This window comes from Aedes aegypti, chromosome 2 (assembly GCF_002204515.2).
Source record: "Aedes aegypti strain LVP_AGWG chromosome 2, AaegL5.0 Primary Assembly, whole genome shotgun sequence".
Classification (NCBI taxonomy): Eukaryota; Metazoa; Arthropoda; class Insecta; order Diptera; family Culicidae; genus Aedes; species Aedes aegypti.
The window spans coordinates 447810105-447878487 of record NC_035108.1 but is presented as its reverse complement, the minus strand read 5'-3'; the positions used below and the strand labels follow the sequence as shown (position 1 = coordinate 447878487).

Below are 68383 nucleotides of genomic sequence, written 5' to 3'. Positions count from 1 at the left end.
CTTAGGTCCTTCTCAAAAGTAAGGCTAGAGTCAAAATGGCGAACCGATGATGCAAAAAGGCATTTTTGGGCATAAAGAAAACATGTGCAAAATTTCATCCAAATCAAAAAATATAAAAATGAAATTTGGGAAAAAAAGTCGTCATTTTCTGTGGAACCGCTCAACTGGAATCTTGATTGACGTATAATGTTTGATTTCATGAACTGAATTCATGATTTCATGACCCAACTTAGCACTTTTCAGCAGAAAAATCAGAATCATAAATGACATCATATATCATGAATTTTTTTAATGGTTCCTACACACATGCTTCATGATTTCATGATTAAAATTGACACTTTTTTTCGCTACAAATCAAAATATAACGTACTGCAGGCGTAACGGTAAAATGATTCATGATTTCATGACTTCAAGTCATGGTGTATTTTCATAACATAAAAATATACGTTCCTCTCGAAATCATGACTCTTTTCCCTTGTTTGGAGTGCCCCATTTTCCCCCATGCAGTGTTAAGCATTCAGTATAAGACTATTTAAAAATTTTAAAATAAAGTCCCAATGTCGGTAAACCTAAATAATACCTTCAATACCACGCCAATCCCTCCTTCTAATAGTCAGGATCCAGAAATATCTCCAAAACAAAAGTAAAAGTTCCATGTCCACTAGTACCGTCAGATAGCGCTCCACCTCCAGAACAGCTTTACTGAAGACCCCAAGTATGGAAATTTTGTGAATTTTGGGATATACCTATTTCAAAGGTATCGACCGTGATAATTATATTTTGAATTTGTTTATCGGCATTACGGTACCTATCCATCTAGTATTCATTGCTTTCTTCTCCATGCTCCCTCTTACTTCGAGCATAATAGACCGATATGGCGATAAACAAATTCAAAATATACCGAAAATTGACTCGAAATCCGGACACCTAAGCACAAAGGTAACTTGAAAGTGAGATTTTACTTACAAATTTATGGATGAAGGTAAAATAATTTCATGAAGTTTTAAGTTCGATGTGTCTCATTGACGATTTTTCACATAAAACGGCAATTTAAGCCATGAAAAACGTATAAATAAGTAAAAATAGTCCATATCTCTTGCTTCGAAATCCGGACACTAATTTAAGATTGCTTCAAATTCCGGACACATTTGCTTCGAATTTCCGGACACTTCAGTATTCATGAATTAAACTTTATTTTATACATAAACATGCCCAAAACTAACTAAATTTCAAAAACTATGATATTCTTTCCATTAAGAACAATACAAATGATTCAAATTGACAATGCTGAAGAAACTAGCGACAACATTTTTATTCACCCGCTTATCAAGCTCTTCTTCAGATTACAGGTGGGTAGTCGGATAAGTCCACCACGCAACAGCGCAATACATTATTTAAATCATTCTCGCTCCCAATTGTTCTATTCAAGGCTGGAAATGATAAAATAGTTTGACGCAAAGATTATAAACCGGGGAATTGTAAATATCAGAACTACCGGGAGAGGTTAACGTCGGAACAATAATCACTTTTGCAAAGGTCCGGCTTTTGAGTCAATCAATTTGTATGCCCCAAAATCTGGACACAGAGATTTATTCAATTATAATGGTAGTTTTGCACACATTTCAGTCACTTCAACTCTTCTTGAACACAAACCAGCACCAAACTGTATATTGACAACATAAAAAATAGCACAGACACACTTTACTTATTGAAAACACAAATAATGCCTCAGTTGTTGTTCTTAAGATAGGTCTTTGTTGCGAAGGAAATTTGCACTGCAGGTGACACGAAGTTTAATTTTAGTTATTAGATTTTTAATTTCCAGGCTACTTTGATGCTGTTAACTTCTAAATGAACCGAATAGCCTAAATTTTAATCTACGTAGCAAAGTTATAATAAAACGCACATTAAATCTACCAAAATACAATAATTCCTCAAAAGTGTCCGGCTTTCGAAGCGTCCGGCCATTTGAAGCAAAACGATAGTGATCTACTTGAACAGTGTGATTTTATCGCATTCTAAAGCATAGCAAAGTGTTCTTTAAACGCTTGTTAATCTGGCTGTCGTTTATAGGGGACCTTCATTCATTTAAAAGTCAATTCATAGCAAATAAACACACATTTGAGAATTACCATTTATAGCAACAAAATAATTACAAACTTATTTCTTTGAATCTTCAAAGAAGATGAGGAATTTTTCGAAATAAATTGTTTATAGAATCTGAGAATATTTAACTCATTAACATTAAATGTAAACAATAAATAAAAAATATTTTAAAATAAAATGATCAAAATCTTTGGAAACGACAAGATACGTGAAAACCATGATCATTGTGGTGGATATTACATCAGTGATACCGTAAATTCGGGTGAAATTGATCAGTAGGGTGAAATTGATCACTGTGTCACACGATTTTATTTCCCTCTTATAGAGCACAGAAATCAATGCAACCTATTTAAATGAACGTTGTTTGTCCAAACTATTGTCAAATTGCATGTTGTGAAGTTTTTTTGTGTTTAGGAATGTTTATTCCTATGAAAATAATAGAAAATTCCATAATCTTGTTCTGTGTGGTATTGGCAGACACCAATAAACTTATAGTTTTAAACAAGGATTTAGACATGGTGTCAACCTGAAAATATGTAAGGATGCTTGAAATATATCCCCAAAACGAATTCTATCATCAAAATTCGTACCAATTTGTCATTTTGTTGTAATAATTGATTTTTTCATAGATATCAGAAGATTCCTTCGGAAATAGCCTACATTTAGGCGTTTTCTACGGTATCGTTGAAAATTGTTTATTATTTCCATATATGTTGCATTGTTAAGAATTTGATAACCAAATTTGGATTCAGGAAGCCCAAATTAAATAAGTAAAGTTGTTTTCAAAACTAACAATAATTGTTTTGACAGGTGATCAATTTCACCCCGAAACGGAGTTCCTTGATTTTTTATTTTAGAGGCGATTTTTAGCACTAAAATCACAACTGTATGAAAATTTGAGTATATAAACCAATAAGGCTCACCGTCGTACTTGTTTTCCTGCATTAAGTTGTATGGAATTCGCAACATCATGAAAAACAAACATGGAAAACGGTGAAAAGTGATCAATTTCACCCGAAATTACGGTACCAGAACACGCTGGCATCAGCTAGAAAAAAAAAAATCTAGACGGATTTCACGCCAACTCGACAAAGGGATTGGCAGCACCCCTTCAGAATTCAATGAAACTTTCTGGGTGTGAAGACTATGTGAAACTAAGATACTTTACATACTTTGTTTTTTCAAAATCGATCTAGACTAACATTTGGAAAGGGTCAAAGTTTTTTTTTTTACTTTTTTTATAAACCCGTATAATTTGAAAACGGTAAGACCTACAAAAAAGTGTTGTATGGAGGACTGTCGTGAAATTTCCTGACGTTTTAGAAAAAAAATATAAAAAAAAATAAAAACACATTTTCTACACTGAAAAAAAAAAAATTAAAAACTTTAAAGTCGATTTAAAGAAAAAACGGCCACTTAAGATTTTGATCATCCTTAAGCAAAAAGTTTTGTAATTAAATTTACTAAAAGTCGTGAGCAAATTTTAGAGAAAAAAGTTTTTCTAACATCAATTTTTTTAAGTCCAAAATGAATTTTTTATTTAATTTTCATTTCGTTTTAAATAGTCTAGTCTGATCATATTTTCAAGTGATAAATGAGTTTCCCAAGTAACACCAAATACTTCTTTCTAAGCAGCGGGGAGAATATCTTGTTATATAAGAGCTTTATTGATGAAATCAGGATAGCTTGTGTGTCATAAAAGCATTAAAAATGTTATCAAAATACATATTACGTTTAAATACTAGACCAAAAAGTGACAAATTGTTGAGGTCGTAATACCGCTATATAAACGTTATTATAACCTCATTCAGATTTATGCCTCACAAGTAAACATAAACAAAATATAAGCTGTAAAAGTGTATTCTAAAATATTTTTCAACTAAGTTTAAACATCTGCAAATAGATGGATCACCATCGAAAAATTGTTCAATTGGCCCGGACTGTTCCCCAATCATTTTTGAAAGGCTTTACGTAGTACCAGTAGCCACCAATCTGATGTTTTTGTATGGACTCTACAGAGGACAAGCTATCATGCATCTTTTTAAGGCACTCGAATCTCTGCTGAAGCTTTATGATCAGGTCGGGTCTGCTAGAGACTCACAGCGTTTCTTGCATGGTGATCAACAAATCCCTTTTCCCGCTTTCTTTAGACCCTTCGACAATTGTGTGACGATAATCAATGGACAGGCGTTTTGCGTTTGCTAGTAGCTCTTCGATTCAGCTTTTGACACTTTGGTTTGTGCACTAGTTCCATGATAGTACTTGCGTCTGTTGCCTTATCACCGTGTTCCATTATTTTTTGCACTCGTGTACCATAATCACGTTAGGTTTGATTAGGCCTTTGCATTTTCCGGTGAATGAATCTATCTCTTTTTTTTATTTGCTCGGTTCGATTTTTTAAACTTATACGCTTTGATAGCATTTTTTATCAACAAAAATCAAAATACTGTACTTGTTACAAATAAAATTTTGACGTTTTGATAGGTTTTGATCAGTTGGAGAAGATGTTATAATTAAGTTATTTTGGTGTTATTTGGATCATCACAAAACGAAATAAAAACTTATTTTAAAACATGTTGTGGACATGCTGTAAAAGTGTATTAGTAACGTCCTATTATAAGTTTTTCAGAACTTTTTATAAAGTTGCTCTAAAAACATTATTTAAACTTTATTTCAACCTATTTTTAAAACACTTAGGATTTGTTAAGTTGGCAAATGCGTAGATAACAGTGTCGGCTAAAAATATGACATCATGTCACGAAAAAGAAACATTTAGGTTATCTGCACTCGATTTGGAGATGCGATAAAGAAATGAAATATTTTAAATTCAGTAACAGTATTTGCCAAAATCAATGTATTCAAATTGTTATTAATTTTTGGAACGTATCAGTTTTTTTTTCGTATATAAAATAAGTATTCAATTATTTACAGATTTTAATACCAGCTTTTGTGGGAAATGTTAGCCTTTCCAAAGATATATGAATGGTACTGTAAGCTTCGTAGATAAGCCGCCATATTATTTCTCAAATGCGGATCAAAACAAATCTCATAAAAGAAAAGAGACTCAATAATCCTATTGTCCATTTTTGCATTTACATTGCTGGCGCGTGATTTTTTAAAGGGTCCAAATAGTAGTTTCACCATAAATTTTTAACCGCATTGAAAATATTACTACACATTGCCAATAAAATGCATTTTAACATCTAGTCTTATTATTTGAATTACCATTTAGGTCATCTTCTTCATCACTTTTCGGATTAAAGTAGCCATATACTTCGAAACACATTTTCAATTCTTTGTTTTCGTGCTTCAAATAAAGTTGGCTTCACAAATGATTCGCTTGTCATACAAAAGAATTCTGCAAGGTAAATCATTTGCAAATAGCCATTTGTCAATTAATATATCTGGCTGTAATAGAAAATAATCAGTTTGTTGTATAGATGAGTTTTAATAGTAATAGCACTTGCAAATTGCTTGATTTCAACAAGTGAATGTGGATGATGCATAAAAGTTTTTTGCAAGTATTTATTGCTGCCCAATAGCTTTATTATATCTTGTTATTACTTTTGATCCAATGTTTATTTATATTATGTTGAAAATACGTTCGTGAATCGTCCGTTGGATTGATTTCGTATATTTTTTTGAGATGTTATATAAGCCGCCATTTTTGCGCTTTTTCAGCTGTACAAGTGTAAAATATTAAATCATAAATACTAGAAAAATACAACTGAATATGTATGTACCGTTAACTTTTAACTCTTATAAAACAAGCTATGTTACTTGGGTTTAATCACAAAATAGATTATATTTGTTTTATTGGGAGTAGTTAAAAGAAATAAAACGAAATTATACAGTTTTTTTTATTAAATTCAATTGATCTCGCACCATACCGCTTATGAGAAAATCAACTCCTTCTGAAAATCCGATGGGTTTTTTATGGTTGGAAAGATATCACAATAATATTTAATTTCTTATTTGGTCAAAGCCAATCTTAACAGGTGTCTGGAAATATTATGCTTATGAAAAAAGTTGTGGTTTGTTTTTATTTTTATTATTGCTATATATCCTAAAACGTAGTATCTGCACATGAATATTTACATTATTTTTGGGCTTTACTGAATAAATTGAATATTTTTGGTTCATCCTCTGAATTGGTATACCGTTTGGCTGCAATTTGTGTATCACTAATAGGCATAAAACAATGATATTTTTGGGTACCAGGGACAGTTTTAACCTTATCAAACAATTCCACCAATTCCTCTGACATTTTAACATATTGTTCATTAGATTTATAACAGAAATTTAATTTGTTGATACATGTATCAGTTTGTTTCACTGCCCAGTCGAATAGTTCTCGCGGAGTTGCGATTGTGTTTCCATAGTATTTTGCAAGACTTGCTGTTTTTGCCATTCGCTTGAAAGTGCCACCAATAGCGTCACAGGGGCCTTTGCCGTGGGATGTGGCAAAAAAGTGCCACTCTGCTTCCAATCCATGTATTTTCTTGAAATTACATAAGCTGGCATTTTTTTATATTTATAATGAGCTGCAGCTCCATCTGACTTAAAAATAACTTTTGATTTGTTTAACAAAATTTATCAATTTTGAAATAAATCGCTGAACTGCTACTGTGTCATGGGTCTGATATTATAATAAAACTAACATTTTCCAATTTACTATCTTTTTATGGTAAATCTAGAATTGGTGTATCCCTGCTTGGGATGTATTCCAGTGATATCCTTGAGCAGCGTTATAATTTTCAGAAAAGTGAAAACCTTCGTCCTTGACGCTTTTTTCTTTTTTGTTTCGTAGAAAAGAAGACTGTTATTTGCAAATAAAATCATGAGTTGTGAGCTTATCAACTTTTTTTAGGTAGATAACAATACAAACATATTCATTATTTCTTATTCATCTGGCAGGTACGTTTAGTAAGTTTTTTTCACAACACTTTTTTCTAGAAGAGAATTTAATGGGATATGGATAAGGTTGTTACTTTTTAATGTTTGCAATACTGTTGTGATACCTTTCGAACCATAAAAATCCGTCGGATTGTTAGACGGAGTTGATTTCCTCATAGGCAGAGGCGAAGTCCATTGATTGCCTTCATTTATAAAACATAATCACTGTATAAATCCGTTTTTTAACTATTCTCAATAAAAAATACAATTTATTTTCTGATTCAAACTCATTTATCACTTGAAAACACGATCATATTTGACAGTTTAAAACAAAATCTTTGAAAAAAAAATCAGTTTTGGACTTAAAAAATTCGAAGTTAGAAAAACGTTATTCTCTAAATTATGTCCAGTTTGCAATGTATGGACGACTTTTAGTAAATTTAATTACGAAACTTTTTGCTTAAGGACGATCAAAATCTGAAATGGCCGTTTTTTTTTTAAATCGACTTTAAAGTTTTGAATATTTTTTTTTTTTCAGTGTAGAAAATGTGTTTTTATTTTTTTCAATATTTTTTTCTCCAACTTCAGGAAATTTCACGACATTCCCCCATACAACACTTTTTTGTAGGTCTTGCCGTTTTCGAGTTATACGGATTTATAAAAATAAGTGAAAAAAAAACTTTGGGACTTAAAAAATTCGATGTTAGAAAAACTTTTTTTTTTTAAATATGCCCAATTTGCAATGTATGGACGACTTTTAGTAAATTTAATTGCGAAACTTTTTGCTTAAGGATGATCAAAATCTGAAGTGGCCGTTTTTTTTTAAATCGACTTTAAAGTTTTGAATGTTTTTTTTTTCAGTGTAGAAAATGTGTTTTTATTTTTTCAATATTTTTCTCTAAAACGTCAGGAAATTTCACGACAGTCCCCCATACAACACTTTTTTGTAGGTCTTACCGTTTTTGAGTTATACGGGTTTATAAAAAAAAGTAAAAAAAACTTCGACCCTTTCCAAATGTTAGTCTTGATCGATTTTGAAAAAAACAAAGTACGCAAAGTATCTTAGTTTCACCTACTTTTGACATCCAGAAAGTTTCATTGAATTTTGAAGGGGAACTGCCAATCGCGTGTCGAGTTGGCGTGAAATCCGTCTCTAGCAACGCGGACCTTGCTACGCACATGAGCAGTTTGGCTGGAAGTAGATCAGCAATGGTACGTCGAAGCAAATCGTAAAGCACCGTGGATAATGATCGATCGCCAATGCAAAAATGCAACCTTTTATCACGTTGCTGATACGCGGTGCTCATTGTCACCTCGTCTACCTCTGTGCGAGCAATCAACAGCACCGTCCCGACTCAAGTATCTACACGCAATTAATAATTCATCAATCGATCGGTTAACAGAAAGAAAGTGATTCGATTCCATCGATCGAGCGTGCGATCTATGCTTCGCTTTTAAGTGCGGGAGTTCGGACAAAGGGCCCTTCGGACCGATGAGCTGGCTGCGTTCTTTGTTCCAGCACAGAACTTCCTGCCGACTCATCCATCCATCCGTGGTTGTTCGATTTCCCATCAGTCTCCGTCTCAGTCTCAGTCTCAGTTATCACCTTCGAGGAGGGCTTCATACATGTCGTTGTTGGCCATTCACGGAGTCAGTGAGTGAAAGAAACAGAGGCCCTGCTGATAAGAGAAGTCTTCACCACTTCGGGGGACTCTTCGTATGGGCTGCGCAATCGATAAGAACGGAAAGCATAATTTCTTCGTTTGAGCTTATAGTTAGCTTAGCTGGCCAGCACCGCACCACCACTAAGCTAGCACAGCGTGGCGTCGAGTTTGGAACTGATAAAATATAGACAGTTAGTGTGCGTTGCTTGAAGAAGCGTCCGGGCTGTGTATTCCTTTATTTTTTATTAATACACATGTTATTCTAAGTGAAAAAATATATTTTCTGTCTTGTTTGAGTTCAGATGCGATAGGGACTTCTGAGTGTCATCGGTTTGTAAGTGATTAGCGGTAAAGCCTCGCTCATCAGTTGCTAATCGAACGTTCCTCCGAACGGATCTCCACTGAGAACATAAGCAGGCAGAAATTAATAAGGTTTAGTCGAATCGAACCGAGTTCAGATTTGAAGTTTTGAAAGTTGTCCTGCAACAATCCAGAAGTGAGTTAGTTGTGCTTTAGGGTAGTTACGGTAAAACACCTAACAGAAATCCATCAACAGAAATGACTCGTAACTTCGACATTGATACGGATCCGCCAACTCCTGAGCTGCTGGAGGTAGCTCGGAAGGAACTTCGAGAGACTCCGGAACTTCGAGAAGCATCGATCAAGGAACTGCGCAGCCTGCTGAAGGAAGCAACCGATTTGCACTACAAAGATGACGATGACTTCCTCTTGATTTTCCTACGCCCATGCCATTTCTATCCGGAGAGTGCCCTCAAAATGGTAAGTCCTTATCTAATGTATTGCTTCCATCCAAATTCCTCGACTTCTTCCAAGTCTTCCTAATCTTCAACCACGCTGATTGGCTAGCGTTATTTCCTAATTATCTACCGAAACTTATCAAAGCCTACGGTGATCCACGATCCCTTACGGAACGAAAAAATCCAGATTACAGCGTGCAAATTTCTCTTCCATTGCGGAGCCTTGAATTGTTATCGGAGTAAGCGTCGAAGAACCTCGGTCCGTTTAAAGCAACGCCTGCTAGGACAAAGGAAAAATCCATTGACCACCTGTGTGTTTTTTGCGGCCGAAATGCGCGCTCGTCTCAGCTGATAATGCTGTATCGATTCACCCCGCAAAGCAGCTTCGAAGCGCGCACGAAGTGAAATGCATTTCGTTTCGTTGTCTCTAAGCGAATTGGCGAATTATTGATGCTATTTTTTGTTTTGATTGCTTCGCGCGCGCGGACTTTGTGTCGCTGCCGATCAAGCGGGGAGTGTGTCACCAACCATTGTGACGTCGCGCCGTCGTTCTGATGCGACAATAACCCTTCTCGTGAGTTTCTTGCTTTGCCGCTGCAGACGGCGTCATTCAGTTCGGGTGCAATTGCTGTTTGCAAGATCTTTCGTTTTACGTGCCCCTGTGTTGTCATGGGGAGACACGCTGCTTTTGTTGATGATTCTTACTGATGTAACGTATCTCCGTTCGAAAGAAATGAAGAGTGTTATATAATTTCACAGTAACTGAGTGCAGTTCTGTTGCAATTCCACGTGTCGGTTACGCTGGTCTATCAAAAGAAGGAACACAATACCGCATGACTGTTTAAACTGTTACGCAGATACTCGTGCTCCGAAACTGCGTATTCAATGTAATAAATACATTCGTTCGGTTACAATTGCAAAACATGGCACGGATTATCAAAAGGCGTACCAGGTCTTATCAATTTCCGCGCAAATTACGGCGTGCTCATTAGAACAACAGTTTTCGGCATGGGAAACAGTGCTGTTCTTAGGATTGGGCAAAATAACAATGTTAAGATTCTTCAATAACTATTTGGACGGCGTGAAATCAGTATCAATTTTTCTATTTTGAGAAAAAAATCTTTTGTGTTGTGTTCAACAAGCACGCCGAAGGCAAATTGATCACTATTTTGCAACACGAGTACAAATACATACTGTCATACTTGTTTTCACAAAAGCAGACAGTTTCCGGTGTGTTTTTTTTTACGAAACTACATTAAACAACAAACAATTAAATGATTGATATAATAACCAATGATTGAATAAGAAAAATGACACTTCAGTCAAAAATACACTTAAATTCCATTTTTTTCTTTGTTATTTATTTAATTTAACTGAAAAATAAAAAAAAACTCGTTTGAATGAATTTAATTTGAACAAAAATTTTGAATGCTGCTGAATATTTCCTAAGTATTTCTTTCCGCCAACATTCGACCAGCTCACTGAAGTTTGCTAAATTTCATACGCTCAGTAGTATTCGCTCCATTACATTCAAAGTTTGTTGTTTCATTTCGGTCTATCTCTTTCAACATCCAAGATCTATGCGGTTACAAGTCAGTGGAAAAATCAGCGTTTAAGACGGGGTGAGTTTACATTCTGCTTGTAAGATGTTCTTCTTCTTCTTCTTTCTGGCGTTACGTCCCAACTGGGACAAAGCCTGCTTCTCAGAATAGTGTTCTTATGAGCATTTCCACAGTTATTAAGGTTCAAATTTCCGTCATTCTATGACTTCCATGTGTTTGTGAAGCATTATTATAGTGTTAGTTTTATCTTTATTTTATGCCTTCGTGGTGGTACGATCTTATGTAAACATATTATGCAAAACCACAAATACACTTGGCTCACGATTATGCCAATGGTGGGAAGTATTGTAATCAACTTTTTAGTAAAATTAAATATAAAACAATTCATATCTGTTTTATTCTATTTCATTTATTAATAGAAGTGGGGGGGTACCGTTATTTGCATTTGCAATCTTCCAAAAAATACGCTTTAAAAATTCAACTTTTAACAAATACTTCATTTTCAATGATTTTTTGGATGAGAATGTTTTCGAAGAAATCTTTAATATGCTCTTCCACCTTTTCTTCGAAAAATGTTGCATCCAGGGCGCACTCCTTCACCAAGTAATCATCAATATTGTTGCTATTGACGAAGCACACTACAGCTTTCGCTGCCTCACACACGTGCAGCGAAACTTGTACTTCACAATATGTTTTACGATCAAGTTTGATGTCATTTTCGATTAATTTGCATCCTAGTTTAGCAGCGTTTTCTTTTAGAGGTCCCTTGATCGCCTTTTTCTTCACAATCATTATTGTTTCTCCATCATCCGAAACTCCTGAAAAATAGATCTTTCATTTGGTATACAATATATCCAATATCAAATTGTTGTTGAATACCGTCTGGAATACAGCAAATATAATTATGGCAGTTATCAACGAACATTTTACTGCCACTGATTTTGTACCCGAATTTTCCATTGATAGCTTCAGTGATTGGACCGATAATAGATCTGTTTTGTTTGATGAAATTCCATGTATTGGTTGTTAACAATATATTGTCACATTTTTGTTGCAATGTTTTTTTCGTCGATCCAACTACCTCAGCAACAAATTTCGGTAAAATTCTGCCTTTCGCATATTCTTCCATTTCTGGCAAACTCACATTGTTCCGAAGCTTTTCGTTAGATTGCGCGGTCATCTAAAATGTAGGATATATATCAATCAATATCAATAAATATTAGGCGGCATCCACAAATTACGTAACGCTCTAGGGGGAGGGGGGGAGCTGAGACGAGACTCGCGAAGACGGTCTTCTTTTTCTGTGATTGCTGAGTTTTTTTCTTATTCCACTTTGTGTTTATACTAATTATGCGCATGCTGTTCAAAACCTCACATGAACCTCTCAGCAAAAAATGATTGAGTTTGCATCACATCGAATCATAAATAGCCGTTTGAGTGAAATTTCACGCCAGCAAACGTAGCAGACATTAGAAATAATTAATCTTCTGCTTAGATTTATCTGCAACTTTGGAAAAAACTGCTCCGCCGACTGAGGTTTTTAATAACAGTTTACTTTGAACACAATACTTTTCACTTTTTCAGCCATAAAAACGGTTGGCTGCATTTGACGTTTCGTGAGAGGGGAATCTGGGCTGCATATGACGTTGATATTTTTCCTCTTCGCGAGTCTCTCTCAGGGGGGGAGTAGGCTCAAGCGTTACGGTTCATACTAAAAATTGAAATTTTATCATACAAAAAGCGTTACGAAGGGGGGGGAGGGGGTCCAAAATTTCAAATTTTAGCGTTACGTTATAAATGGACGCTGCCTTATTTAAAAAGTTAGAAAAAGTTAAACTTGGATAAAATATAAACCAGAAATACGTGCTATATATTTTTGTTTAGCTGCTGGAATTTCTTCTTCAACGTCAATTTCACGAGAAGCCACAGCGACAGCGGTTTCGCCATAGTCTCGCTCAATCTCGCTGATGTTGATAGGCTTCCTGTTAAAATCAGGTCGCTTTTTCGATACCAATGTGGCTGCTTTCAGACGTTCTTGCTCTTCGGCAAATTTGAAAATAAGCTTCGGAGGGTCAGATCCAATAAACTTTTTCATCGATGTTGAGTGCCACGTGTATCCTTCGTTATGTTGTAGAGTTGTTATTATAACTCTCCGTTGATAAGAACCACGACTAGTGAAGTTCAATCTTTTCCCAGCATTGTATTTACACAAACGGCAGAAGACGTTCTCAGAGCTGTAAAAAAACAACAGTCAAAATCAGTTTGCAATGAATAATACGTTTGCTCACGTGTTACTCGTCTTGTTGTGATTCAGAAACTCTGCCTTAGCCGCAACCGTTTCTATCACCCCTTGAATTTTGGACAACACTCCATATTTTTGGAGCAAGTCGATGTGCCATTCATTTTCATTTGTCAACTGCGAACAGAAATAATCACGACATTTTCGATGATCATTGAAGACATGTGCTGGTACATTTCTTATATCATGCCGGAGCCCTTCTACGTCAGAACCTCCAGTTGCTTCTGCGCAATGAACTATAGCAGCTCGAACTCCACGCGTAATGCGTGCCATGTTTGCAGACACCAAAGCAGCTACATCTTTGGGGCATTTGATCTAATAGAAAAATTGTAATTTTTCTTTTATATGAAATGATATTAAACAAAACTTACATCCCGTAGTTTCTTTCCCATATTTTTACAAATATGGTTGCAGCATAATTGATGTTCTATAGATGGACCGTATTTAATAGAGTTTTTGATCCGCGCTACAGTTGTAGAGTCTCCATCGGTTATAAGTGTGGTTATCCATACTCCTTTTCTTTCCAATTCTTCAAATCCTTTAATCATTATATCCGGCTCCATGCCCCCAGATGAGCCGACATAATTGCGATAACACTTATGAGGACCTTTGACGTTACCTAGCCTGGAATTTCTGGTGCATACAGAACATCTCTTGTTGCGACATCCCACGTAAATTATTTTTCCTGTTTTCTCTCCTACGATAACCCCACAACCGGATGCAGAACTATATCTGGCTCCATAGCTTCGAGTGGCCCAGCTGCCATCCAACGAAGCTTTGATTTTTGCAATTTGATCGGGTGACGAATTCTGGTCGTTGAATTTATGTTCTTCAAAATAGGTAGCTTTTTCAACTTCGATGGCTTTATCGGTTGATTCATCGACTGCTTCTTGGAGTGTGGTATCCATTTCCATTTCATCCAGCGAAAATGTTTTCACTGGCATAAATGGTACATCGCAAAAGCTTAGTAATTGCTTGGTTTGCGTATACGTACCTCCTGAACATAACGTTCCCCATACAATACTTTTCCGCAATTTCGGTCGCTGCGAGGGCTCCTCGGTTCTTATCTTAAACATTGTCTCACAGCTGTCACACTTGAACCACATAGTTGAAATCATGGATTGATAGTACTCCTGATCAAGGCAAAGAACTCCATTACATATTTTGGAATGATGGGCTTGAGCTCGCACAATACATTTCATAACATAGTTGAACTCAACAATTCTACGTCCTTCAATATCATTCCAATTGTCATTCTTTTCTTCGCAGTATTGATGAGTATCAACTGCCATTACTTTTGTTTTCAAGATTTCGTCATTCGTTGGTAAGCTTGATAACGATGAATTCACATCAAACGCTTTATCGGTCTTACGTTTTTTAGCTAGATGCATTAATTGAATATTACTTTCTTGTGGGACTACCTTAAAAATTGAATAAAAAACGCCTATGAATCTTTGAACAGATAAATACTGTATACACATACTGTGCGTTCATCAGCGATACAATCTTCAGTAAAATGAGACATGTTTGCTGCTTCTGCTTGTGTAAACACACGTTCTAGAAAAGTAAATCTTATAGAAAATACATAACATTCATCAATATAAATAATACCAGATCTATGCTCGACAACAGACGGAATGAGTTGTATTGGGTACTTTTCCAGTTCTCGATGTTGTAATTCAAGTATTGATTCCGTGAAGTATGCTTTGTTTTCGGTTTCACATGTTTTTGGTTCATTCGATTGAGCTTCTATCTGAGAGTGTGACTTACTCTCAGGTGTATCTTGAATGAAAGAAAAATAAAATAATATTATACATTGAAGTTTTGTTCGAAAACCTGCACATTGCGCACCAGATACACAAAAATTAGCTAAAGTTTAAATGCTACTGAACTAACATTTAGTGCAAATGTTGCAAACATTCTCGAAGCATTCTTTACACAGCTTTATGCTGAGTAAATGCGCTGTACATACGAACAAAAGCTTCTATGCGAACTTTTTACCATCAATCTGGCGAATCTACTCAGCTATTTCAAAAGCAGTGTTGGTAGCTCTTATGTATACTGATAATTGCTTTGTTTCGACCGTTATAGGACAAGTAGTTGCATAGCATCTGCGGAAGGCACTTTTTCAATCATTTCGCAACTGCACGTTTATAAGCTTGCCTGTATAATCGATTTAATATGATTTTCAAGTTGTTCACAGCTTCCGAAGTTCAATTCATAAGTATCCGAATTTAATATTCCCAAAGCTACATACAATTAAGTACCTGCCACCACTTGGGATCGAACTCACGATCTCTGCATCCACAAGTCTTGACGCGGTCCTTGCTGAAAAACATCGTTTTCTTCTACATCGAAAACGAGTCATGTAATATTTCAAAATTATGTTATTAGTGTTATAATCATGCTTATACCACTACATCAGGCTGTAGAAGTGCGCGAAACGTCAAACGCAGTTTTTACATCAAAAAGACTGTGTAGTGGCGTATTGTTATTATATAGCTTTCTACTGTAAGTGCGCTGTATAACAAACAACAAAGCGCTTCTTCTTTATATATTGAGCAGCATAACCAAACATATTGCATAGTAGCAGCCGGATTGATGATAGCGACTTTTATTCCACAACATTAGATACAGCTTACTCGTCACCTCATTGACTATTTTGTTTTGACTCTGCGTCCAGTTTCACTTCACTGTGTTCCACGATCTAAATGACGTATGAACCAACCATTTTTAATTTGAAAGATGTACACATTAGCGTGGCTTAATATACAGTTTTCAGATTAAAAGCAGTCAAAGCAACGGGGTTACACGGGATAGGAACGTGTAATTTAATATTATATTTCATTTAAGTTTAAACGAAACAATTTCTTGCATAAAGCATTGTTACATGCAATTCGGTATAACATATGGTCGGCGTTAAGTCAGAGGGGACCAAGTACAAAATTTGGGAAAATTGTATTATTCTCTCATTAGATGCGAAATTACCTTACCTCCGTTTCACTTTGACCAGATTTGATGAATGCTGAAAACTGCGAGAGATATGTGGCAAATTTACTTTGGATGATCAATAAAAATCGATAAAGTGTGCAGTCAGAGTGGACCAAGTGCTTATTACCATAACAGCTAAAATGATCAACGCGCTGAGGAATGCGAGGAAATGAAAAACATTTCAAGAGATTTGTCAGATTTTTCGACATCGAATGATTATTTTACTTATCCATCAATAGAAATTTATAAATATTACTTAATTTGATGAATTTGATTTTGATTTTTGACCATTTACCATATTTGGATGGGTGGTCAGAAATTGCAACAATTTCTGTGCAGACAGAGCGGACCAAGTGTTGAAAAGCAATAAACTGATTGATTATTACATTTTTTGAGTCAATTCCAGAGTCCGATAGAAGCATATGGTAGTTCTGTGGTGTATGTATGGAGTGTGCTAGAACACGCTTGTTGGACCAGTATATTTTGGTCGGTACTCAAGATTTGCACTTGGTCCACTCTGATTGAACTCATATTTGAATATTTCTGGTCTTCAATGCCCTGATCCTGCAAAACCTTAATTTTCAAGCTATCCTAATGCCACTGATCTTGGTATTGACCAATGGAGTATAGAAGAATTTACAATACTGGTGTCGAAGGGTCTTGATAATCTGCTTTTCTTAGAGATATGTACCCAGTTTGACCATGCAACCATTGAATGATTGTTATTTTCCTAGAAATTATTCAGTCAGAGTGAACCAACTCACCGAACGGTGGTCTTTAGTTCAGTCAGAGTGGACCAAGTACACATATTCCATCAAAAAATCGTTCTATCAGAGTTTTGAATTATGATTTTTCATGATTATCACTTCACATTATATTGTTTGGAAGTAATACAAAGAGGTGTAGAAATATTGAACCTAACTTCAAACGAGTTCAAAAATTACAAAGCGTTAAACTTTAAACCCATTTTTCTCAAAATATGAAAAATGTGACTTGGTCCACTCTGACTTAACACCGACCATATTTTAACAGTGTATATCTATTGGCTTACCTGTACCATTGCTCAAGTTCGGTGTACGAGATATTGTATTTGGAACAGAGCCGGTTTCTCCTAGGCTGTCGGCTTGTCTACTATCGTGCAATTCTGCAGACGGAGAACAAGGAGCAAACGCATCATCATACGACCAATTTACACTATCGTCAAACGCTGTACTCGGAATAGATAAATCACGAAGAAAAGATGCCGTATCTTCATTAAATGATGGCCATACATCTTCACAGTGAGACAGCTCACATGGTTTACGCATAGAATTAATTTCTGCAATATCACTATCTTCATCAGATGCATAAGCACTGAGTTCCGATCCGGAATCTGATACGGTGGAGCATACTGAACAGTACTCCCAGAAATCACTCACAAATTCACTTTCTGTTGCCGGCAACAACTCAACACGATGTCCACATCCATCACTCGTGTCTTCTGAATCCCAGTCTTCACGCTGATAATCTTCTTCTGTAACTTCCTCACTATTACAATCATCATAAGCACTACAGTTTGCTTGCTTTTTCTGCGCTTCACGTTTGATGGCAGCTATTTGAGCCTTAGTTTTACGCGGCATCTTTAGGTACAACCGATCGGTTTCAGTCACGAAAACACTCTATCAACAAGTCATGCGAGATGTAGAACCAGCGATGCTTCAAAACGTAAATAAATAACATATGATCGAACATATGGTGTTTTCGTTGTCAGTGCTGCCATACATACTGGTTCAAATAATCTTGCAAAACGAAAGTTACAGAAACTTTGTACCGAAATCGATTTAGTATTGAATATTCGTCGAAATCTTTATCTATCTGCAAATGGTTCTTAAAAATGAATGCTTTACATACGATTGACTTAAATAATACAACATTCAATAAATTTTATATCGAATTTATAAAGATTAGATTTGGCAATACTGGTCAATGATTGCTATGCGCATACTAGCACGCATGGATATAATTACACAACAAAGCAATGTGTTGGTCTAGCAGCAGTTATGTTTTGATTACAGCTGGTAGAATCGTTGAGTGCATATAAAAAAGTTCAGTTTATTTCAAAATTAATCAAAAATTAGTGATAACCGTGCTATTTTTGAATTCTGTGAAAGTGTTGTTGTCTTAAGAGGAAACACACCTCCATCCTCCTAAACAGTCATCATCATCAATCAATGACGGGTATCAAAATGGTAGAAACGCAGTAATCGCCAAGATTGAAAGCATTTTACGACAGGAAAATCAAAAAATATTTCATTTCGAATTATATCAAGCAATAATTACAACACTATTTTATCACCACTTACCTTTTAAAGACAGAAATATCATAAAACATAAGAAAATACTGGATTTTAAAATGAAACAACCTTCTCACCATTCATCACTACTACTGATGTACCTTTCTCGGCTTGCGAAAACTCCCCCAAGCAAGTCAAACTTTGGATAGCTCAATTCCTCACTCGCGCACAAAAAATCATCGTGTGGCACATTTCACTGTCAAGGTATACTTTCACAGAATTCAAAAATAGCACGGTTATCACTAATTTTTGATTAATTTTGAAATAAACTGAACTTTTTTATATGCACTCAACGATTCTACCAGCTGTAATCAAAACATAACTGCTGCTAGACCAACACATTGCTTTGTTGTGTAATTATATCCATGCGTGCTAGTATGCGCATAGCAATCATTGACCAGTATTGCCAAATCTAATCTTTATAAATTCGATATAAAATTTATTGAATGTTGTATTATTTAAGTCAATCGTATGTAAAGCATTCATTTTTAAGAACCATTTGCAGATAGATAAAGATTTCGACGAATATTCAATACTAAATCGATTTCGGTACAAAGTTTCTGTAACTTTCGTTTTGCAAGATTATTTGAACCAGTATGTATGGCAGCACTGACAACGAAAACACCATATGTTCGATCATATGTTATTTATTTACGTTTTGAAGCATCGCTGGTTCTACATCTCGCATGACTTGTTGATAGAGTGTTTTCGTGACTGAAACCGATCGGTTGTACCTAAAGATGCCGCGTAAAACTAAGGCTCAAATAGCTGCCATCAAACGTGAAGCGCAGAAAAAGCAAGCAAACTGTAGTGCTTATGATGATTGTAATAGTGAGGAAGTTACAGAAGAAGATTATCAGCGTGAAGACTGGGATTCAGAAGACACGAGTGATGGATGTGGACATCGTGTTGAGTTGTTGCCGGCAACAGAAAGTGAATTTGTGAGTGATTTCTGGGAGTACTGTTCAGTATGCTCCACCGTATCAGATTCCGGATCGGAACTCAGTGCTTATGCATCTGATGAAGATAGTGATATTGCAGAAATTAATTCTATGCGTAAACCATGTGAGCTGTCTCACTGTGAAGATGTATGGCCATCATTTAATGAAGATACGGCATCTTTTCTTCGTGATTTATCTATTCCGAGTACAGCGTTTGACGATAGTGTAAATTGGTCGTATGATGATGCGTTTGCTCCTTGTTCTCCGTCTGCAGAATTGCACGATAGTAGACAAGCCGACAGCCTAGGAGAAACCGGCTCTGTTCCAAATACAATATCTCGTACACCGAACTTGAGCAATGGTACAGGTAAGCCAATAGATATACACTGTTAAAATATGGTCGGTGTTAAGTCAGAGTGGACCAAGTCACATTTTTCATATTTTGAGAAAAATGGGTTTAAAGTTTAACGCTTTGTAATTTTTGAACTCGTTTGAAGTTAGGTTCAATATTTCTACACCTCTTTGTATTACTTCCAAACAATATAATGTGAAGTGATAATCATGAAAAATCATAATTCAAAACTCTGATAGAACGATTTTTTGATGGAATATGTGTACTTGGTCCACTCTGACTGAACTAAAGACCACCGTTCGGTGAGTTGGTTCACTCTGACTGAATAATTTCTAGGAAAATAACAATCATTCAATGGTTGCATGGTCAAACTGGGTACATATCTCTAAGAAAAGCAGATTATCAAGACCCTTCGACACCAGTATTGTAAATTCTTCTATACTCCATTGGTCAATACCAAGATCAGTGGCATTAGGATAGCTTGAAAATTAAGGTTTTGCAGGATCAGGGCATTGAAGACCAGAAATATTCAAATATGAGTTCAATCAGAGTGGACCAAGTGCAAATCTTGAGTACCGACCAAAATATACTGGTCCAACAAGCGTGTTCTAGCACACTCCATACATACACCACAGAACTACCATATGCTTCTATCGGACTCTGGAATTGACTCAAAAAATGTAATAATCAATCAGTTTATTGCTTTTCAACACTTGGTCCGCTCTGTCTGCACAGAAATTGTTGCAATTTCTGACCACCCATCCAAATATGGTAAATGGTCAAAAATCAAAATCAAATTCATCAAATTAAGTAATATTTATAAATTTCTATTGATGGATAAGTAAAATAATCATTCGATGTCGAAAAATCTGACAAATCTCTTGAAATGTTTTTCATTTCCTCGCATTCCTCAGCGCGTTGATCATTTTAGCTGTTATGGTAATAAGCACTTGGTCCACTCTGACTGCACACTTTATCGATTTTTATTGATCATCCAAAGTAAATTTGCCACATATCTCTCGCAGTTTTCAGCATTCATCAAATCTGGTCAAAGTGAAACGGAGGTAAGGTAATTTCGCATCTAATGAGAGAATAATACAATTTTCCCAAATTTTGTACTTGGTCCCCTCTGACTTAACGCCGACCATATGTTATACCGAATTGCATGTAACAATGCTTTATGCAAGAAATTGTTTCGTTTAAACTTAAATGAAATATAATATTAAATTACACGTTCCTATCCCGTGTAACCCCGTTGCTTTGACTGCTTTTAATCTGAAAACTGTATATTAAGCCACGCTAATGTGTACATCTTTCAAATTAAAAATGGTTGGTTCATACGTCATTTAGATCGTGGAACACAGTGAAGTGAAACTGGACGCAGAGTCAAAACAAAATAGTCAATGAGGTGACGAGTAAGCTGTATCTAATGTTGTGGAATAAAAGTCGCTATCATCAATCCGGCTGCTACTATGCAATATGTTTGGTTATGCTGCTCAATATATAAAGAAGAAGCGCTTTGTTGTTTGTTATACAGCGCACTTACAGTAGAAAGCTATATAATAACAATACGCCACTACACAGTCTTTTTGATGTAAAAACTGCGTTTGACGTTTCGCGCACTTCTACAGCCTGATGTAGTGGTATAAGCATGATTATAACACTAATAACATAATTTTGAAATATTACATGACTCGTTTTCGATGTAGAAGAAAACGATGTTTTTCAGCAAGGACCGCGTCAAGACTTGTGGATGCAGAGATCGTGAGTTCGATCCCAAGTGGTGGCAGGTACTTAATTGTATGTAGCTTTGGGAATATTAAATTCGGATACTTATGAATTGAACTTCGGAAGCTGTGAACAACTTGAAAATCATATTAAATCGATTATACAGGCAAGCTTATAAACGTGCAGTTGCGAAATGATTGAAAAAGTGCCTTCCGCAGATGCTATGCAACTACTTGTCCTATAACGGTCGAAACAAAGCAATTATCAGTATACATAAGAGCTACCAACACTGCTTTTGAAATAGCTGAGTAGATTCGCCAGATTGATGGTAAAAAGTTCGCATAGAAGCTTTTGTTCGTATGTACAGCGCATTTACTCAGCATAAAGCTGTGTAAAGAATGCTTCGAGAATGTTTGCAACATTTGCACTAAATGTTAGTTCAGTAGCATTTAAACTTTAGCTAATTTTTGTGTATCTGGTGCGCAATGTGCAGGTTTTCGAACAAAACTTCAATGTATAATATTATTTTATTTTTCTTTCATTCAAGATACACCTGAGAGTAAGTCACACTCTCAGATAGAAGCTCAATCGAATGAACCAAAAACATGTGAAACCGAAAACAAAGCATACTTCACGGAATCAATACTTGAATTACAACATCGAGAACTGGAAAAGTACCCAATACAACTCATTCCGTCTGTTGTCGAGCATAGATCTGGTATTATTTATATTGATGAATGTTATGTATTTTCTATAAGATTTACTTTTCTAGAACGTGTGTTTACACAAGCAGAAGCAGCAAACATGTCTCATTTTACTGAAGATTGTATCGCTGATGAACGCACAGTATGTGTATACAGTATTTATCTGTTCAAAGATTCATAGGCGTTTTTTATTCAATTTTTAAGGTAGTCCCACAAGAAAGTAATATTCAATTAATGCATCTAGCTAAAAAACGTAAGACCGATAAAGCGTTTGATGTGAATTCATCGTTATCAAGCTTACCAACGAATGACGAAATCTTGAAAACAAAAGTAATGGCAGTTGATACTCATCAATACTGCGAAGAAAAGAATGACAATTGGAATGATATTGAAGGACGTAGAATTGTTGAGTTCAACTATGTTATGAAATGTATTGTGCGAGCTCAAGCCCATCATTCCAAAATATGTAATGGAGTTCTTTGCCTTGATCAGGAGTACTATCAATCCATGATTTCAACTATGTGGTTCAAGTGTGACAGCTGTGAGACAATGTTTAAGATAAGAACCGAGGAGCCCTCGCAGCGACCGAAATTGCGGAAAAGTATTGTATGGGGAACGTTATGTTCAGGAGGTACGTATACGCAAACCAAGCAATTACTAAGCTTTTGCGATGTACCATTTATGCCAGTGAAAACATTTTCGCTGGATGAAATGGAAATGGATACCACACTCCAAGAAGCAGTCGATGAATCAACCGATAAAGCCATCGAAGTTGAAAAAGCTACCTATTTTGAAGAACATAAATTCAACGACCAGAATTCGTCACCCGATCAAATTGCAAAAATCAAAGCTTCGTTGGATGGCAGCTGGGCCACTCGAAGCTATGGAGCCAGATATAGTTCTGCATCCGGTTGTGGGGTTATCGTAGGAGAGAAAACAGGAAAAATAATTTACGTGGGATGTCGCAACAAGAGATGTTCTGTATGCACCAGAAATTCCAGGCTAGGTAACGTCAAAGGTCCTCATAAGTGTTATCGCAATTATGTCGGCTCATCTGGGGGCATGGAGCCGGATATAATGATTAAAGGATTTGAAGAATTGGAAAGAAAAGGAGTATGGATAACCACACTTATAACCGATGGAGACTCTACAACTGTAGCGCGGATCAAAAACTCTATTAAATACGGTCCATCTATAGAACATCAATTATGCTGCAACCATATTTGTAAAAATATGGGAAAGAAACTACGGGATGTAAGTTTTGTTTAATATCATTTCATATAAAAGAAAAATTACAATTTTTCTATTAGATCAAATGCCCCAAAGATGTAGCTGCTTTGGTGTCTGCAAACATGGCACGCATTACGCGTGGAGTTCGAGCTGCTATAGTTCATTGCGCAGAAGCAACTGGAGGTTCTGACGTAGAAGGGCTCCGGCATGATATAAGAAATGTACCAGCACATGTCTTCAATGATCATCGAAAATGTCGTGATTATTTCTGTTCGCAGTTGACAAATGAAAATGAATGGCACATCGACTTGCTCCAAAAATATGGAGTGTTGTCCAAAATTCAAGGGGTGATAGAAACGGTTGCGGCTAAGGCAGAGTTTCTGAATCACAACAAGACGAGTAACACGTGAGCAAACGTATTATTCATTGCAAACTGATTTTGACTGTTGTTTTTTTACAGCTCTGAGAACGTCTTCTGCCGTTTGTGTAAATACAATGCTGGGAAAAGATTGAACTTCACTAGTCGTGGTTCTTATCAACGGAGAGTTATAATAACAACTCTACAACATAACGAAGGATACACGTGGCACTCAACATCGATGAAAAAGTTTATTGGATCTGACCCTCCGAAGCTTATTTTCAAATTTGCCGAAGAGCAAGAACGTCTGAAAGCAGCCACATTGGTATCGAAAAAGCGACCTGATTTTAACAGGAAGCCTATCAACATCAGCGAGATTGAGCGAGACTATGGCGAAACCGCTGTCGCTGTGGCTTCTCGTGAAATTGACGTTGAAGAAGAAATTCCAGCAGCTAAACAAAAATATATAGCACGTATTTCTGGTTTATATTTTATCCAAGTTTAACTTTTTCTAACTTTTTAAATAAGGCAGCGTCCATTTATAACGTAACGCTAAAATTTGAAATTTTGGACCCCCTCCCCCCCCTTCGTAACGCTTTTTGTATGATAAAATTTCAATTTTTAGTATGAACCGTAACGCTTGAGCCTACTCCCCCCCTGAGAGAGACTCGCGAAGAGGAAAAATATCAACGTCATATGCAGCCCAGATTCCCCTCTCACGAAACGTCAAATGCAGCCAACCGTTTTTATGGCTGAAAAAGTGAAAAGTATTGTGTTCAAAGTAAACTGTTATTAAAAACCTCAGTCGGCGGAGCAGTTTTTTCCAAAGTTGCAGATAAATCTAAGCAGAAGATTAATTATTTCTAATGTCTGCTACGTTTGCTGGCGTGAAATTTCACTCAAACGGCTATTTATGATTCGATGTGATGCAAACTCAATCATTTTTTGCTGAGAGGTTCATGTGAGGTTTTGAACAGCATGCGCATAATTAGTATAAACACAAAGTGGAATAAGAAAAAAACTCAGCAATCACAGAAAAAGAAGACCGTCTTCGCGAGTCTCGTCTCAGCTCCCCCCCTCCCCCTAGAGCGTTACGTAATTTGTGGATGCCGCCTAATATTTATTGATATTGATTGATATATATCCTACATTTTAGATGACCGCGCAATCTAACGAAAAGCTTCGGAACAATGTGAGTTTGCCAGAAATGGAAGAATATGCGAAAGGCAGAATTTTACCGAAATTTGTTGCTGAGGTAGTTGGATCGACGAAAAAAACATTGCAACAAAAATGTGACAATATATTGTTAACAACCAATACATGGAATTTCATCAAACAAAACAGATCTATTATCGGTCCAATCACTGAAGCTATCAATGGAAAATTCGGGTACAAAATCAGTGGCAGTAAAATGTTCGTTGATAACTGCCATAATTATATTTGCTGTATTCCAGACGGTATTCAACAACAATTTGATATTGGATATATTGTATACCAAATGAAAGATCTATTTTTCAGGAGTTTCGGATGATGGAGAAACAATAATGATTGTGAAGAAAAAGGCGATCAAGGGACCTCTAAAAGAAAACGCTGCTAAACTAGGATGCAAATTAATCGAAAATGACATCAAACTTGATCGTAAAACATATTGTGAAGTACAAGTTTCGCTGCACGTGTGTGAGGCAGCGAAAGCTGTAGTGTGCTTCGTCAATAGCAACAATATTGATGATTACTTGGTGAAGGAGTGCGCCCTGGATGCAACATTTTTCGAAGAAAAGGTGGAAGAGCATATTAAAGATTTCTTCGAAAACATTCTCATCCAAAAAATCATTGAAAATGAAGTATTTGTTAAAAGTTGAATTTTTAAAGCGTATTTTTTGGAAGATTGCAAATGCAAATAACGGTACCCCCCCACTTCTATTAATAAATAAAATAGAATAAAACAGATATGAATTGTTTTATATTTAATTTTACTAAAAAGTTGATTACAATACTTCCCACCATTGGCATAATCGTGAGCCAAGTGTATTTGTGGTTTTGCATAATATGTTTACATAAGATCGTACCACCACGAAGGCATAAAATAAAGATAAAACTAACACTATAATAATGCTTCACAAACACATGGAAGTCATAGAATGACGGAAATTTGAACCTTAAAAAAACTTTTCAGAATTCTGTGTGTGAGTCAGGAGTTTTTTTTTGCAAATTCTTCTTGACACATATACAATGCTTAAGGGTTGTCCATTAACCACGTTGTTATTTTTTCGGGACCTCAGGTCTTCCCCCACGTGGTCATTTGTTCATACATTTTTATTAATTTGTGTGGACCACGGTCATTGGCCAGACAGCCAAAACTCTCCCCCTCGTGGTTCATGAACAACCCCTTATATTATACTTTGTGGAATTCACGAAATATTCTTTATACTCCTTTGTTTTCCGAAAAAATACACTTAAATTCTTTTAACGTCAAATCATCCATAGTTCATCATTGGACTTGCAAGAAATCTGTTAACCTTCACAATACCAACATGAAAAATCTATATTTTTTATTCTCCAACTGGCAATAACTTTGTCAATTATCAATCGATTTTGATGATTCCATCATGATTTGATCAGAAATCTAATATTTTTTTTCCAGGAAAATGTGAATAATTTTCAAAACAGTCGTAGCTTTAAAATAGAGCGAAAATCCCGTGGGGTACCTACGGAAGCCAAAACAGGATACTCAATAGTAAACACATTGAATCACTTTAAAGTTTGAGTAAATCATTACATGGGTACTTATGTAAAAAGGTACTATACTGAGTAGTCTAAGACCATATAGAACCATTGTGGCCACATTGTCATCAGGTACAGGTTTCGAGGGGATTTTAAATATTGGTAGCATTCGACGGTTTAAAGTTCATGAATTTTCATGTATAAGTAAAGGTTTATGAACAAAAGGTCGAAAATGATTTGCTTGGTAGGAAATTTTTCCTGTTTTGAAATGAGGTTTTCGAACTTTTGCCCCTCATATTTTTGCTTTTCAACCTTTTGTCCTTTCGACCTTTTGTCATAGATTCATAAGTAAAAAGACATGGTCCATAGCTTGAGCTTGATTGGCCGCCCGTGGATGCACTCCAGTATCGCCAGATCAGCTGCACTTACACAAGGAACCAACCAAATGACTGCTTGGGACTAACAGGCATCCTCAGTGTATAAGTGCTGGTGTGATCTTCTATTTTTAGGCAACAATGGCACCTGCCACGTCAGAATGCAGACCAATGAGAGGAAGGGGGAGGAATTGATGATGCATTGAACTGGCTCCCACGTAGACCGTATATTCCACTGCATCCACGCCAGTTCATGCGGGAGTGTATGGATTGGGGGAAAGGCATGGCAGAGAGGTTTGCTTTTGTGGTTAGCAGACTGCCTATGTATCAGGCGTAAGAAAAGCGTGGAAGTAGGAAGCGTTAGGGAAACGGTTTCTTGTCCGTCTTTGGTTCTAGCGTTTGCTATGAACGAATAGTTTGAGTGTGATATATTTAGAATGGAAGATAGAAGCAAGTGAGAGATATACAACTACAAAGTACGAGGAAAGGGACGGGCCTGGGATTGAACCCATGACCTTCTGCATATGAAGCAGAAGCGGTAGCCATCAGACCACCAACCCCGTCTTTAAAAAGACATGGTCCATAGATGGCTCCAAACTCATGATTTTTTTTTATTGTTCTGAAGAGGTATGATGGCATAAGTCAAAAGGAGGTTCCCTCCGAGTATTCTGAAGTCGTTTCCAGTAGGGCTCAAATGACAGCTTAAACTACAAGGTTTTTCATAAAGAAGGGATTTGACACTGTGCCAGCAGCCGAGTGAAGGACTCGACTCTTTATTCTATTGCCCATTGCACGGTGACGTCATCAGAAAATCGCTCTCTTTCCCTCCTCCGGAAAATCAGAAAACAACGGTGCCAGTTCCTGTCAAAGTTGACAGGTACTGGCACCATTGTTTTCAAGTTTCGTTGAAGAGCGAAAGAGAAAGAACTTCGCCGTGAAATGCCTAATAGTCTTTACTCTATTCTCTGAGAAGTGTAGGGGAAAAGCACTTATTTTCGACCTACAAGAATTCTGTGCCAATTTTCAGATTTCCATACAAAGTAGGCCAAAATCGTATGGATGGGTCGAAAATTAGAGCTGGGTCGAAAATTGGTACTTTTCCCCAAATTATGATCCCTCAGAGAATCTGCTATAGTATCTTCATATCGAAGTGTCTATCATGTAATGATTGTAATTTTAGAGTGGTTCAAAGTAATCACCAACAAGTGTTCCTTTTTTGAAATTACGCATGTTTTAAAATTGTTCATAACTGCTTGAAAACTATATTTGATTCCTGATCTAACCGTGGTTGAATCAATCATGCCGGTTGAGAATTGACTAAAGTTAATGCAAAAAAGTTGTTTGATTTTTTAAGTTGGTAGGGAGTCGGATCCTATTCTTGGCACTTTTGATTCACTTCAGCAGTGGGGTTTTTGAAAGCTACTGCGTTCATATTTGGTCGAACTTTGTGCCAAATTGAAGTGATTCTTTTTGCGAAATTTCAGTTAACTTTGCCGAGAAACCTTCCCCCCATGCCTAAGTGAATCATGTAAGTGTCCAAGTTGCTCTGAACCCTATTTTAAAGGTTTAAGATGTTGCTATAAATCAATTTTTAGTGTAGATGTTGGGATTGTTAGTAAATTCAGTACCTACCTGTGTACCTACAGCATAATGTCATGCAATTGTCGGGCTTATTATGTATAGTGCTTCATCTTTGTCGATCTTAGGCAATACTTCTCCAGTTGCTTCGAACGTTTAAGATTGCCATTGTGTGCAATCAGCATATTCGTAATCATTCTCGAAGTAACAGTCCTGCTGAATACTATTTCCATGTTTGTTTATTCCGACATACACACTAAGTGACCAGTCCACTGAAGTCTGCCGTATTTTACCCGCTTATTAGTATTCACTGCGTTATACACTTGGTATATCTGATGAATCATGTTTCTGTACCACAAACCATGGGGTAATAAGCGTTTCCATGCAAAATCATGAAGAATCTTGGTTCTTTATTCACCATTCCAAATGGCGTAGAACCACCCATTCGGTTATTTTGAACCACTTCCATTTTTCAACCAGCTTTTCAAAATGATTTGAAGCGGCCAGATAGCTCTAATTTGGTAAATGGTTCCATTGTGGTAGCAAGCAAATATTGTATAATTTAATTTAATTTATTTTATTCGTCAACCGATGTAAACTAGTATATAAACATATATACATATACATATTTTTGTTTATTTTTTAATGCTAGTATAAATTATGAAATTTATAAAAAAATGTTGAAAAAAAAATGTAGTTTGAGTAATGTTTATTTCATTTTGTTTTATTTTATGTGTTGCGATTTCGCATAGATTTGAAGTATGTTTTTAGATTTTGCCGAGACATGGTAAAGTCAATAGTTTCGCAATGTTGATTGTAAATGGCCATGCGATTGATGATGATTTGTCAATAATGAGCTACGGTTTCGTAGTTGCCTAGAAGGAATGTAGAAATTTAATTATGATAAGATTTATGTAGAGTCAATACGTTGCGAAACGATATCATTTACAAATAAAACCCTTGCAATTTCACGCTGCACTTTCAGAGTTTGTATGTCAATAAGCATGCAGCGGGCTTTGTAGGATGAAAGTGGAAATGATGTCCAACCTAATTTACGAAGAGCATATAGTAGAAATTGTTTTTGTACAGATTCTATTCTTTCTTCGTGTGTGATTGAGAAAGGAGACCATACAATGCTGCAGTATTCCGTGATTGATGCATGATATGCAATGTATAGAGTTTTAATTGTGTGCGGGCCATGGAAGTTGTAGCAGAAACGTTTTATGAACCCTAGCATGTTATTAGCCCTGTGAATTATTGTATTGTAGTGGTCTACGGAAGAAAGTTTAGAGTTTAAGATAACTCCTAAGTCCCTTACTCTTTCAAATTTTTCCACATTTTGATTTCCTAATGCAATTGAAATGCTTGGTGTTGTTCTTTTGCTGCTAAATAATATTTATTACAGCTACTGTTAGCACTTTGAATGGTCTTAAGATGTGGATAGTATTACGAGAAAACGACATTAATCCTTAGATAGGCATTTTGGACCAATCATTGAAAACCGCGTAATTTTTGTTTCTACTTATGATTGCTTATTATTTTTCTAGTTTATAACCCTGGCACTGAATTCGGTGTACAGACATTCAGAGATATGACATTCGGAGAAAATTAGCACAATTAAGCAAATTTAAAGGAAAAGTAGTAAATTTAAAGAGATAGTATTCCTTCATTTCAGGCGATTATTTCTAATTGAATCAAAAATAAATTACTTGTTCAATCAAATTTTGGTATCGTAATGTTTGTTAATAGCTAAGGGCCTTCGTTGCGGCAAATTGAAGCTATTCAGAAAGATCAAACTAAGGGTGGTAGAATTGAAAACCGCCGATTAAAAATTATTTCTGGTTGGCAAATTTGACGACTTTTCAGAGCTATAGTACTAACATACTTGTCAAACTATAAACGAATGCAAACATTGTCAGTTGACACAGGCTCTCAGCTATTAATTGAAATGCTCCTTAAACAGCTAAGAAGCAGACATTGTCCCAGTTGAGTCGTAACACCTGCAAGAAGAACAATATATTTGGTCCCTAGCTGTTTGGAGATGTCTTTCGAAAAATTGTTTATGGAAACCTAGGTAGTCGAGAATGTCCATGGTTAGCGTGACATATTTTGTGCTGAGCATCAGTGAAAGAGAGTGGGGACGGACCTGGTGTAGTGGTTAGAACACACGTCTCTCACGCCGAGGACCGGGGATCGAATCCCATCCCCGAAATAGTCACTAAAAAATTCAGTGACGACTTCCTTCGGAAGGGAAGCCGTTGGTCCCGAGATGAACTAGCCCAGGGCTAAAAATCTCGTTAATAAAGATAGAAAAAAAAATTGAAAGAGAATAAAAATAGTGTACAAATGTATTGATAAAGGCCATCGAAAATAGAAGATTGGGTTTGCCGGGTGCATTCCGGTAAGTGGTCTTCCGGTAAATTGCATTCCGGGTAATGGTATGGAATCTAAAGACGCCGAGACAATGGTAGAACTGTCTTTTGTTCAAATACTGACAAACTAGAAGTTATTCGAAACATAAGTTGAAATTTTTTTTATCATACATTAACACGCTATGACGAGTGCTGAAAAATCGAGTAATGAGTCACAACACAACATTTTTTTGCAAATTAAAAAAAAATGTATTTTTGTTCATTACGCAACTCAAAAAGTTTGCGTAAGGAAATGGCGTTCCGTTTTTTTCTTCATTTAAGTTGTTTTTCGCCCCAGGCGAGTTCACCACTAATGGACATTACGTATCCCAACTCAGTTGCGTAATAAATCTTGTGACATGCAACATTCAAGGCAGAAGAGTAGGCCGTTTTATTAGTGTCATGAGAATCAGCCTATCACGATAAGGCAAACAGTGGCAATCATAAGCGTGGGTGAAAATAATTCCTCAAAACATTCATTCTGGGAGAAATTGAAGATTTTACACAGCAAACCCTGAAATGATTCAGGGAGATTTTGCTGTAGTAGTCCCTGTGGGAGTTTTTGCTGGAATTCTCATGGAAAGCAATCACGGAGATATTTCTTAAAAAGCCCAGAAAGAACATTATTGAAAAACTTGTATAAATGTATCTACATTAGAAAAATCTAATTAATTGTGGGAATCGTGTCTGAATCCACATAAATATTTATTAAGTAATTCATGAAAAAATGACTAATTGGTTTTAGAAATATTTCAATACATACTGAATAAAGTCTATCAATATTCCTTAGAACGGTATTTGAAAAAATATATTACAGGATGAATTAAGACCTCTCCTAACAGCTTTCAAAACTTTCGACTACTCGTTATTTTCCGGGAAATGTTTGGATCACAGTCTTTCCTATACACTGTACCTATACATCTGCCAAAAAGCTGAGTAGAATTGATTTCATTATTTAGCCAGCTTAAGAAGGAACTATATCTTGCAGGAATATTTGGAAGATTTTTCTTACTGGAGAAATGCTTGTAGAATAACTGCATCAAAATTTGGAAAAGCATATGCAGGACTCTCTAAAGGATTTTTTGTATTTCCAGAAGTTTCAAAGACATATTTGATAAAACTACTTGAAACTACTTGAAAGAAGCACATGAGATTTTTTTATGAATCCATGTAAATCTTACTGCATTATGAGATGAATCCATTAGAACAGTGTTTCTCAAACCTTTCAACAATCACCCCTTGATACAAACCATATTTTCTTGATTAACCCCTATAGGCATATCGCTACATTAACAATACTACCCACTGATTCAAGCACTTCCAAACGATCATATTCGATTTGCTCTGATAATCCTATCAGCCAGACTTGTATTACAGTAACTGTTATTGCAAATGGTGGTAGATATACGCTTATCTATCAACAAAAACATGAAAAACGAAAAACACAACTGTGGAATCAATGTCTTCTGACACGATGATATTTTCATAAATCATGAACTTAGAATAGATTTCAGAAAAATTCTATTATGAACAACAAGAAGAGTTTGATCTTGCATGTCATGTTTATAGATACACACCTACAATGAAAGCAGCTCTTGTAACAAAAAATGATAGAAATAAAAAAAAACCGTTCCGTTTTCTGTTGACGCCATCGTGGTCTGCATTCAATTGATAATTTTTTTTTCGTACGTTCACTTGATCGCTCGTATTGTAAATGCTAAAGACAATGGATGTCAAATGTCAACGAAAACGTGTCGACTACCGTGATTGCTAACAAAACTATTCTTGTTGCTTTTTTATTTCCGTATAGTTCAATCATACAGATTGTGCTCATAACATGAATGTCTCCATTGTACAACATTTTTGGCATGTTGACATAGATTTCGCAATAGGAAGCCAGATTGAACATCTTTCTACATCTACTTGGCGTTAAGTCCCAACTGGAACAAGTGTGCTTCTCAGCTGTTTAGCCAAAGACAAAATAAAGACCTCCAAGTCCCTCGCAGTTGTTCAAAATTTTATGGCACATAAGGTAATAGAGCAAAATCTAGAATGCCATTAAAAGTGTTCTGCGATCTGTCAAACTTGGGTACCTTTTGCAGTACCAAAGGACCAAGTGCAGTACTAGAAGTGGTACCCAATCTGAACTCAAGTAGGACAGACCTGCTTTAGCTCCACAGTTGTTAACTGAGAGCTTTCTCTGCCATGTATATTTTTAGTGGCAAACACGAAGAGAGTCCATGCCTTAGGAAGTCGAAAAATTTTCCAATACGAAAACATCATCGACCGATGGGGTTCGAACTCATGACCCTCAGTATGGTCTTTCTGAATAGCTGCGCATTTACCTTTAAAGAAAGTTGACTGGGCTTTGATAGTGGTTATTGGAGATTTCAGCTTTCAGTCACAATTAAGGTGAAGTAGGCCCTTATTGATATTTGCACGTGATATATATAGATGATTGTGGCTAAATCATCTCACGATTACTAATTAATGTAAATGAATGCTAATTAATGAAACAGTATCAACAATGTTGATTCAACATACTTTCTGCATGTGAGCGCACATATCCGAGTCAATATTAACTATGAGGACTGAGTTGTATCACTTCGAAATTGAGAACTGCAAAATTATCATGGCTGCCAAAAAGGGCTTTAGGACATTTGATCGAAAGACATTTGGTCGAATGACGTTTGGTCGAATGACATTCGGTCGAAAGTACATTTGGTCGAAAGGACATTTGGTCGAATGGACATTTGGTCGAATGGACATTTGGTCGAATGGCTTTAAAACTTCGTCGAAAGATTATTTTGAAATGATTGATCGAAACATCGTTTGGTTCAACTGATATTTAACCGAACTAGATTTGTTGCGCAATGTTTTATTTTACGGTTATTATGGGCAAACATTCTTTTTTTTTCATAAGGCAATAACGAATCTATTTACATGATTATTAGTACCTACGCTCTACAACGTGATTAATATATGTTCTAGTGTCTATATAGGATACATTATTCTTGTAAATTTTCTTATGCATCAATATTTTTTATTTGAAAGCGGGTAGAAGGTAAAGGTAATCAAGGACTGTTGAATTTATTATTCTTTCAGAATATCATCATTCTTTCGAAAAAATCCCCCCAAATATTTTTGTCGCTCAGTTATTGGAATTTTAAACATTGTTGAGTTTATTATTCTTTCAAAATGCCATCGTTCTTCATATATAACTGCTGATCTTTATCCAATAACAACTTCCAGTGTGAGTGCTCGGATTCTTTATTGAGTTTTTTTGCTGCCTACGACCGTTCGTAAGAACAAACCTGATAGGCAAAGAATAAATTGGTTACCTAGAATTGTCTGCATATAATTCACTTTTACACGTAGAATAAAGAGGCAAATTTGAATGGCTATAAATATATGTAGGAAACGTTTCCCTACTCATGATGAATTATTGTAGTGATTGTGACTTCAAGCCAAATGAAATGAGAAAATATGTAGCTTTGATGGCATAATCGATGATTCCGATGGATAATAAGTTGATAATACCAGTATACCAATGTAGATTCCTTGCACTTTATCATGTTGTTCTGGCATATACAACTCCCAGTAATAGCACCTACCATACACGCTTTCAATTTAAAACACGCTGTGTTTTAAACCAAAATATCACTCTGTAAAGTAATCTGAAAAAATCCTATTCGACGAAATATTCGACTAAATGTCCGTTCGACCAAATGTCATATTCTTCTTAAAGGAATGTATCAAATGTACGTTCGACTAAATGTCATTCGACCAAACGTCATTCGATCAAATGTCATAGATTCGCCAAAAAGAATGACGAACTACTAAGCCTTAAACTATGATAACTTCAAATTATTGACAACCACTGTTGAGACATGGAGCGTTTGAGGGATGCGTTAAGCTTCTGATAGCACCTCTGCGTCTTTTGAGACCATCATGTACCCGATATTATTCTCTGCTGCATCGTTAATAGCTGCTCTCGCTGAACTTCAGCTGTCATCAAAAGAGGCATGCCCCCCATTCTGCCGACAATTCAGCCACAATGTAACCTTCGTAGATATTTAGTTTAATGATTGATTCAAATTCTAAATCTCAAATTCGGGGTATTTTAACAATGTTTCCACCATTACATCCGTCGATATTCATTCATTCGACATTCATCCTTGACAGGATTATAAGGAAGGCAGGATTTTTACAGAATCTTGAACAGGATTTCTTAAGAATTCTGGACTAACCAAGATTTTCATCGAATTCAATCCATAAACAAGATTTTCAACGATATTCATAATCCTGGGCAAGATTACAACATAACGCTATGTTACATTTTGCCTGAAAACTTAACGAGTTTATAATAAAATTATGAACAGGTTTCTTTTGAAATACTTTTTAGTATTATTAAAGATTTCTAGGGGGCATCTCAAAATGATTATTGAGTGAGATTCTGAAAAAATCATAGGCACGATTCTTGTAAAATCTTGCACATTCTGACCAAGATTTTCTTAAAAGTGTGATCAGAATTTTGAAACATTTCGATTCATGCTAATAATATTAGGTTGGATTCAGAACAGAATTCGGAGTATAATTTGTAAAAAATCCCGAGATCCAAAATTTCTTGGGAAGATTCTTTAAAACATTCTGGACTAGATTATTATATAATTTTTAAAGGGATGCTCAGCTCACAATATCCATCAGAATGCTTAGCAGCAATTATCTTCGAATGACTCCATTCACTGATTTTTGTCAGGTTTTATGAACTTAATTTACAGACTTTTGTCAGACTTCATGGGAATTTGTGTGCATTTAAGAATGTGGCCCACGACACAATTTTTTTCTACGATTTGGCCCGCGGATCAAAAAGGTTGGGCAGGCCTGCTTTACTTTAAAGCCGCGGACATTAACCACTCGACTAAGGAAGGCCCCATGGTACCTAGCCTAAGGACTGTTCATTTTATAAAGTGGACACTTTGTTTTTGCTATATCTTTTTTATTTATTGATAAAATCGTAATCGGTTTTCTGTGCATCGTTCAACTTTTATTCTACAATACTATTAAAATATAAGATCTTAGAAAATGCTTTTGGTTGAAGAGCCAACTCTTAAGAAAAGCTGTTCGTCAAAGTTTAACATTATTTTTCGCAAAACAAAAATCCTAATTTTTATGAACATATTGTATGTTTGTATCCTTTACTATTCTACAAAAGGTATAGCTTTAAAAAAAATCAACTATATTCCACCATTCTCTGACATTAGGTAACTTTAGTGATGCACCCATTTATGGCCAAATTTGCTGATACACCATCCTTTCACTCCCAGCAAAAGAGGAAAGTAAAAAGCGTGTTCAAAACTGGTCTGGTTTACTAAATAAACTATATTTGTGCAAACGAGAGCCAAATCGTGCGTTTAAACCACAGTCCTAAGCACAAATTTTACTGTTTATGGTAGTTTTACTAAAAAGTCTCATACTTTTAAAATCGTGTACGCATATTTATCGATCTGCAGCAAATTGTAAATGGTTCTCTCCGAAAATTTCAATTGGTAATCTCAGAATAACATATTACAAAAATAATAGGTGCAAAATGAAGTCGATTTTATTACAGCAGTGTTGCCAATTTTGATGATTGTCAATGTACTTTGAAAGGTCTTCTAAGAATAAAGCAATTGTGTATCTAATGTGCTTTAAATGTCACCTGGGGACTTAATAAGTAACTCTATGAAGGCGTAAGTCATTTTTCATATTAATACTATATTAGGACTTCCGTCAGGACGTACTTTTAACCAAAAAAAATTCTACTCATACCGATCCCCTTCAATTTTAAAATGGTTTTCTCTAAAAATATAGGGGGGAAAATGATATTATTATATCTGTAAAATTGTTGTTCCAAAAATAACTTGATTTTTTCATCAGGCTTCTAGTTGATGATACTTTCGAAGAACAAGCCCTTTTTGAAAATAAAAAATATAAATTGTCGAATTTTCCAGCCAATTTCTAACAATCATTGATTTTGATAACCTCCAAAAACCGACCATTCTAATCGTTGTTCCATATTCGTGTGAAATTTAATTAATTTTGGAGAATTTTTATTATCACAACATTGTACAATACTAGTCAAACGATGTGCAGAAAACCGATTGAAATTTCATTGATAAATTAAAAAGATACAGCATGCACAAGGTGTCCACTTTATAAAATGAACAGTCCTTAGTCTTATCGCCGGAAAACCAATGACGAAATAAGGACCTCCATGTGCTTTGTAGCGGCCCAAAATTATTTGACCCATAAGGTATTCCCTATTCATAAATGACGTAGCATTTAACGGGGGACGGTGAGTCTACGATGTTATGACGAACCGTGTATTAGTTATGGGATTAGGACAGGCTATGATAAGGGAGGTGGGTGTCAAAAATCGTCCAAAAATGCTACGTCATTGATGCCTACAGCAATATCTAGAATGCCGTGAGGTATCCTTTGTGGTACCTAGGTATTACTAGAAGTGGTACCGAGTAGTGTTCGATCTTTCGACCTTGACGCTTACTCCTGCGGGGGCCGGCGATGAGGGCAGGATCAATCGTGTTGTGCGCCGCTCGCGTAGCATGGTGGAATAGTGTCGCGGGTCGCGGAACGCGTTACTAGTGTTTGATCCTTTGATCTTGTCGCTTGCTCCTGTGGGGCGAGCAACGAGCACTTGTTCGGCGTTCAATGCGTTTATCGAGTAGTATCGCATTCATTTCAAATTATATATTGATCGTTTACCAAAACGAATCCCTCCCCCATATCCAATCTCCCAGTGTTTACTTGTGGAAGTGCAGAGGACTCCTCGGCTTCCATAAAGCAAGTAACACGTCAACATTTCCCTCCCATCCCAAATTGACCTGCATTTGGACGCAGCCGGTGCCGTTATTGTTTATTATAATAAGAAGAGCACCAGTACTTACACATTGAGGATGCTACTGATCCCGAGTAGCGTCTGTTGGTTCCCTGTGTAAGTACAGCTGTTCTTGCAATAACGGAGTAGCATATGCGGCGGTCAATGATGCTCATGCTCATCATGCTCAAGGTATTACTAGAAGTGGTACCCATTCTGAAAACGACTACTATGTCTTCATTTCGTCTTTGGGATAACCATGTTCAAATATTATTCTAATGTGTATCTACCGTTTTGAAATTGACGAACAAGTGGTTGCGTTGAGACCTGTTATACACGACAAATCTGGAAGATTTGGCGTATGGAAAATATGCATGTTGTTAATTTTAAATTCGTTCTAATTCATTTTTTCGATAATACCCAAGTAACTTAGTAGTGTTAATTTGCCTTTCTGGGTTTCAGTGCTATTATACGTCTAATCTAGGTCATGTCTGCTCAATGATAGCATTATATTAGCACTGGTATACAATTATTCATTTCCATCTTCCTGAACAAAACCCTCACACATTCCATATTTATTCACCCCTACAGATGCGTCGCATAGCCGAGTTCAAGAAGAACTACAACAACCTGCTGCACAACCTGATGCCGGAGGACGAGAAGCGTGCCTTCACCGAGCACAACGTGGTCAACGTGCTGGCAAACCGCGACCAGAAGGGCCGCCGTGTGCTGCTGGTCAACTGTGGTGCCCTGTGGGATCCTAAGCAGGTCAGCTCCGAGCAGCTGTTCCGACTGTTCTACCTCATCCATCTGATCGCCCAGCTGGAACCGGAAACGCAAATTAACGGAGCCGTCGTCATTATGGACTTTGACGGGCTCTCGCTCAAACAGGTGAAGGCTCTCTCGCCATCGTTCTCCAAGCTGTTGCTGACGTTTATCCAGGAGGCTCTCCCGTTGCGATTGAAGGAAGTCCACATCATCAAGCAACCCTACATCTTCAAGCTGGTGTGGGCTCTCTTCACTCCGTTCATCAAGGAGAAGCTCAACAAGCGGGTAAGTTTCAAAGGCGCGCCACTGCACGGTATGTTTTTCTATACAGTGATGGACAAAATTTGAGGACCCCGTTCTCCACACACTGAAATTCAGATTTCAGATCTCTGTGCAAATCTCTTACTAGTTCTTCTTACTATTGCTATGTTAGCAATTCAGCGAATATTAAAAAAACATGCCTGTGTTTTGTCGCAAAGTTTTGTCGGTCACTGTATATAATCATTCGTGTGGGGGTTGACCATATTATGTACAAACACACACTGGGTTTGAGCGACGATCAAAGTTCGAACTGACGACAATTGTCTTGGGTTTGAGGATGGTTCGAAACCAAAAGATAACGCTTTATCAGCTTGAACTTTGACGACATCGGTGTTTCTAATCCTCATCGCCGATTTACATTCCGGTGTTGAGGATGTAATGCATCAAGTGAGTTCCAAGTCCAACAACGGTGAGTGCTTGTTGGATGCGGCCTGCTAGACATTGCCTGTAATGTTTAATATTGGAATGAATAATGTACATATTTTCACAGTTACGGCATGAGCCGAGATTGTGTTCGGCGTAGAGCAAAGTGCTGCCGATGATTCGATGCTGTTTATAAATACTATAATCTTCCGACGGATGTTGATGACCTTTCTGATGCTCTACTATCGTTTTGAAATATTTATTCAAGTTCAAGCGTGATACATACACTCCCGTGCATAAGTTTGGGTTCACCCCCTCAAAAACATACAAAAGTGTTCTGTCCATATCTCTGTGATTACACGTCCAATTGAAACTCTCTAAGTCGCATTCGAAAGGCAAAGAGTTATTCATACTTCGTATGTATTTTTCCAAAAACATTTTTTGAATTTTGTATACTAAATTTTTACTTAAAGTTGTGATATGTTTCAAAAAACACACTGAAAATTCATATTCAATTTCCTCAGCATTGGGTCGACCAAAATTTTAAATCAAAGTGTCATTAGAATCGTAATCTTATATTCTTTGAAGAGACCCCACAAAATTTCGGCGGAAAAATCTGGAAAGTATTCAAAATCAATGAAACAGTCAGTCAAGTCATCGTGCAAAAGTTTGGGTTCTTCCCTCAGTATGGTGTATCGTGCAAAAGTTTTTTCACCTGAACTTACCTAAATCTGTGAAATCTCAAACCGATCATGTACGCGCCATTATTTGCGCTCAAAAAAGCTTTAAACTGTTAAAATCGGTTGAAAAATGGCAGAGATATTGACAAAAATGATGTGCATGCGGCTCAGGTGAACCCAAACTTTTGCACGATTTGCATCATACTGAGGGGTGAACCCAAACTTTTGCACGATGACTTGACTGACTGTTTCATTGATTTTGAATACTTTCCAGATTTTTCCGCCGAAATTTTGTGGGGTCTCTTCAAAGAATATAAGATTACGATTCTAATGACACTTTGATTTAAAATTTTGGTCGACCCAATGCTGAGGAAATTGAATATGAATTTTCAGTGTGTTTTTTGAAACATATCACAACTTTAAGTAAAAATTTAGTATACAAAATTCAAAAAATGTTTTTGGAAAAATACATACGAAGTATGAATAACTCTTTGCCTTTCGAATGCGGCTTAAAGAGTTTCAATTGGACGTGTAATCACAGAGATATGGACAGAACACTTTTGTATGTTTTTGAGGGGGTGAACCCAAACTTTTGCACGGGAGTGTATATTAAGAGAATATAATTACATAAGATCAGTCAGTTAATGATTTAAGTTCATATTTATTCGCTTGACATAAAATAGATTTGGATCTTGATAGAGTCAGACCGCAATGCAAAGACAATATAAATTTTTCAATAATCAAGTGTTTAAACTTGAACACTGTTAGATAAATCAATTGGCAATTTACAGCTTTATACAATATCTTCTATCTATATAAATAAAAATGGAATAAGTAGATGAAAACAGAATTTAGTACCGTTTAATTAGACATGAGTTTGTATCCTTTGACAGATGGGCGTATTTCGACCTCAACTGTAAGACCGTCTTCAGTGTCGTGTACTAGACTCGACTCCTCGACTTCATGTACACGACACTAAAGACGGCCTTACAGCTGAGATCGAAATACGCGTATCTGTCAAAAGATACAAACTCTAGTGGAATTAAATGATATAGTAATAAATTCGGTTTTTCATCTACTTATAGGTGTGCCACTAAACAGCTCGAAGATTTATTATCAAAAAATGGAATGATGTTTGAATGTCACGAAATGACTTGAGAACGAGCCAACGGATTTATCTGGTTCTTTCATAGTTAGGTGCTTGAAGTATTCCTAAGTGTTTGTGAGTACAGAAAGAACTTCACGGGAAAAGTAAGAAAAATGGGAAGAGAAGATTGTCACTTTTTAGTTGTTTTGCTTCGCATTACCAAACAGCCTTCTGCGTGATAAAACAAGGTTTGTCGGGCCAACTAGTTTCATTGAAAAAGACAAGTAAAATACTTATGCATTGGCTATGGATATCACATTTGACTACCAATAACAATTGATCTTAACTGAATGATAAGACCGTTCAATTAAAATTAAGCAATCTACAAAATTATACAGTCATAACTTCTGGTCAAGTTTCTGCAGGATTTACTCTTATATAGTGACATAAATTTTCAAAAGCATATTCCTCGAAATCCTTAAAATTCTTTTTACATAAATTGAATTAAAAAATAACAGAAAATTCCTCCAGGAATTTGAACTGAATTGGCTTCAAAAATACTTTCAGGAATATGTCAAGGAATTGGGTTTGACTAACAATTTCTTATATGAGTGTTCAGAGTTAATCTATAGAAAATCTAGGGATTTGTTGACGATGGTTCTGAAATTTCTATGAGAGATTGTGGGAAGAATTCGTGTTCGAACCATTGAAGGGATAGATGTATATGTTACTGGAATGATCTCTTGAGTGTCTCTAGATAAACTTTTCGAAGAATTTTAGAAGCATTCTGGGGAGAATATAGCTAGAAATTGTCACTTAAAATTATTTGCTGAAGAATTCATGGAGAAATTATTTTGCATTTTTCAAGAGTGTCTTCCCGACCATAAATAAATAGCAAGCTAAAGACAATCACGTGTCATAATTTATTATTCAATATCTGCTTTATAACTTATTGACCTCTTGAAAATGATTATTAGAATTTAGCTGTTCATTTACAATTGGAATAATTCAGTTTGTTGTTATGTATGTTATTAAAAAATATGGTATTTATCAGGCTTTGGAAAATTTAACGATCACGCGAGCCTTAACTCTCAAACCCCCAACGTCTGACTTTTCATTAAAAATGAACTTTAAAAAATCATAACTTGGCCAATTATTGATCAATTTTGGATCTTTTAGTCTCAAACAAACCGCATACTCCTCAAGATTTATTGTGTTCCGGAAGAAATGGGATTGGCCACTTGGTTCCGGAGTTATTCCGGATTCAAATGGGGTATATTCGTTCCGGAAGTGATAGTTCCCTTAGATTTTTCAAGATTAGCGGTAAGAAACTTATTCATTGTGTACTTTCTATAAGGAAAAAGCTGCCAGAAGGTCGAATGACATTGGTTCTCATTGATTCTGGCCATTTCGGAAACCCGGTCACCTGGCACCGGTTCCTGAATGTACCCAGAGAGGACATTTTCTGAAACTCAAAGAATGCTACCGTGCGACGGCTTAAAATTCCTGATTTTTTATCCGGAATATCATAGATATAATGCCAAAGACCAATATGAGGTTCTGGCCACATCCGGATACCCCGGAATCGGTTCCGGTGGGGCCTCAGTGGGACACTTTTGTAATCTTACTCACTCATATCGTGCGACGGCTCAAAATTCATGATTTTTTATCCAGAACATCATAAATATAATGCCAAAGACCAATATGAGGTTCTGGCCAAATCCGGATACCCCGGAATCGGTTCCGACAGGGCCTCAATGGGACACTTTTTTTAATCCTACTCACGCATATCGTGCGACGGCTTAAAATTCATGATTTTTTATCTGGAACATCAAAGATATAATGCCAAAGACCAATATGAGGTTCCGGCCACATCCGGATACCCCGGAATCGGTTCCGGTGTGGCCTCAGTGGGACACTTTTGTAATCTAACTCACTCATATCGTGCGACGGCTCAAAATTCATGATTTTTTATCCGGAACATCATAGATATAATGTCAAAGACCAATATGAGGTTCCGGCCACATCCGGATACCCCGGAATCGGTTCCGGTGGGGCCTCAGTGGGACACTTTTGTAATCCCACTCACTCATATCGTGCGACGGCTCAAAATTCATGATTTTTTATCCAGAACATCATAAATATAATGCCAAAGACCAATATGAGGTTCTGGCCAAATCCGGATACCCCGGAATCGGTTCCGACAGGGCCTCAATGGGACACTTTTTTTAATCCTACTCACGCATATCGTGCGACGGCTTAAAATTCATGATTTTTTATCTGGAACATCAAAGATATAATGCCAAAGACCAATATGAGGTTCCGGCCACATCCGGATACCCCGGAATCGGTTCCGGTGTGGCCTCAGTGGGACACTTTTGTAATCTAACTCACTCATATCGTGCGACGGCTCAAAATTCCTGATTTTTTATCCGGAACATCATAGATATAATGTCAAAGACCAATATGAGGTTCCGGCCACATCCGGATACCCCGGAATCGGTTCCGGTGGGGCCTCAGTGGGACACTTTTGTAATCCCACTCACTCATATCGTGCGACGGCTCAAAATTCATGATTTTTTATCCAGAACATCATAAATATAATGCCAAAGACCAATATGAGGTTCTGGCCAAATCCGGATACCCCGGAATCGGTTCCGACAGGGCCTCAATGGGACACTTTTTTTAATCCTACTCACGCATATCGTGCGACGGCTTAAAATTCATGATTTTTTATCTGGAACATCAAAGATATAATGCCAAAGACCAATATGAGGTTCCGGCCACATCCGGATACCCCGGAATCGGTTCCGGTGTGGCCTCAGTGGGACACTTTTGTAATCTAACTCACTCATATCGTGCGACGGCTCAAAATTCATGATTTTTTATCCGGAACATCATAGATATAATGCCAAAGACCAATATGAGGTTCTGGCCACATCCGGATACCCCGGAATCGGTTCCGGGAGGGCCTCAGTAGGACTTTTTCGTAATCCTACTCATTCGTATCGTGCGACGGCTCAAAATTCATGATTTTTTATCCGGAACATCATAGATATAGTGCCAAAGTCCAATATGAGGTTCTGGCCACAGCCGGATACCCCGAAATCGGTTCCGACAGGACCTCAGTGGCACACTTTTGTAAATCTTTTCCTTCATATCGTGCGACGGCTCAAAATTCATGATTTTTATGCTGCACATCATAGCTATTATGCCATGGATCAATATAATATTCTGGTAACATGCGATTACTCCAGAATTGTTCTGATAAGACTCATATGCACTCTGTGCAATCTTCGTTGAATCCATTGAGATAGCTTTGGATCCATATCGATAAGTCCATGAGACATTTCTGGCTAACCGTTTTTGTCAACATACGATAAAAAACCGTGTTTTTATTTTATTTCTTTTATCGTGGATTTAAATGTTGTTTCAGCGATTCGATTATCGAGTCCGATTTGTATTTGAATCTACAGACACATTAAGATTAGTTTGTTTTTCATTACACAATGCAACTAAATAATCTATTGGTACTACAGATCGGACTCGAGAATCGATTGTTATTCACTCCGGATAATCGAATCCTTCGGATAATCGAATCACTAAAAAAAAGTTGAAATCTGCGAATAAAGAACTCAAATATTTTTCATTCGTTATTATCTTTATATGATGCAGTGGCGTAGCAAGATATTATTTCTAGGAACATTTGGGGGTCTTGAGAAGAAAAAAACATTTTTTGACCAACGTACACAAAAAAAAACTTTTTAAACCCCCTTTTCTTACGTACGTCCAAAACTGCTAAACCATTCATATTGTATAGTGCAATACTAAATTATCTCAAATTTATGCACAAATACTGAAAAACAAGAATATCAAATATCGTACTCCGGATAATCCAGTCTAAAATTCCGGATAATCGAATCCCGGATAATCGAGTCCGACTTGTACTGAAATTTATATACAAAAAAAATACATCATGGGTAGTCCCCGATCTTGATTATCTTAATGTTTCTTTGCGTTTTTTTTTTCAAAATAGTTAAATTTAATCCGTGTTTATAAATACAAAAGTATGATTAAAAACAACTGTTTAATTTTGACACGGTTCGATATTGGCAAAATGATTTTTTTCTGGAATACTGCCAAAATCAAACGGCACTATACCTTATCAAAATTTATAGAGTCCCTTTCATATATGTTGTTGAAAAAAATAAATATTTAGAGAAAATTCTAAGACATGTTCGCTACAAATTCTTTTGACTATTTCATCCTATATATCTTTTATGACAACATGTCGTTTTTTGGAATTCGCTCGCAATGCTAAATACATTCTTATACAATTTATTGTTAACCTTGATGCAATTGACTAGAGAAAAGTATAATTTTATTTTTAGAATATCAGTTAATCTTGTGGCAGAAGTGCTCCAAATTTAAATAATAAAGAAATTTGAAAATGTCTTTGAAAGTCATATGATGAAATTCTATATCATTTTTTAAGCTTTGATGCTGGTTCATAAACTACATAATTTTATTAATTTGTATTCGTCTTTAAAATAAAGCATTTTTTTACACCTTGTATCCCTTATAATAGTTGCTAACGACAGTATTGAAATTAGTTGCCAAGCTCTTACGTGAGCTCCTCCCAACCAAATTCACCTAGCATCAATTTCTCCAGACTACCAAGTTCCTTCCAACACTGTTGATCAGTTCCTTAGATGAGTCAGCATTCGCATCACGCTGAATTTGTTCAACGCGTATTGACCTTCAAATCTATACAGTGGGATTCCGTTTTTGGCAACAAACTCGAAATTTTCAGTTGCCAAAAACGGAACCGTGCCAAAATCGGAACCCATTTTTTTATTTTCAAATATATCATTTTGACGTTGTTCCATCATAATTATGGAACCAAATGATGGCCAGACTTTCGAACGGTCCATTTCGAAGTAGATTTCCGTAGGATAGGACTAAGTTATAAATCTGAAGATCCGTCATATTTATTTTGATAGGCGTTCTACACACTTTTATAGCCGAAATATCTTCAATGATGTTTTGTAAACTTTATGTATACTATTTGTATAGCTACTTCATGTAAAAACAATAATCGCATAAGTGACCTTTGTTCAAGAACAGAACAATTCCTCAAAGTAGTGTAAGAATACAGAAATTTCATTGGAAGCGTATTTACAAAAAAAGTTCTAGGTGTTACAAAACTGAATGATTCTAGTTAAATAAACTTAAAGAAAAAACGGTTTCTAATTTAATCCCAAGCGTAAAATATTCGATAATTTGAATATGATTATTTTAAATAGAATTTCTTGCATAGTAAGGCATCTGATATCAAATGATAGACTACAGTCTGAGAGCACATAAAAACAGCTGAAATCATTTGCTGTACCAATAAAAAACTATTATATTTTCTGGAACATAATATTGACTAAGCAAGGATTTCCCATAGAAATGTGGGCTTCGTAGCCGTGAGGTAGCGGCGTCAATCGTTTAGGCATATCGTACTACGGAGTGTAGGTTTGATTTCGTGGAGGTTCGCCCCTGTCGGAGGAATCTTTTCGACATACTAAAATTCTTCATGTTCAATAAATGGTTGTTCCGTGTGTCCGTTGTGTAATATAAATGCAGCCTTTGGTTTTAGACGGTGTATATTGTCTTTTAAATATGGATGAAAAATTCCTCTGAAAATCATTACAAAATGGTATAGAATTCGTTTGTATTCTAAACTAGCTTGCTAGGAATCCACATAATCTTGCTTAGAATTCTCTGGATCTTACCTAGGAGCCAGACAGGAATTCACATCTACCCAAGAGCTTGCTAATAATTTTGAAGATAGCGCTTACACTTTCAAGATTCCGCTGCGATATTACTGGAAATTCTCAAGTTTCCGATCTAAATTCTCAAAAGTTCATAGGACTTTCCAGAGTGCCACTAGCAATCCTCACATTCCGCTGGAAACCTATTCGGAATCCACAAGATCTTACCAAAAATATTCAAAATACAATTAAGAATCCGCAGTATTCCTCTAAAAATTCACAGGCTGCCTTAGAAATCTTAGGAGTTTACAAGGAATAGACAGATTTTGCACAGCATCCACTATGTACATTCTTCCAGCAAGAAACGCCTAAGTAATATTTGATAGGCCTTCCTTAGCCGAGTGGTTAGAGTCCGCGGCTACAAAGCAAAGCCATGCTGAAGGTGTCTGGGTTCGATTCCCGTTCGGTCCAGGATCTTTTTGTAATGTAAATTTCCTTGACTTCCCTGGGCATAGAGTATCATCGTACCTGCCACACGAGATACGAATGCGAAAATGGCAACTTTCGCAAAGAAAGTTCTCAGTTAATAACTGTAGAAGTGCTCATAAGAACACTAAGCTGAGAAGCAGGCTCTGTCCCACTGAGGACGTAATGCCAAGAAGAAGCAATTCCCAAGACTTCGCTGAAAATTCTCAAAAGCTCATATTAAAAACATAGGAGTCAAAAAACGTAAAGATTCTCCAGAATCCAGTTAGACAACCCCAGGGGTCACCAGGATCTCGAAAGGAACATTTTGATAATTTCATGCGGCAGGCATACTTGAATTAAATCTTGATTTGGCACGTTGTATACTCTAGCATGAGTAATACTGGAATACAATGTTGGATCGTTTCTTAAAAAAGTGATTTGCTTCTTTTGCTACGGTATGTTCTACATAAGTAATGCATGTAATTCTACAATAAATAGAACAATGAGCTGAAATGGCGTAACAAAATTGTAGATGAAAACTCTGTGTGTTTTTAGACTTTTTGTTCCTCTTATATCAATGTTGCTTTGTTAAGAAAAGCTGTTCCAACTCTGAAGAAAACTGACTTGTACTAATTTCTATTGTCTACCGGTATACTTAAGTGGGCTGATCATAAAGCGTGAATGCCTGAGAAAAGATGTTGGAGCTCTAGTTGACACTTATAGAGATTAATGAATCCATGAAACGGTACGACTATACGGCCAGATAATTAAATAAGCTCATACGGTGCTCCCAGAAGTAGGTGACATTCTGAGAAATATCGGCGAAAATTAAACTCTGGAATGCGGTAAGTGTGAAGCTGGATTGCTTTTTAAAATGACTAAAACCTGGGAGGGAGAAACCAATACAAAATTTCTGTACGTCATAGTGAGCCGGGATTCCGCTGTCACGAACTGTCACTGTGAGCCCAGATCTCAAACATTGGACTAACATGGAAAAAGCGCGTAATTGATTAAAACACATTTTCGCATTTCATCAAAAGCGACAAAAATCTAATGAAAATCAATTCATGCACACAATGCAAGTAATGTCACGTGAGCACCTTTCAATCGGATTGAATATAAAGCATTGAAAAACGCATCGTTTTACTTTTTCCAATAAAAATGAATATTTAGTGCATAGAAAACTGTGGCCCTTTTTTCATCTTCTTCTTTCTGGCGTTACGTCCCAACTGGGACAAAGCCTGCTTCTCAGATTAGTGTTCTTATGAGCACTTCCACAGTTATTAACTGAGAGCTTTCTTTGCCGATTGACCATTTTTGCATGTGTATATCGTGTGGCAGGTACGAAGATACTCTATGCCCTGGGAATCGAGAAAATTTCCTTTACGAAAAGATCCTCGACCAGCGGGATTCGAACCCACGACCCTCAGCATGGTCATGCTGAATAGCTGCGCGTTTACCGCTACGGCTATCTGGGCCCCTTTTTTCATGTTTGTCAGGAAAAATCGAAAGTACACAACAAAAGAAAACTAGCGATTTTCCCTAAGCCTGTCTTGATTGTTGTTGGCATGCTGGAGTTATCTTGCAGTTCAAACAAACATTGTTCTATATTTCGTGTGGAGTATCGGTGCCTCCCTCCCAGACTAAAACATACGACACAAATAAAAATAAAAATTTTAATGATATTGAAAAATGTTGCCAAAAACGGATCCATTTTGTTGCCAAAATCGGGGGGTGCCAAAAATAGAGCATGCCAAAAGCGGAGCGTGCCAAAAACGGAATCCCACTGTATTAGATTTTCGTCCATGCTAACTCTTCCTCCAGACTACAGCTCAGCCTCCAGGCTATATCTCCACGAAGAGGTTCTGTTTCCGCGTCCAGGCTCTGTGTCTTAGCCCAGGTTCTGTTTCCTTCGAACCAGTCTCAGCATTTCGCTAAGATTTCAAGTATCTAGTCAGAACCTTTATATTGATTTATAGAGTGATGCTGTTGGATAAACAATTCGGGGTATCCGGATGTAACCAGAACCTCATATTGGTACACGGTAATATAGCTATGATATTCATGATGACAATTCATAAATTTTGAGCCTTCGCACGATATGAGTGAGTAGGATTACGAAAGTGTCCTACTGAGGCCCTCCCGGAACCAATTCCGGCGTATCCGGATGTGGCCAGAACCTCATATTGGTCTTTGGCATTATATCTATGATATTCCGGATAAAAAATCATGAATTTTGAGCCGTCGCACGGTAGCATTCTTTGAGTTTCAGAAAATGTCCTCTCTGGGTACATTCAGGAACCGGTGCCAGGTGACCGGTTATCCGAAATGGCCAGAATCAATGAGAACCAATGTCATTCGACCTTCTGGCAGCTTTTTACTTATAGAAAGTACACAATGAATAATTTTCTTACCGCTAATCTTGAAAAATCTAAGGGAACTATCACTTCCGGAACGAATATACCCCATTTGAATCCGGAATAACTCCGGAACCAAGTGGCCAATCCCATTTCTTCCGGAACACAATAAATCTTGAGGAGTATGCGGTTTGTTTGAGACCAAAAGATCCAAAATTGATTAATAATTGGCCAAGTTATGATTTTTTAAAGTTCATTTTTAATGAAAAGTCAGACGTTGGGGGTTTGAGAGTTAATTTCAGCCCATTTATCCGCCTGCATTCATACAACACGCATGACGTTTAGCGTTCGTGGAAGATAACAATGAACGAAAACAAGACATACACACACCACCCACTGTTTGGCGCCGATCACTCAATCTGATCACGCCGATCTGATCAAGAAACAGAGGCGAAGATTTTCTATTTTCTGTGCTATGTTTGCAATCAAAGGGGTGTTCAATGGTTCAATAGATTATAATTAGGTTGTTAAAGACTTCATCACCAGAAAATATGAAAGTTATTACTAATATCATGCAAAACATAAATCACCCGAATGACTTGATACAATTGCAGTCTGTGAGAGTTGCTGCTCTTGAACGTTCTTGTGCCACGAACCAAACGAGAGAGTGAATGTTTATATTCATAGGGCTCTCCGAATGCGATGTGCCACGCACTGTTATGGTTCGCGAACTGTTACACTCTCCGAATATGGTTCGATCGGCTTATTTGGATTGAAATCCAAACACTGATGTCATGCTTATGGGAACGCATTTTAGTGAACTATTATTTTAGATCTCTACTTTTAGAGAATTGAAACGGTGAAAATGGAAGGTTTCCACAGTGGCGACGATGACGGGATCGGCGTTTTTGATCGGTAAGGAAAATAAAGTAAAATTCATTGCAATTTGTTGATACGTTTGTATCGGTTAATATTGAAGTGGAAAAATGTGATACGCAGGATTGGTAGCGACCAGGCAGCAAAGTAATATTGACTTTAGTGACAAATGATCAAAATAGCGACTAAAAACCAAAGTAACCAAAGAGTGATTAAAAGTGTTTTTCTATACCAGGCCTCATGAGACGATTCAGCAGCTGCAAGAGAGGTTGTAGTAAAAAAAGTGGTTGCCTTATTTTGTTAGAAGTCTAGAGTCAAGTTCACGTGGAAGGAAACATAAGGGTTAGAGTGTATTTCAGGGCACGGTGTGTGCTGCACTGATGCAGAAAATCTCTGATTTCTGTGTGAAGTGATTTCAGGGTGGTTGTGACTTAGAAATACACAAAAGAGAGCGAAAACGAGAATTATCGCAAAATTTTAACATTTTCTTAAAACAATATAGTTTTAAAAAGTATAAATTTAAAGAAAAAAAACAAGCGGAAGTTAGTCCCAGGTTCCGTTGAAGAGAAAGTAACAACATTACTTGACCGAATGAGCCAAGAATTTTCTACAGAAAGCTTTAATTGAAATGATGTTTCTCTCTAGAGCGTACTGCATTCAAAGAACGATAATTTTCATGACCATTTGAGAAAAGAGTCTCATGCATTGAGATAGTCGATTACTTTTCTTTTCAGGTAATTTCCAGAAAGATTAATAAACCGAAGCAGCCATTCGAGCGGATATGGGAAGAGAGTTGGGATATCGCATAGCATTGCTCTTTGAGAACATACGGTACAAGTAGCTGGTGCATTGCACGTCGTAGCTCTTCGAGGGCGTATTAAAATGAAGCTGATGCATTGCACAGCGTAGTTCTTCGAGAGCGTGTCGAAATAAAGAGACTGGTGCATTGCACGGCATAGCTCTTCGAGAGCGCATTGAAAAGGAGCTGGTGCATTGCACAGCATAGCTCTTCGAGAGCGTGTTGAAATAAAGAGGCTGGTGCATTGCACGGCATAGCTCTTCGAGAGCGCATTGATAAGGAGCTGGTGCATTGCACGGCATAGCTCTTCGAGAGCGTATTAAAATGAAGCTGGTGCATTGCACAGCGTAGCTCTTCGAGAGCGTGTCGAAATAAAGAGACTGGTACATTGCACGGCATAGCTCTTCGAGAGCGCATTGAAAAGGAGCTGGTGCAGCTCCTGGAGAGCGTGTTGAAATAAAGAGGCTGGTGCATTGCACAGCGGTAGCTCTTTGAGAGCGTATGAAAAAGAGGTTGCTGCGTTGCAGAGCAGTATGAAGTAAAGAAAAATTGATGCATTGATCAGTGTAGATCTTCGAGAGCGCATGAAGGAAAAAAAGAAGCTGAGGCATTGCACAGCATTGCTCTTCGAGAGCGCGTGAAAAAAAAACTGATACATTGCTCAACGCTTTTCATGAGTATGTAAAATGAAACTGTGCAGCTCTTCGAGTGCATGCGAAAAAATAAATGCTTCGTGTATTGCCCAGTATAGCTTTCCGAGAGCGTGTAAAAAAATGAATATACAAAATTTTCCCAAACTGCAAGATAACTCCAGTTTGCCAACGACAATCAAGGCAGGCTTGGCGCAAATCACTAGTTTTAATTTGTTGTGCACCTTTGATCTTTCTGGACAAACATTGAAAAAGGGCTACAATTTTCAATGCGTTCAATTATCAGTTTTATTGAAAACAGTAAAAAGAGCCTCATTCCAGTACGATACATTCAATTAGATAAACGGCATCCTCGTGACGTTACTTTTGAATGTGCATGAATTGATTCTAATTCGATTTTTGCTACTATTGATGAAATGCAAAAATATGCTTTGGCTAGTTTCATGTTTGTCCATTGTTTAAGATCCGGGCTCACAGTGACAGTTCGTGACAGCATAATCTCGGCTCACTGTGACGTAGAGAAATTTTGTATTGGTTCCTCCCTCCCAGCATTAAACTAAAAGAAAAAAAAAAACGGTGCTACTAAGACTAGGTACAGACGTGCAGCGCACTTATGTATTTGATCGATTTCGAGTAAAACTATGCACTCAAAAGATTAACCCTTGGTAAATTCTCGCAAAACCAAATTTGGAATCTAAGAGAAAAAACGAGATGTGGTACCCTGCGGTACTATTGGATTGTTACGCTTGACTGACTTGTACATACCTTGACCATGAAAGTGTATAAACCTTGATAATATTAAGGTTAACTGTGACAGTGTGAGTAGTTATTGATGAGAGTGTTGTTGTGTATCGTAAAGTTAAGAAAGCAGAAGATGGATTTGTGAATGATAACTATCAAGTTACTGAGGATTAGAAAATCATAAAAAGTAGAAGTACGGGCTAAAAATGGAAGGGTTCCACAGTACATATTGTACAAACACTTTACTATTACGCTGTTTTAATCGAAAGAGAGCGAGAGATGAGAGAATCTCTCATTGTTGCCAAGATACTTAAGAAAAATTACGGATGAAACCAAAATTTTGCATCTCCACCAGGGCGTTCTATATTTTATTTTTGAACAGTTCTGATTCAAATAAATAAATCTGTCATACGGTTTCGTTCCATTGTGCGGCTAAGGAAGGCCCCCTGGAGAAACTCTTCTAGGATGAGAATGAATCAGGAAGGAATTCCTGAAGAACCTGTGGAGAACTCATGTGAGAATCGGGAGGAAACCCAGGATCTCCTTTAGTGTTTTTTCAATGTTCTCCATGAATTTTTGCAGAAATTTCATCTTGGTCAAGGGAGGACCCAAACATTTCAAAAGACCTCTCATATTAACTATCACCGGAATTCCAATTAGCAATTTTTCTTGTGATAATATTAAAAATTTATCAAATAAAACTTTGGTAGGGTTTATTAGAGCCACACTGATTTTTTTTTCAAAAATATTTCAATTTTAATTTTTTTACCATTTTTCATTCAAAAACTTGGCCCTGCTATGGATCAATGCCGTTTCAGCTTCATATTGGAAATAATGTTTATTTTGTAATGTTTTTAGAAAAAAGAAGAGATATTGTGCCTCTTTTTTAAAGATTTTGAATACAAAAAATAATAAGAGAAATCTTTGTGTTTTTTTTTCAGTGATTTCTACAGGATTTCCTTCATGGATTCCTCCGCAAATTCCTTCAGCAAATTGCTTTGGGAGTTTCACCAAGAGATCTCATTGAATATCTCCATAAAATTTAATGAGAGTGCTGCAAAACTCTTTCCAAGAAATCACTTAAGAATTTTCCTTCAGAAGATCCTACTGTACAGAGGTACTACTAAAAATTCATTGAGTGATTTCATAATTATTTTCTTCGAAATGTTTTATCTAGAGTACAAAGAGAAATTTTTCAATAATTACTTCACAATAGCTCTTGCTGTAATTGTCTAAGGAATGATTGATTAAAGAATTCCTCTAGGGACTCATTTAGAGAGTTCTCAAGAGACTGTATTCTATATTCCTTGTAGAAATGTTTGTTCAATGTTGTTCATATTTTCTTACAATGGTTTCTTAGTGATTTTTTTCAAGATTCCTCCAGACAACAATATTTTTTGTAAGGATCTTCAGGGTTTCCCGTCGTGGATTCATCATATACACATTTAAAAAAATAGTACGGAATACGGTGAAATCTTTTCACCGTTCTGCACCGTGTAACATTTGGTAGGGAATCTGGTTCCAAACGGTAATTTAAGATTAATAGCCGAAACTGTGATATGGTAAAAAGATACAAAATAAAACGTCAGCTCGGGTGAGTAGTCTGTAGTTCAAGAACCTTTCAAAGAAATATTGATGGATTGCCCGGAGGATACTGGACTGATTTCTGGAAAAATCCCAGGAATATCTGGAGGAAAAACTTGAGAAGGACACATGGTACATTTTCTGAAGGAATCTACAATATCTGCAGGAAATTATGGGGGATTGTTTGGAGTAAATCCTGATAGAATCCATTGAATATTTTCAGGAGAAATCTCTTGAAGAAGCTGAAGGGAATTCAGATAGACGTTTTAAAGGTATTGTTGAAGGAACTCGTTGAGAAGTTCCTATAAAATATCCAAAGAAACATTTCTGAAAAGACCGTAGAAGCCATCCAGGAGCGGTATCTGGAGGGGATGAATTGTTAGAGAAATCTAAACAGAATAAAATTGTAGAAACTCTTGGAAGCAGGCTGCATTCCTGGAGGACTCTCTGGTGCTATTCCTGGAGCAATGCCTGATAGAATTCTCAAAAAAATCAATGGAAAAATTCCTGTTAGAATTACTGTATGAGCTTCTGAGATAACTAGGGAAGAATTTAAAAAAAATATCTAGAAGCAAACAAAGGGAACCTTGGCGAATTTCCTAAAAAATATCTAATGGAATCCCTGGTGGAATTTTCAGAGGAATCCCTGGTATAATTGATAGTGGTATTCTAATATGAATTGTTGTAAGAATCCTGGAACAATGCCTTGTGGATTCCAGGAGAAATTTCTGGCAGTTTTCCAGGAAGATTTCATGGAAGAATTAGAGGTGGAATTTCTGGAGAAACTACTATCGGAATATCTGCAGGAATCTGAAGGAACTCCAGAATTTCTGAAAGAACCCCAGGTGTAATTTCTGGAAGAATCCATAATAAAATGACTGAAATTAACACTGGTGGGTTTTGCAAAGGGACCTTCCATAGTGATTAGAGTCCGCAGCTACTAAGCAAAACCAGGCTGAAGGTGTGTGGGTTCGATTCCCGGTCGGTCCAGGATGTTTTCGTTTCGGAAATATCCTTGACTTCCCTGGACATAGAGTATCATCATACTTGCCACACGATATACGAATGCAAAAATGGCAACTTTCGCAAAGAAAGCTCTCAGTTATTAACTGTGGAAGTGCTCATTGAACACTAAGCTGCGAAGCAGGCTCTGTCCCAGTGAGGACGTAATGCCATAAGAAGAAGAAGTTTTATTCGGGTTTACCGAAAGGCCATATTGGCGACACCACCTTTCGACTAAAGACTCGTTATGAAAGGCACTCTCAATATCCAAGAAAACACCCAAGCAAGATTGCTTCTAAGCGAATGCTTTCTCGATATCGTAGACAACTTTGTGTAAAAGAGTCAGAGTGGACTTCCCATATGGGTAAGCATGTTGATTTACATGAAGAAGAATGCTTGTCAAATACATCGATAATGCGTTCCAGACATTTCAGAATAAAAGATATCAGACTGATTGATCTAAATCTCTTCGCTTCTTCAAACGACACACTACCTTCCGGGGACGAATGGCCTTCGGGTTAAAGTCCCTCTCAAACAACAACACTTCCATCTTTTGGGATAAACTTTACAAAAAAAAAACACGCCAGCATCTTGGAATATACCCGATTGCAAAACTTATTACAAGTAACTTTTTCAAAACATATTTCATAACCTCAAATCTCTTCTGGAGCGGAACAGGATAAATTGCTCCTGGAGATTTTCGTCAGATGATTAAAGTCTATAGCTTTATATATTCTTGGCAAAATCTTTTAGAATTAATACTGAATCTATCATGTTCTATTATATATTAATGCAGTTTATTTTACCCCCAACAAAATTCGATTTCAAAATTATAGTTTGGCTCAGATTTTCAAAAGAAGAGAAATTCGGAAAAATTGGCAAGTACAACCGAAAACAAGTGCTTTGACCAATATCACTAATCACCTTTTTGTTACGCCTGACTTTCCCCCTATGGGTAGATATTTTTCCATGGCAGTGATATGCGCAAGATCCATCGGTTCATCGATCGGGAGCTACTGCCGGCAAACTACGGTGGAGATCTGCCGGCGATGGACTACGGTGGCACCGAGTGGTATCCGTGCGTGTTCCGCCATATTGATCACATCAACGATTGGAACACGTTCGGCTTCGTGGACGATCCCCAGCTGCAGAAGTATCGCTTGAAGGATGTGAAATTCCACGAGAACATGTCGTCGCAAATATGTTGATTTGTTAGAAACTTTTTATGGATCTTTCACTTTTGTTTTACCAAATTGATAGATTTAAATATTGTAGAGGTGATATTTTGCTTAGTAGATGGATTTATAGATGGCTTAGACTCAGAGGTACTTAGAACCAGTAGTAGGTGTAGGAAACTTCAAAAGTATTATGTATAAATCTCATTTTTATAGTAATGTAGTCGAATAAAGCATTTTTACAAGACAAAATAGAAAAATAAATGCATGCTTTCATGATGCGTTTGAAAAAATGTGGGTTTAACTGATTTAACTCGTAAATACCAGGACGATCTTTATTTACCTCAAATACTAACATTTTTAGACACATTTCAAGAGGATTTGTTGTGTTTACAATACCATGATATCTACCCATATTTTTTCATTTTAAGAATAATTTACTACGATGAGAAATTGCTTGTTTTATAGTACTAGCCTGCGTCTAGGGCTGCGTTGCTTACGATGACCTTGACCTACTTACTTATATGGGATCATTAGAGGTCATTCTTACAAAGCCTAAGCAGCCAACTTATCGTATTGTAAAGCCAACCCTACAGAGAATTTGCGTCATACCCATTTACTGCGCAACTTGTAACCCGATTGATTTATTGACGCATGATCATATCTCTCGCCAAGCTTGACCAATCGTAACGCGTGCCCTCAAAAACACCTCCTCAACTATTCACAAATGGCGATGTTTACACCATTCAATCACCGCTGGGGGTGCGTCGTAATCGCTCGAAACTATTTACCAGTTATTATTTTCCCATCAATCACTCGAGAGTGCGATGAACTAATTCCTCATGCCCCTAATCTAATCTCCTGTCATCCATTTTTTTTTTCTGCTTCTTGCTATATTTAGATGTTCTTCCACGGTGGCGACATGAAGAAATTCCACCAGTACGTAAGCCCGGATGTGCTGCCGAAGAATTACGGTGGAAGTCTGCCCGAGATTGACTATTCCGGCAAGGATTGGTTCCCGTGCGTGGGAAAATACGTGGACCACATTGGCCGTTACAACGAGTGCGGATTCGTGGCCAAGACTGACTAGAGAGGGAAAGAGAAAGCGACCATTCCAAAGAGCAAAGACTTCCTGAGACAACGTTCATTACTATATGCGGGTGAAACGTGTGAATGCCGATAGAGTCGTACCTTAGAAGGAAAGATGAAAATTGTGTTCTTATTGACGAAAGTTTAAAGTTTTTATACTATGTTATGTTGTCTAGTACAAGATTTTTTGCATGAGATATAAAGATACCGTACCTTATCGAATGTTCAGGAATTCTCCTTTATAATATCAAAACAGTTTACCATACTCTTGCCATTGTTATTGAGAAAATATTTTTAAATAAACTTAAAGCTACATTCCAATTCGGTGTATATTCTCACTCTGTCACTTAAAGCCTTCTATTCAATATATCTTAGTTCAGGTTCAGACGTGTTTACACTATATCCTTGTTAAAAGAAAAAAATTGTAGATCGTAAATTGAGAGATGGTCTTTTGAACAAGTAATTTCGCGTTTTGATTAAGCCGTCTTGATTTTTTTCTCATTCAAGGCAATATAAGTTATAGCTTCTGATGAATATGAGTTTGTTTAGAACTTGGGAGAATAAAAACCATCTACTGGAATTATTAATTGCTTATAGGATACCATTTCGCATTCACAAGCTCAAAAAATTCACAATAATAATTTGCCTGTGAAACCAAAAATATAGTTTGATTGGAGATGTTTCAATTGTTTTAAAAGAAAGATGATGTGATGCGTCAGGACATATAGTGGCGCTAACATCAACTCTGACTATTACCTGGTGATGGGTCAACTGCACCCAAAATTCTCCGTCGTTAACAACGTACGATACCGACGGCCGCCCCGGTATGACCTAGAGCGACTTAAGTCACCCGATGACGCAACTGCATACGCGCAGCACCTCGAGGCTGCACTACCGGAAGAGGTTGAGCTGAATGAAGCACCTCTTAAAGACTGCTGGAGAATAGTGAAAGCAGCCATCAACAATGCAGCTGAGAGCAACGTCGGGTAAGTGGGGCGGAGTCGACGGAACGGTAGGTTTGTTTATTCTGAAGAAGAAGAATGCAGCGCGGTCGGTCATGCTGTATCATGGAGCCCGGAGGAACGTGGAGCATTATAGACGGAAACGACAACAGCAGATCCACATCTTTAGAGAAGAACATACTCCGCCTGGGCAGCTGTGCCGATCTCAAGAAACATGGCAGTTCTATCGGAAGTTCAACGCTCCCGCAATGGCTTCGTGCTGCGAGCGGAGATGTGCAGGGATAGGGATGGGAGCATCTTGACGGGCGGACGCGAGGTGATCGAAAGGTGGAAGCAGCACTTCGACGAACACAGTTATAATCTGGGAAATAGAACAATTGCCGGAGGAATTGAAGGAAGTGATAGATGCCCCATGTACCAGGGAACTTTGAAAGGACAAGGGGTTGAAGTAGAGTGTCCATTTCCATCACCATCCTAAATATGGCCTATAAAATGTTATCCTAGATCACCAATCAGACGACTGCTTGGGACTAGCAAACACCATCAGTGTGTAAGTGATGGTGATCTTCTATTTTTCGGAAACAGTAGCGTCTGTTACGTTAGAATTCAGATTAATGGGATTGATTGTGCTATTGAAACTGGCCAACAGTTAACCAAATATACCCCTGCATCTATGATTTTCTTCGGGTGGCACATAAGAAGCAAATCGACCGTATCCGGCGAAAGATTAACTGTGCTGATCGATGTGAGAACGAATATCCTGTACAAACTGCACTAATTAACAACATAGGAGAAGTGCTCGCAAACACCTGTACACAATCAGTGAACTGCTGTCTGCTTGCAATTAATAAGTTCTCTGTGCGTGGAGAAGAAAACGTAGTATTGTCGAAAGTGAACTCAACGAAACGATGTCACTCGTAACAAGCTGCTTCTGGATTGATGTGAAACAGTCTGAATAGTCAGGCAGGAACGTTACGCCAACTATTGTAAATGTCTTCAACAATCGAGACGCGCGTGGAAGGGTCCTTTAGAGATATTTTGAAAGGCACAGTGACGCTAAACTATGCAATCTTAAGAACGCTTTATCTCTCGACTATCGTTTCACCATGAACGAAATGTTGTCCATGCACGGTTTTCGGATACGTAATCTAGCAATTCGCATGTAGCTAAGGAAAGTTGTTAAATCAGTTTTCGTCCGTAACGACCACATATCCGTCCTCCTTCCTGGACATACGAGATACACCGCTGTAGCCAGTACAGAACATCTTCTAGAGCTGACTGGTCATAACTCTTCTGTCTTCTTCGATGCTCTTTCGTCCGAGATGCCTGCCTCTTCTCGGTGCTAATATTCCAATAATGCTGACGATTTTTCTAAATTGATACGATTGCAATGCCGAATAACAATATAACCAATCTGCGTATTGAACTTTTTTATGTCCGTGGTCTCGAACACCATATTGATGGTGTGAAGTTGTTGCTCGACGAAAACTAATATAATTTCTTCGCTGTAACCGAAACAAAATTGAAGGCGTCTTCACCGGTTGGCCCCATCCGTATCCCCGCATACAACTTTATCAAGCACTCTCTACCCACAAACAGAGGGCGCAGTACTAAAACATGTTGTGGAGTTTTTTTTTTTTTTTTTTAAAGACACCCACACGTTAATGCTTTCAGTGGGCATTTAGCCCTTTGAAGGAAGCACCACACTAGACAACGGACTAGCATGCAACGCCCAATAGTACAGTCGGAGAACATTTCTCACGAAAAGTTTTCCGGCCAGCAGCGGGAATCGAACCCACACTCCTTAACACGATGCGGCTAAATGCCTGGTGACACTAACCGCACGGCTACGAAGCCCACAGGAGTTGGTATTTATGTTCAAAAAGGTATCAAAGCCACGCCAGCATTGAAATCAATATTCTACATGGATTTGCCAGTTGGACTAAGGTTCGAATATTCATTTATTTAGTTAACATCTACACAGATAACACTGAATCAACAATTTCACGCCACAATACTTGGTTCGTGGCCGCATCTCTCCATCCTCGGTTCTGCCCCACGCTCGCCAAATCGATACGCACTTGATCCGCCCACCTAGCTCGCTGCGCTCCACGCCTTCTTGTACCAACCGGATCCAAAGCGAACACCATCTTGGCAGGGTTGCAGTCCGGCATACTTGCAACATGCCCTGCCCATCGTATCCTTCCAGCTTTGGCCACCATCTTGATACTGGGTTCGCCGTAGAGTTGGGCGAGCTCGTGGTTCATCCTTCGCCGCCACACACCGTTCTCCTGCACACCGCCGAAGATCGTCCTAAGCACCCGACGTTCGAAGACTCCAAGTGCTTGCAGGTCCTCCTCGAGCATCGTCCACGTTTCATGCCCGTAGAGGACTACCGGCCTTATGAGCGTTTTGTACATGGTACATTTGGTGCGGGCGTGAATCTTTTTTGACCGCAGCTTCTTCTGGAGGCCATAGTAGGCCCGACTTCCACTGATGATGCGCCTCCGTATTTCACGGCTAACGTTATTGTCAGCCGTCAGCAAGGATCCAAGGTAGAAGAACTCGTCGACCACCTCGAACGTATCCCCGTCTATCGTAACACTGCTACCTAGGCGAGCCCTGTCGCGCTCGGCCCCACCAGCTAGCATGTACTTTGTCTTGGCCGCATTCACCACCAGTCCAACTTTTGCTGCCTCGCGTTTCAGGTGGGTGTACAGGTCTGCCACCTTTTCAAATGTTCGGCCGACGATGTCCATATCATCCGCGAAGCAAACAAATTGACTGGATCTCGTAAAAATCGTACCCCGGCTGTTAAGCCCGGCTCTCCGCATAACACCTTCTAGCGCAATATTGAACAACAGGCACGAAAGTCCATCACCTTGTCGTAGTCCCCGGTGGGATCCAAACAAACTGGAGTGTTCGCCTGAAACCTTCACACAATTTTGCACACCTTCCATCGTCGCTCTTATCAGTCTCGTGAGCTTCCCGGGAAAGCTGTTCTCGTCCATGATTTTCCAAAGCTCTACGCGGTCGATACTGTCGTATGCCGCCTTGAAATCGATAAAAAGGTGATGCGTTGGGACCTGGTATTCACGACATTTTTGGAGGATTTGCCTTACAGTGAAGATCTGGTCCGTTGTCGATCGGCCGTCAACGAAGCCGGCTTGATAACTTCCCACGAACTCGTTTACTACGGGTGACAAACGACGGAAGATGATGTGGGATAACACTTTGTAGGCCGCATTTAGAATGGTGATCGCTCGGAAGTTCTCACAGTCTAACTTGTCGCCTTTCTTGTAGCTGGGGCAGATTACCCCTTCCTTCCACTCCTCCGGTAGCTGTTCTGTTTCCCAGATTGTGCCTATCAGCCGGTGCAGACAAATGGCCAGCCTTTCCGGACCCATCTTTATGAGTTCAGCTCCGATACCATCCTTACCAGCAGCTTTATTGTTCTTGAGCTGGTGAATGGCATCCTTAACCTCCCTCAAAGTGGGGGCTGGTTGGTTTCCATCTTCCGCAGTACTGACGAAGGCATTTCCTCCGTTGTCCCGTCCTTCATTGCCTGTGCTCTCAGCACCATTCAGGTGCTCGTCGAAGTGCTGCTTCCACCTTTCGATCACCTCACGCTCGTCCGTCAGAATGCTCCCATCCTTATCCCTGCACATCTCGGCTCGCGGCACGAAGCCGTTGCGGGATACGTTGAGCTTCTGATAGAACCTACGCGTTTCCTGAGACCGGCACAGCTGTTCCATCTCCTCGCACTCCGTCTCCTCCAGGCGGCGTTTTTTCTCCCGAAAGAGGCGGGTCTGCTGTTGCCGTTTCCGTTTATAGCGTTCCACGTTCTGCCGGGTCCCTTGCTGCAGCATGACCACCCGCGCTGCATTCTTCTCCTTCAAAACCTCCTGGCACTCCTCGTCGAACCAATCGTTCCGTCGACTCCGTCCCACGTACCCGACGTTGCTCTCAGCTGCATCGTTGATAGCTGCTTTGACTGTTCTCCAGCCGTCCTCAAGAGGGGCTTCATCCAGCTCACCCTCTTCCGGTAATGCAGCCTCGAGTTGCTGCGCGTATGCCGCTGCGACATCCGGTTGCTTGAGCCGCTCTAGGTCATACCGGGGCGGCCGTCGGTACCGTACGTTGTTAACGACGGAGAGTTTTGGGCGCAGTTTGACCATCACCAGATAGTGGTCGGAGTCGATGTTAGCGCCACGATAGGTCCTGACGTTGATAATGTCGGAGAAGTGCCGACCATCAATCAGAACGTGGTCGATTTGCGATTCTGTCTGCTGTGGTGATCTCCAGGTGTATCGGTACGGAAGGCTGTGCTGGAAGTAGGTGCTACGAATGGCCATATTTTTGGAGGCGGCAAAATCAACTAGTCGTAGGCCGTTTTCGTTCGTCAGCCGGTGGGCGCTGAACTTTCCCATCGTCGGTCTGAATTCCTCCTCCTGGCCAACCTGAGCGTTCAGATCTCCTATGATGATTTTGACGTCGTGGCTTGGGCAACTGTCGTACTCGCGTTCGAGCTGCGCGTAAAAAGCGTCTTTATCATCATCAGTGCTTCCGGAGTGAGGGCTGTGCACGTTTATTATGCTGAAGTTGAAGAACCGGCCTTTGGTCCTCAACTTGCACATTCGTTCATTGATCGGCCACCACCCGATCACGCGTCTCTGCATATCACCCATCACTATAAAAGCTGTTCCCAGCTCATGTGTATTGCCGCAGCTCTGGTAGATGGTATGGTTACCTCTAAACGTTCGCACCATTGATCCCTTCCAACACACTTCCTGCAACGCTACGATGCCGAATCCACGGTCCTTCAGCACGTGGGCGAGTATGCGTGTGCTCCCGATGAAGTTGAGAGATTTACAGTTCCACGTACCGAGCTTCCAATCGCTAGTCCCTTTACGTCGCTGTGGTCTTCGCCGATTGTCCCGGTTCGTATTATCTCGTTGATTATTCGTTGCTTGATTTTTTTTTATTTTTTTTTTTTAACACAAAATGGCCGGACTGAACATTAGGACGTCGCGACGGGGCGGGGCAACTTCTAGGGGCAAAGAGTAGTCTCAGAAAGCGAAAAGCCTAATGCTCTTATTTCCCCGATCTTCCATCTGAGAGGCATAGCCAAATGATTAGCATCTCTGTGTATAGATCTGAAGGTCGAGGGTTCGATCTTGATTGCTAGTTTTTTTATTACCAATAAACTTGCCAGATATTGTTTTGGTCTTATAATAGCTCAACAAGATATTGTTCAATACTTCTCCATATTGATTTTTGATATTATTTTTGATCTTTTATCTCTTATCTCCAACAAACCAATAGCTTATTATGATCGTAATTAATTACTTTAGAACAACAAATTATGATCTTGGTCAGCTTTTTCCATCTGCTCGGGTTGTCTGCCCACCGTGCCCGTTGAGCTCCTCACCTTCTTGTACCTGCAAGATCGGAAGCGAACACCATTTTTGCAGGGTTGTTGTCTAGCATTCTTACAACATGTCCCGCCCAATGCATTCTTCCAGCTTTTGTTACCATCAGGATGCTAGATTCGCCGTAGAGTACAGCGACAGCGCAAGTAACAGATCGAGCGGCTGTCGATGAAATCTTTTCTATAGGAGATAGACGACTTAAGATAATCTGAGATAGCACTTTGTAGGTGACGTTTAGGATAGTGGTTGCACGATAGTTTTCACTCTCCAGTTAGTCGCCTTTTTGTAGATCCCCCGGTAGCTGTTCCGTTTCCCAGATTCTGACTATCAGCCGATGCAGACAAGCGACCAACCTTTCCGGGCCCATCTTGATGAGATCGGCTCCGATACCATCCTGGCCAGCGGCCTTGTTGTTTTTGAGCTGTTGAAAGGTTTCCTTAACATCCCCCATCGTAGGAGCTGGTTGGTTTCCACTGTCCTCTGTGCTGACGTAGCCATCACCTTTGCTGTCCTGACCTTCTGTGTATGTATTCCATGTGCGCTTCAGGTGTTCATCGTAGTGCTGCTTCTGCTTTTCGGTCACCTCAGGTCCGTCCGCAAAGATGCTCCCATATTTATCCCGGCTCATATCAGCTCGCGGCACGAAGCCTTTGGCTAAAATATTAACGTCCCATAAAAAAATATAAAATTTCCATAAAAAATGCAAAATTTGCCAGTAAAGAAACAAGGGTAAAATCAACAGAAAAGTTAAAAATTTCCATAAAAAAATAAAGAAGTGCATAGAAAAAACAAAATTTTCCATTAATAAAAAAATTTTGAGCAATAAATAGATTCAAAAGTGCAGTAGAATTGACAATAATCTCACTAAAAAATATCGAATTTTCCATTTAAAAACCTCAAAATGTCCCTATTTTCTTCACAAAAAGCAAGAAATAATTATAAATTTTCCACAAAAAAGCCAAAATTTGCAATATATAAATAATAATTCGCCCACAATAAATCAAAAATTTCCATTCAAAAAATCAAAGATAGCAATAGCAGTAAATGCAAAGTTGCAATAAACAAACCCAACTGAGCAATTCAAAATGACAATCAATACATGAAAATGTTGTAGAAAATTCCAATTTTTAAGTAAAACTTTCCATAAAAATAACGTAATTTTCCAATAATGAGTAATAATGGACAGTTTGACTGAAAATTTATGAAATCCATTACACACATTATTACTCATTATTGGAAAATTACGTTATTTTAATGGAAAGTTTTACTTAAATATTGGAATCTTCTACAACATTTTCATGTATGGATTGTCATTTTGAATTGCTCAGTTGGGTTTGTTTATTGCAACTTTGCATTTACAGCTATTGCTATCTTTGATTTTTTGAATGGAAATTTTGGATTTATTGTGGGCGAATTATTATTTATTTATTGCAAATTTTGGCTTTTTTTGTGGAAAATTTATAATTATTTCTTGCTTTTTGTGAAGAAAATAGGGACATTTTGAGGTTTTTAAATGGAAAATTCGATATTTTTTAGTGAGATTATTGTCGATTCTACTGCACTTTTGAATCTATTTATTGCTCAAAATTTTTTTATTAATGGAAAATTTTGTTTTTTCTATGCACTTCTTTATTTTTTTATGGAAATTTTTAACTTTTCTGTTGATTTTACCCTTGTTTCTTTACTGCCAAATTTTGCATTTTTTATGGAAATTTTATATTTTTTTATGGAACGATTAATTGTCTGCCGAAGCCTTTGCTGGATGCGTTGTGCTTCTGATAGAACTTCAGTGTTTCTTGAAAACGGTACAGCAAGTCCATCTCTTGGTATTCCACTTCTTCCAGGCGGTGCTCTTCTGTTCCGGAATAGGCGATTGGCTGTTTCAGTCTGTATTGTTTGCATTGCAGCACGCGCTGCATTTTTCTTCATCAAAACCTCATGGTACTCCTCATCGAACCAATCGTTTCTTGTACTTTGTTCCACGTATCCGACAATGCTTCTGGCAGCGTCGTTTATGGCTGTTTTGACTGAGTATACCCCATTAGGCATAAAGACGTTAGGCATAAGGACGTTACGCATAAGTATGTTAGGCATAATGGACGTTAGGCACAAAGACATTAGGCATAATGGATGTTAGGCATAAAATACGTTAGGCATAATGGACGTTTGGCATAACATAATTCTTATCATATCGAAAACTGTTCGGGTCTAATTACAAATTCCATTACATTGATGGGGGTGGGTGGGTGTTCTTAAGATGTAACAGTTCGTAAACAATAGTGGAAAATTCATACAAAAAGCGTTACGAGTGGTGGGTTAATTGGTTGATTAGAAATTACTATTTATTAAATGTTATGAAATTGTCAATGCATCCATTATCGGTGTTATGAAATTGACAATGCATTCATTATCACAAGATATGGAATAAGATTGTTATCATGGAAATTGTTATCATTCTAAAGTCCAGTTCAATCCATTTTTGTAAGTGTCCGTTTATATTGGCGATGTGCAAGTGTTATTTATTTCTAGCGAAGTTTAGTTTGGTCAGTATATGACATTTTCTGTTATATTTCTCTTACATAATTGGGTTAATTCTGAAGAAGGGAAATCTTCCATATAATTATTAGTACCTTTAATACTAATGATTAAATTCAAGACAACAATCTAGAATCAATTCAAAATTTCATGTCAGGATAGGTGACATTATCTTCAACAATAATATGCTGGTAGTGTGAAGTCCATAAAAGCGTTACATTTTCACTCCGAGTCTGCTCATAAATTTAATGTGGTGAAAACAGGTCCTTTGGCTCTTTTGCCAACAATTTTCAATGATTTTCAAACATTTTCGATCAGCCGCGTATGAAAGCATTGCAAAAAGCACCTTGTAAATATTTGATATTCGTCGAGTTTGTCAAGCTCAAATTTAACATACCATTTAGCATTACGGGCATTTTTTATGGAAATATTCCAATTACAATTCCAATGACTATTAGAAACGCAAGAATTCACAAAACAGCATATAATTGTAATAAGGTCTCATTCTTACAGTCATTAATTTGACCGTGTTAGTATATAGAAAAGCCTATGATTTTGAGAAGGGAAAATGTATGATGGAAGTATTAAGAGCAATAGTGATATACATTTTTGAATAAGTTTGTCTCGAAAGCATAGTTTAATTATAAAAGAAAACAAATTTTCTGTTTAAAAAAATAGCAGCACTAACTCCAATAATTTTGTTTATAACTACACCCCAACCTCTTTTTACGACCGTTATCGGGGGGTCGTAAAAAAAATCGGTCGTAAAAAAAATCAGGGTTATAATTATGTTTTTCAAAAATGCCATGTCTAGATGCGGAAATACTGATTTGAGATATTCGGCAAAGCTGAAGCATGGGTTGAGAACTTTCCAAAATGGCCGTTCAAGTTTTCATATTTTGGTAATAGATGGCAACACTGCTCGATTGTTATCAAAAGAGCCAATTTTATGGGGGTGTGATATGCAAATACCGTAAAACGGGGTAACTTTGATAGTTTTTTCGAAGAAAACTTGAATATTTATGCATGCTGTTTCAAAGATGAACAATTTATATTTTTAAAACAAGTACTGGCATCCTAGCTATCGATTACAGTCGATAGATTGGCAAAAGATTTATTATGAATGGATATATAATTTTTCATAAAATCGAAAGTCGGTTTTCTGTTTTGGGGTAACTTTGATAATGGAGTAAAATTCGAACACAATTGAATGAATAACGAACATTTGTAGGGCATTGCATACCTCTAGGCGTTTAACGTTATATGGAAATTTGTGACTTAGATTACAAAAATGGTCCCAGTTTGTGAAAATGCTTTTCGCTAAGAGATTTGAGACAGATTGCAAATTCTATGATAACTAGGCTGTCAAAAATAAGTGGCCAACTATTCAAAACTACATCAAATAGTGATCGTAGAACAGATTGTCTGTAAGCGTTTCAAAAATGCTAAAATTGTGTATTTTTTTTAAATTCGCATAAAAAGGCTAATATGTTCTTGATTCAAATGAAAACCGCTCTTTCATGAAGTGTCATACTAATATTCTTTAGTTTTGCATTCGTTTTGCTTAACTGATTAACAGAAATTATGATATTTCGTTTAGTTTGTGGTGGGTTACGCACTATCAAAGTTACCCGCATTATCAAAGTTACCCTGTTTTACGGTACCAACAAATTTTAAAGATAACGATACCGAATGTTCACCAAAGTTGAAGGAAGTGTTGCGTGCCATACAGTCGGCCGAATTACAAATGTTCATGCGGCTGGCAACACTGTTTAAGAAGAATAAAGAAGGGATCAAAACCATAAAACTTGAACGGAACAGAAAAATAGAATGCTTTGCAACATAGCAACAC

At 37.6% G+C, this 68383-nt stretch overlaps 1 protein-coding gene across 2 annotated transcripts; it reads left to right on the top strand.

The window, feature by feature from the left end:
- Positions 1–8671: 8671 nt before the first annotated feature.
- On the top strand, positions 8672–57923 carry LOC5569815 (clavesin-1). 2 transcript variants are annotated; one of them, XM_021847998.1, is made up of 4 exons: positions 8672–9446; positions 38475–38936; positions 57415–57636; positions 57678–57923. In XM_021847998.1, exons 1-3 carry the CDS (start codon positions 9225–9227, stop codon positions 57601–57603), a joined length of 873 nt encoding a protein of 290 aa, XP_021703690.1. In that variant the 5' UTR covers positions 8672–9224; the 3' UTR covers positions 57604–57636; positions 57678–57923. The 2 variants fall into 2 exon arrangements, with proteins under 2 accessions (XP_021703690.1, XP_001653033.1); XM_001652983.2 differs by having other exon boundaries at positions 8674–9162; positions 9223–9446; positions 57415–57923.
- The last annotated feature ends 10460 nt before the right edge of the window (positions 57924–68383 follow it).

Coding starts and splice junctions, on each gene's coding strand:
- LOC5569815 (XM_021847998.1), top strand. CDS start 9,225: ATGACTCGTAACTTCGACATTGATACGGATCCGCCAACTCCTGAGCTG. Junction 9,447..38,474: donor CGGAGAGTGCCCTCAAAATG/GTAAGTCCTTAT, acceptor TCACCCCTACAG/ATGCGTCGCATAGCCGAGTT. Junction 38,937..57,414: donor AGGAGAAGCTCAACAAGCGG/GTAAGTTTCAAA, acceptor TGCTATATTTAG/ATGTTCTTCCACGGTGGCGA.